The 63,670-nt window shown below is 40.7% G+C and overlaps 1 protein-coding gene across 2 annotated transcripts; it reads right to left on the reverse strand.

Annotated features, from left to right (window-relative positions):
• Positions 1–24,881: 24,881 nt before the first annotated feature.
• Positions 24,882–44,747, reverse strand: olfm1b (olfactomedin 1b). Of its 2 annotated transcripts, none has more exons than XM_031754507.2 (6): positions 44,243–44,747; positions 37,611–37,760; positions 36,439–36,594; positions 34,189–34,408; positions 29,265–29,371; positions 24,882–27,043 (listed from the first exon to the last, which is right to left on the reverse strand). In XM_031754507.2, the coding sequence occupies exons 1-6, from the start codon at positions 44,306–44,308 to the stop codon at positions 26,369–26,371; spliced, it is 1,374 nt and encodes a 457-aa protein (XP_031610367.1). In that variant the 5' UTR covers positions 44,309–44,747; the 3' UTR covers positions 24,882–26,368. The 2 variants fall into 2 exon arrangements, with proteins under 2 accessions (XP_031610367.1, XP_031610366.1); XM_031754506.1 differs by lacking the exon at positions 44,243–44,747 and adding an exon at positions 39,213–39,958.
• Positions 44,748–63,670: the final 18,923 nt, after the last annotated feature.

Here is a 63,670-nt window from a genome sequence, read left to right on the forward strand (position 1 = left end):
TCTGCTATGTGCCGTTTATGAAATATTCAGGGATGCACGCAGACAACGGGAGACGCGTGGTGGTTTGTCATGGACTTGGGTGCTTCATATTTTACAGTACATGTGCTGAGCTGTGGAACAGTAAACACAGAGCTACTGGAGTAGGAGAAGAAGAACAGGGAGGAGCACTGAAAACTCTCTTATGACACTAAATGCCTGGTTTAAGTGCAGCAACAGAAGCATTAACACTAAACTCTCAGAGGTAATTTACGCTGAGTGGTGCCATTTCATCTGCACTTTAATACAGACTTTGTTTATGGCAGAGTGCTGCAACAGAAAAATTGGCACTCTGAAGAAAAAAAATCTATCTATCTATCTATCTATCTATCTATCTATCTATCTATCTATCTATCTATCTATCTATCTATCTATCTATCTATCTATCTATCTACCTGACCTGCTGCTTTCCACAGATTCCCTTAACCACCCTTCCAGTTTCTTATGCCACCACACCTCCTTCATTTGGCCTTTCTCTGTCCTCCCTCCGAGTCTGTTCCCGGACCTGCTAATTCAAAGACCAAGCGGCACCTCATATGTGCGATCAGTCGGGTTTAACCAAACTCCCTTAGCCTGTCGACACATCCCAAGTTCAAAGAAGACAAAAGGAAGAGTGGCTGTGGGAAGAGTCAGCCCCCCTCCCTTTCAACTCCCATAAATCTTTTAATCATCACACTGACAGGAAGTGTTTTTTTTCCCTTCCATCTCCCTTGATATGCCAGTATTTTCTGTACTCCTTCTCTTTCTTCTTTTGTCTCCAACATCTCCCGTGCTCTCTCTCCTCTCCTCTCCTCTCCTCTCGGCCGTCTTACCAAATAGCCAATCCTTCTTTTTCTCTCCCTCTCCATTTGACAGCGCTCTCCCTCCGTCCCACCCACCCCCTCGTTGTCTGCCTACCGTGGAGGCTTTAATGAGTACACTGGCAAGGTCTGTAAATTATTCAATAACTGGGAGAAGAATCTCTGATTCCCCCCCCTCCCCCCTTGTTATTCTAAAAATAGATTTCCTTATGTTGGGAGTGAATCACTGAGAGCTATTAGAAATTAAGACGCTCATTGTTGTCTCCTGATGGGGTGGAGATTTGACACCGTATTTTGAAATATTAGTTCAGCTGTGATTTCATTACTTTGCATTTGTCAGTGGCTCTGAAACTGTGAAATCAGGTTAAATATATAAGTTTGAAATCATACATTACATAACCTAGATGGAAGCCAGTTTTTCATATTACATCACCCCCACAGCACTTTATGTACATATAGAACAAAACTTTATATAGTAACTATCTGTGCTGAGTATTGTATTTTGACTTTGTTGTACACTATTCTCTTAGTTATTAATTGTTTTTTGTAGTAATCTGAAATGAACTATTCTTTCTGTCCCTTGTGCTAACAAGTGAATTTCCCCAATGTGGGATTAAATAAAGTCTAAACCCTGTAAAACTGTATTAAAGAAAATAATAATTATATACAGCTGGCTTATGATTACAGGAAAATTAGTTCATTTTAACCATGATGAAAAAAAGCTGAACTTCTGTCATTATTTAGGAAAAAACTCTCAGTGAAACCCACGAACTGAAGAAATGTGTTTTAAATGAAACAATGTCTCCATGTGGAACATTTGAATTACCAACCAGGAAAGTCACCACAACAGAGACTGAGGACCTTTTCTGACAATATGGTGTCCTCTGTTATCTTTGAATATTTAATTCTGTATTCATTTTTTTATTGATTTTGAATATAGTTGTATCTGGACATCTACACCATGCCATTCTTTCGTAATCTTTCAGTTGAACACCAATCATCAATTTCATGTACTGTAAGTGAAAGACTAAATCATGACTAGATTGCAGCAGTTACCCACTTGGGAGTATTTTGGTCTCAGCACATTAATACAAATGTTACTTATTAGAAAGGAGGGTAGCACTTGAGTGTATTTGTAGCCTTGAAGATAAACACATGATGCTATAGCTCATTTCACAAATAATAAGTATTTTCAATGCCGCTCCTATGGCATATTTACCTTGTTGTTTATTTAAACTTTGTGGAAATAGTGTTTTTTTCTGAAACGTTTATTTCTCTACACTAAAATAACCACAAACTCTGTTAAAAGCTGTGTAATACGGGGTACTTACCACTTGAAAAGTAATCCATGATGTCCTTTATGGACACTGCAAAGCCTGGTAGTAAAAATGTCAGATTAAAAAAAAAAATTAAAAAAAGAGAAGAGAGCTTCTGTCTTAACTGCGATAATTCCTTGGAAATTACAAATCTGTTGCCATCTGCTCCAAACCCGTCTACATAGACAGAAATTCACATGAACTACTTACATTTACAGTCCAGCCAGAACCTCACAGAAATTCCTCCACAACGCTTAAACAACAGATCCATGACAGGAACAGTAATTAGCATCTTTGGAGTGGCTGTCTCAATTTGCCTGGAAAAAAATAATCACATACAAATTTAGATTTTCACATCAATTTCATCAGTGTTCACTTTTGTTAACTAGGGGTTGACTCATAATTAGTGCTGTCAGCGTTAATCTCGTTAAAATGACGTTAACGCCATAACCGCATTAACGCGGCAAATCTCCGTTAGCGAGTTAAGGCGGATCGCCCCATGCAAGGAGCTGCACGGCACTAACAAGTTAATGAGCTAACGCGTTGACACCCCTTGCACCGGGCGATCCGTAATTTTTTGGGGTATTTTTCGACATATTATCTCTGTAAATCTTCAAAACTAGAAATTTTTTTGTGGGGGGGTGGAAATTATGGAGGCCATGTCATTCAAACAGAGGACATCAACCAACAGTTTAAAAGCATCTGGAATCTTATGGGGCTCCATGAGTGCACATTACATGAGTCACGCACATCTGTGAAGGTCACATTAATGTTGAATGATACACAGAGATTTTCTAGCACCATAAGAAAATATAACTCAGTGAAACCCAGTGAGCCTTATACAATTTGTAATTAAAATATTGGCACGAAGATCTACACTTACCCATGAGGCCCATGGAATGCATAGTAACTCATGATCACAGAGCTACGATGCTAATAAATTGTCCAATAGATGTGCTTTAATTTTTTTAATCCTTATTTAAGTCATTCTGGTAATTAGGTGCATGTTATATATATTTTTGTCACAAGAACCTGTATCCACCTACTGTCTGAGTATTTTTTTCTTAACATGCCACATGCTACTGTTAGTAGAGAGCTCCAGGTGTGTGAAAAGAAATCCTACTGCTATGCAAAAGAAATGCCAGGATATTAAAGCTCAGCAAGGGAACTGACATTTGTAAGGGCTCAGCATTATCATCTCGGCTATTCACGAGTTATTGTACATACACACACATACACAGACACAGCTCTGTTCGAAAACCAAACACTCCATCATATGAAGCGTCAGAGGAGGATCAAGAGATGATGAAACAGCTTCATGTGCTATATAAGACACCACGCCTTTGATCAGATCCACAACCCCCACCTCGTCTTTCCCTCCTGCTGCTTCGCTCCTATTTCTCAGCTGATATGGGGAGAAAATGCGCCTCCCTGAAAATGAAACACAACAAACAAATGAGATCGGGTGTGTTGACCTCACTTTGTAATCCACCATGAAATATGACTTCTGATGGGGGTGTAGTGTTAAAGTAGATTCTCCCCATGTGCACAGAAGAGGCTGTGTCTTTGTTCATTTGGGGCCCGAAACTGTTTGCCTTCATTCAGGAAAAAGAGAAAGGAAAAGAATTCATCATTCGTGATTTTCTGACAAAACATGTAACCCTATTAATTTGTGGTTTTGGTGAGAGCTCAGAGGGGAGGAGATGGAAAAGTAGTGGGAGGGTGCCAGTATAACAAATAAGACGGTGGTGCTTGTGCAGAAGATGAAGGAATGCTTATTTTCTGCACTTCTTCCTGTGTCTTAGCAGCATATTTGCACACTTGTGATGTGCATGAATGAGATTAATTAGGTTTTGTCATTAAATAGAGTCTTGAATTCTCTGCATCAGCATGTGCAAATGTGAGTGATAATTGTGATTTCTCATAGAAGACACTTATTTAAGGCAAAGATAATCTAGGGAATTTCTTCATTTGTCAAAGGCATTTCAATTTAAAGAATCTTAAATCTAAAACAACATTTGGTGTCTTTTTATTGCATTCAGTTGAATATAAATGGCTTCCGTCTCAGGTTTTACTAGACTACTCATCATGATGGATGGCTCTCCCTGAGTCTGGTTCTGACAGATGTTTCTTCCTGTTAGAAGAAAGGTTTTCCGTCACACTATCACTAAATACTTGCTTATAGGAGGTTGTTTTATTATTGGGGTTTTCTCTCTATTATTACTGGGTCTTTACCTTGCAATTGAAAGCCCCTTAAAGTGACTGTTGTTGTGATTTGGGTCTATATAAATGAATATGAATAAAACTAAAGATTGATTACCATGAGGGGTGAATGTGATCACCATAAATAACATTTCAATCCCTTTTATTACATTGAGAAACTCTTAAGAAATAGGATGACCAAAGCTGACTGTGTGATTTGAAAAAAAGCTGTTGTTGCTTCAAGGCCTTGAAAAGTTTCATCTGCAAGTGATGGGACCTTTTGTGATGCACTCTAATGAGAAGCAAACAACACTCCTGTAACAGATAGATGTCGGGTTAGTGGCTCACATTTAAGGCTGCTGTCAATGAACCTGACCAAACCAGATCCTTGTAGTACTGAGAGGTCAATAGAGAATACTATCATGACCCACATATTGTTTTAATGGACTTGCATTTTGAAGCCTTGCCTTTAGCTCTGTTGCCATCACCATCTGGGTTTTTTTGGGCATATTTGTTGTGTTATTAGCTAATGCTAGGTAAATATTGGTGCACTCGAATTGGAAGACTTGCACATGCCTAACAATGCAAACTGTGAGGCTCTACCTGCAAACCTATTTTGCCTGCAGACCTACTTATTTCTGCTTTAAAGTTAGGCGTTGTTAAGTAATGAGCTACAACTTGCTTTTGGAGACTGACTCAAGCAGCTACTCGAATGTTATTTTCTAGCCTTTGTTCAGTTGACCTTGTTTTTCAGACAGTCCTTTAAAAACTTGGATTCACTGATTGTTACGCTGGCATTTGTGCTTCATTGCAACTACCAATTTTAATCAGCGTTACTGTCCTCGCAGTAATATCTGACTTTTTGTGACTTTGCCACCTTTGGTTAATATCTCTGTGTTGTGACTGTGTTTCAGGTGACACAGGCAAACCAGTATAAGTGGTTATGTCCAGAACTACCTTTTCCATGAGTAAAGAGACGGATGCGGTTCATTTCCAAAAGGAAAACACAACTTTGTCTTGCCATCACTGTTTGTCAGATTCATTGTGTATATATCATTATCCCTTTCCAGGTCCTTGACTCAGAAATGTGACATTGCAGCAGAGAGGCATATGATTCTGCAGAGTTGCCTTCTGCCAAACTGAAGATTTGCAATTTGCTTGTTAAGGAATCTCGAAGCATGTTTTCATTTCCTCGGTAAGTGGGGCAGAGTTAGAGAGGGTTAACGAAACTGGAACTGCATCTGTTGCTCTCTTTCAGAATTTGAACCGTTCGCTCCGTGCTATCATGTGAGAAATCTCACAATAAATGGGCAATTTAGATTATCCACAGCTCTTTGTTTTTGAATTTGCATAGTAGAGCATTGCTGGGGTCTATTAACGGGTAGATGAGGATTTCTAGGTTGCTGATAAAAGAGGATGAAATGAAACGAGAAAATAAGGCAAAGGCAGAAAATTAAAATTGCTCTGCTTTGAAAGCCCCGTCCATTTTTGAACGGTGTCTTCACTTCTGTGGAGTCAACAAAGCCAGTAAATCTGCTTTTTTTGTTTTTCGCTGCTTTTAGTGGTAAGATGCATCTTAACTTACGGATGAAACAGAGTTAAATAAGCAGCCGCTTTAGAACACAGTTTTGAAAGTGCTGCTTTACACCCTGATCCTGGTGAGGCCATAAATAGGTGCTGCCAATATCCTGCCCGGGTTCATTGTTTTAGTTTCACTGATGACCTTGGCTCAAAGCAGTGTTTCACATTAAAATGCTCCTTTATTTGAGACAAGATCCGTTTCTTTCCCCGATTCCCCCACAGAGCAAAAGAGAAGGACACTGATTACAAGTGCTGAGTTTAAAATGAGAAAATACTGAGCTAAAAACCACCAAATGACACCCATTGTCTGGTGCCCATGAAACCTAAAGCCAAAAATTAAATTTGTGCACAATAGTATTCGGGGAAAGTGAGAATTAATTGAAAAGCTGCCAAAGGTTGTGGTGAATCTGTCAGCTCATTTTGCACATTAGTCCTCAGAAGGATGCCTCAATTTTCACATATCAGTCTTGAGCTCTCAGCTCTGCTCTTTCTTTGCAGTGTTATCGTGGTGCTGGTTTGTGGCTAATGTTGGGACCAGACCTGCCAGGCATAAAATAAATAGGAATGTTATCTTAATAACCATTATATATATTAGTTTTAATGCATTTCTGAGGCTTAAATTTTAAGCAATGTATTGCAATATGCAGTAGTACCTTAAATATCATACTAACTAATTCTTTAGGACTAGAATGAAAGAAGGAAAAGTGCACACACACATACAAATACAGTTTGAAGTGCCCTTTTAAACAGTACACTTCACAGTCAGCCTTTCTTTAAATTATTGGAAGATTATTAGGACAGATTTTCATATCACCATTAAAAGTAGGTCAGTGTTTGTTTCATATCTTTCACTTCCAGGTGCTGTTTTTGTTCCTGTTAGTTTTTTCTTACAGGTGCAGCAGTTGGCGTTTTTCTACTGTGCTCTATCCTGTTATTATATTCTCGCTCTTGTTTTCTTTTTAGCTTATTGTATTTGTCATAAAGATTTCCATATATTTAATGTGTTGTTTGATGTGTTGACATGCTGAAAATGAGTTTCCCATTGGGAAAATATTTTGAGCTACAACCCCAATTCAAAAAAAGTTGGCATCATATTTAAAAAATTTAATTGTATTTTCTAATTTTGAACTTAATGGCAGCAACCTGTCTCAAACCGGTTGGGACAGGTTAACAAAAAGCTGGAAAAGTAAGTGATACTAAAAGGAAACTTTTTGAACTTTTTGCAAGTAATTAGGTTCACTGGCAGCAGGTCAGTAATATGATTGGGTTTAAAAAGATCTTAGAGAGGCAGAGTTTCATAGATGTAAAGGTTGGGCAGATATTCACCAATCTACAAATTTTCTTTGTCAATGTAACTTTGAAAATGTCATCATCTACAGTTCATGATGTTATCAAAACACTCAGAGAATCTGGAAAAATCTCTGTGGATAAAAGACAGAGTCAATACTGAATGCGTGTGACCTTCGGCCCCTCGGGTGGCACTGCTTTAAAAACACGTATGGTTCTGTCATGGAAATCACTGCGTGGGCTCAGGAACACTTCCAGAGATCACTGTCTGTGAACACAGTTCACCGTGCCAACCACAAACGCAGGTGAAAGCTCTGTTATGCAAAAAAGAAGCCATATGTGATCATGATCCAGAAATGCTGCTGTCTTCTCTGGGCCAAAGCTCATTTTAAATGGACTGAGGTAAAGTGGAAAACTGTCCTGCGGTCACACAAATTTAACTTTGAAAACATGGATGCTGCTTATATTAAGAGAAGGACTCACTGTCAATCAATCTCAGTTTAAATGTTTGACTTGATTTTAGTTTCTATTGTGAATAAAATATAGGTTTGCAAGATTGTACTCTGTTGTTATTTACATTTCACACAATGTCCCAACTTTTTCCCAACTGGGTTAGTACATTAGTATATGTTAAATAACTGTTTCCAGTAAATCATGTTTGCAGTGAGTTCATAATAAAGAAATGTCTCATAAGCAATAAACAAAAGACTCCTCCCATCAGCCAGATGAAATGGATGCTGATCTTCACTGGCTAACCTGTCATATTTTTTGTCACAGGCTGTCTCCTTCATTATGGCAAGGCTCATTATGAACCAGCCGGAGGGCAGATATTACAAAGGAAGAGAAGGTGAGTTGACATCAGCCTGCTGCTTTGTGAGATCATCAGCTGTATTTGGGTTCAGTAGCTGTTCTGCATGTGTTTATTAACGTAGTTAAAGATCAGTGTTGGGAAGAAGATCAGAGTGAAGTGATCCCAACTAGGTGTAGGGAAAAGGGGTGAAATTAAAGGAAGCAGGCTGAGCTCACCCTGCTATTTTTCTTGTTGTAGTCCATTAGTAACTGGCAGAGTTAAGCCCTAGAGGTCTCTCTAAACCGATGAAAAAATATTCGACCAGCACCTTTTTAACCTTATGCTGTCAAACAATGAGCACTGTTTTTAACATTCGCCGAATCACTTTTTCTTTGTCACAAATCTTATTCGGTAATGTGATTTTTTTTTCAAAGGCTTAAACATGAAGGTCTTTCTCATGCCCAACTTGTATTCATACAGTAATATAAATACATACAAGGCAAATCTATTTTCTGGGACATTAGATTATGTGAAGGAAGAGATTAAAGAAAATACCCAAGAGTTACTACCTTGTGCTATCACCCTTGAGGATCTAGTGTGGCGTGTGTGATAGTCTAGAGATAAAAGGCCTCGACCCCTGAGTAGAACAACTCTGCCAAACGTTTTCTTCATAACAGAGGCATTTTTCATTGTTTTAACTGTGACCCTATGGGGAGCAGTGTTTATTATATTTCTGTTTATTTCTAACTACAAACTCGTCTGATGGTCCTGCATGTTTGCCAAAGCAGCAGCAACTGTTCGCTTTGATTCTTTCACTTCAGTTAATTTTACTTTGAAAAAAGGGATACCAAGACAGAGCAGTTCCAGTGTGGCCTTTGAAAATTGTACATTTTAAGAAAAAAAAAAAAAAGACTAATTAAAACAACCTAACGCCACTGCTGCTATCCTTTTCCTTCTTATACGGAGAGGTCAGTCGTGATGGCAGCTCCTACCCCAGGGAGCAGAGGGAATGTCCCTCGTCCTTCTTTAATTAAACAAGGATAAAAGTAGGAGTGTGGAAGAAAGGGGTTTAAAGACACTGTATATCATCATGTTACGGTGAACGTCACAGAAAGGCTCAGGTCTGCTTCAGTTTATGAACTAAATAAGTTAAAAGTACAGACATGACAGTTTTCACAGGAATCTAAACCAAGAACACATTTAATGAACTGATCATCAGCAAGTGTGAGGAAGCAAGTTTTGCAGTTTGCTGGTCTGGAGTATACAGGTGTGAATACACAAAGCTACATCCTCCACAGATGTGGACGTCCCAGCAAACAGTTATATTTCAAATTCTATTGGCCGGAGTTAGCCAGTTACGAATATAAGGAGACTGACCAAGTAAGCCTTTTCTCTCTAAAAAAGAACATGGTAGCATGGCTTAGGGTGACAAAGTCGCATCTGAACAAACCACAAGCCTTTCCGGAATAATGTCCTTTGGACAAACAAAGTCAAAAGGGCTCCAAGTTTGGCCAGATCTACACACAGCATATCAGCACAAACACCTTGTACCAACTGTCATGGCAGACACTCTGTAACACTCAACACCATGGACTCCTCTGTATACCAAAGTATTGTAGAGCCAAATGCAAAGCTGTCTGTCTGGTAGATAAAACCAAATTAGGTCATGCAACTGGGCAATGATTCAATGATTCTCCAGTAACTCTACGACAGAATGACTGAAAGAGAAAAGAATTAAGTTCAGACCTAAACCAGATTTAAAGAGCTGTGTATAAATGCATGCTTACAATGACCTCAGTGAAATGAAGCAATGCTATAAAGAATGGTGGACCAAAATTCCTCCAGAAATGTCTGAGAGACTGATAAAGTCAAGCAGGAAATGATTACTTCAAGTTATTGCTGCTAAAGGTGTTTCTACAAGCTATTCAATCATTTTGTGTACTTGGTCTTTCACAGAACTGCACAGAGTATTGTGAAAACGCTCTTTTTCAAATGACTGTATATATCAAGTTATTTTGTTGCCTTTGTGGGTGTAACTGGTAGCACATGGTGATGTATTGTTTCTGTGGCTGGTGACATCTACATACGTTTATTCCATAGAAAACAAGCAATCAGATGGCGAGGGAGCTGGAAACCCTTCCCTTATAATCTAAAGCCAAGAGCCAACGCTGAAATCATTTCAGACCGATGGGACATTTGGGATTAACTAAACACAAAGGACTGTTTTTCTTCTCCTGTCTTGCAGCCATATTGGTTTTGTGTCTGCCAGCCTTTGAGGGGCTGTATGCCAGATCAGCCTGAACAGGCAAATATAGGCACAACTCAGCAGTTTGCACCTGTGAATTTTAGGGCAAGACAAGTCCCTCTTGGTTTTTCTTTTCCTCTGGAAGTTCTTTCCTTGTGAAAGAGAAGTCCAAGCAGGTCACATAGGGCGACATTTCTATTTTCTGCAGCAGTAATAAAGATGTGCCCTTTACAGTTGGCTGCATTTGCAGTGAAAAACTTGCAATAAATGTTTAGTTTTATTGCCGATTTTTGATAACCAGAAATGATGTCTTCACCTTTTTATATGGCATTGTTTACAAAAAAAAAATCCCATTCAATCAAAATTGACCACGGCCAGGTTAATTTATACGACAGTGTTGCAAAAATAGCCTTTCCCTTCCTTTTGGCTGCTTTCATTGTTATCACCTCTGGACAGGAAGGAAACAACCATTAAACTGCGCTCAGTCATTCAAGAAATTAATTAAAGGCAAATCCTTGTCTCTTTGGAATAGTTCTTGGCACCAAACAGAAGACTAGCACACAGTCGCGGCTGTGTAAATGACAAGAGGAGCAGCTTTGCCATGTATATCACACACTCAGGAGTCTCTACGGGTCCACCTGTTTGTAGTAACAGTTAATTATAAACTTTCATAATAAAAAACAAGTTAAAAAAGAACAGAAAAACAAGTAATTATTTAATTCCTGGCTACTATAAAGCTTTTTTATTTTAATGGAGAGAGACAGAATATCAAGCAATAATCCAGAAAAAAACACATTACATAAAAGTTCTGAATTGATTTACATGTCATTGAGGGAAAGAAGTTTTTGATCCACAATTAAAACAAGACTTAGCACTTGATGGAGAAAACCCTGTTGGCAATTACAGCAGTAAGATGGTCACCAGCTTTGCACACATCACAGGGATTTTGGCCAACACCTTTTTACATAAACTCTAAATCTTTTCGGTTTCTTGGCTTCTGCTTGGCATCCTTAATCTTCACCTCCCTCCACAGATTTTCTATAGGATTGAGTCAGTAACTGCTCCTTTTTTGTCATGCTGGAAAAAACATTCCATCTTCAATGCTCTGGCTAAGGGAAGGAAGTTTGTAGTTTTGCATTAATCCACCAACTTTGTCATGATGGTCCTTACTCCATGAGCCAAGGTCTCACATGGAGCTCCAGATCACCAGCCTCGTGCAGGTCTGCAATCTTGTCCTTGACAGCCGTTTGGTGTTGTCCATGGTGGTGCAGAGGTTGGAGTGAAAGAAGCTGATATTGTAAGATAAGGATTATCTGTGATTGATTGATTGATTGATTGATTGATTGATTGATTGATTGATTGATTGATTGATTGATTGATTGATTGATTGATTGATTGATTGATTGATTGATTGTAATGTGTGTGCCATATGCACACAGCAACTCTGTTGGAGGCAGAATTCTGGCAGGATTGTAGGAGATCATATACTTTTGGTTCTTCTTGCTTGGTTGATACTTTGTTTATATAACTAGTTCATTTCTTTGTAAGTCAGCAAACTTACAAATTCAGCAGTGGATCAAATAATTATTTTCCCCACTGTACATTTCATTAACTACCTTTTAGGATGCTATTTAGAAATCAAAGATCTCTAATAAATTTAAGACACAAGTCTTTTTTTTAAAAATAAGGAATATTTTTTTTATATACGGCAAGGAATAACACTTTTATCTCTTTTAATATAACTTGGCAAGCCAATCGTAAAAAGGTGACTCTGTCATCGCAGAATTTATCATTACTGGATTTTCCAGCTTTTAGGCTAATAAAATTTGACCGTTGCTATCTATCTCAGCTTCCTCGTGTTATACAAGAAGTGCACAGAAATAGTTTCTCTTCTTCTGTCATTTTCATATCATTATGTATATTTTATAAAGCAGAAGGATGCCTAGTCTAGGATTTTCTCAGGATAGGAGCACAGAGGGGAGTTAAAACAAGGCCCTGTGCTATTTTAAGTGAAAATGCACAAAACCTTGAAAAGAGTTTTAGATTTAATAACAGTTTTGCAAAATGGCAAAACGAATATTTTGACCCTTTCTCAGAATTCTATACATTTTAAATTGGATTAGGTATTTACGTAACTTTAAGGCTGCAGCTTGAGCAAACAATTATATGTGGCTTTATCTGTAATAACAGAGTGCATCCAAAATAAAGCAGAATAGAAAAAGAAAGGAGTATGCCACAGAATGCTTAAATAAAGTATAAGTGCATTAAAAGTGCATTTCATCTGATGGAGTAATACATTGTAAGATTAATAGTACTCTAGTCCATTGGCCTTGGTCAGGGGCAATCATATTTTGAGGGGGAGGTCGAGCCCTTTCTTAAAAGTACTTTGCTAGTTGTTTGATTGCCTTTTGCTTTACCGAGCAGAAGATTACATTAAAGAATCCGTGTCTAGTTTCAGACGAGCTTTTACAGGCCATGCATGTGATTCCACGCTGTACCTAAATTATAAAGCCCCTGAGCCCTATTCAACAAACATCCTTGATCCTGCCCTTCAGTGGTGATGATATCACCTTAAAACTGATTTGGGTGCCGAAGCTTGGAATTGAATGACGTGCAGATAAAATCTAAAGGGATAACAGAATGTTTATTCTGGTAAACCTGCCACAAAGGAGATAACAAGCATCAAAGATGTTGCTTGTTTTCAACATGATGATGAATGAATTCATTTGGCATAACACATAAGTAAATTAAGATGCATTTCTCACATAAACTAACACACACACACACACACACACACACACACACACACACACACAAATGGCATGCATTTGAGTATTTGCTGTTAAAATAAGACTTCTTAAAACAGATGGATAGTATAAACTAATATGTTATACAGCAAAAGGAAAATTCGGTGTTAATAAAATAGAGGCATGGGGCTGTTCAAAAATGAGTTTATCCATTAGATGTTTTAAAAATTTATGCTAGATGTATTAAATGTCTTTGCCTGAAGTGAGTAGAATTGGATTTTTTGCTATTACTGAATGGTGCACATTGTGTAGTAGACATATGCTCTTTCTTTCTCTCTTTCTTTCTGTAGCGTGACCCTATCCTCTGCTAAAGTCTGTACTTTTCCATAAGATAATATCTGCAGCTTGCAAAGGGTTCATGAGGCTTCTCCACCCCAAACTTATGCAAGCGGCTCTATCTCCTTTCAGTCCAAGCGCAGTTTATCTTTGCATTGTGAAAAGCATTGAAGAAGGAGCTGTTTCTTTATTTCAACAGCAAAATAAAGGGCTCCAATTTACATGCATTTACATCGGGTTGCCTGGATGACAGATCTCAGCTGTGCTATAGTTTCCCATCCTGGGTCTCCCTCTCTTCATTAGCGAGGGTCCAAAACATATATTTTTCACAATATAAAACAAATTCACACCTGTTTTCTGCAGTATGAAATTAAAGCCGTGCAGGCTGACTTGATTAGCTTCCACAAAATTCTCAGCGCACTTTTCTGTGGCTGGCTGAGTGTTCCCTTTAGCCTTGGGGCTAATGAAGCCTTTGCTTGCCTTCCCACATTTTGCACATCTTTCAATTTGGGAGGCTGATTATTCCAACTGGTCTGATATCTTTGGCCATCCCTAATATTCTTTTTCCTGTTGTGCACGTATTCACATTTCCTAGGGTTTTTCTATCTTCTGCTTTGTAACTGTTGATAAAAAAAAGAAAAAAAGGGACAAATAACATATAATGAATTAAAACTGCGTCTTATAGAACACCATGAAAACTAATATGAGATCTTGACATGCCGCTACAGCTGAAGAAGAGGACGTTAGGCTTAATGTAGGCTTGTAAAAACAAATACAATTTTAGAGAATGCTATCTAAATCAAAACAGACTCTTTGCTATTGTCTGTTGGCATTACATCCCAAAAGACTTGGCATTCAGCAGTGTGAATCTAGGCATCTTATTGTCAGCAATAGCTTTCTTTTTATTAGTATATGTGTTGTGGGTTTTTTTGTTTTTGAAAAGATGATTTTATTTCTGTCAAAGCCTGACAGTATGACTAATGCTCCTAGACAGTTTCTCAAGCTTCCTCAGCAATTTAGAGACAATCCTGAACCTAATCAAATTGGCAGAGATCAAATTTGAGACTATATCTTCTGGGACACCAGAGAACTGAGAGGACCGCAAAAACCTCCACCTATCATTCCTTCCATTCACACTCACTGGCCACTTCATTAGGTTCACCTGTTCAACAGTTTGTCAATACTTATGTCAGCCAATCACACAGCAGCGACTCAGTACTTACAGACTGAGCATCAGAATGGGGAAGCAAGGTGATTTTAAGTGACTTTGAATGTGGTTCTTGGTGCCAGACGGGCTGCTCTGAGGACTTCAGAAACTGCTGATCTACTGGGTTTTTCCCACACCACCATCTCTAGGGTTTACAGAGAATGGTCCAAAAAAGAGAAAATATCCAGTGAGCAGCAGTTCTCTGTACAAAAATGCTTTGTTGTTACTAGAGGTCAGAGGAGAATGACTTTGAGCTGGGAGGAAGCAACAGTAAGTCAAACGAGTTACTCAAATGACTTGTTACAACCAAAGTTTGCAGAAAAGCATCTATGAGTGAACAACATGTCAAACTGGGAAGGAGACTGGCTACAGGAGAAGAAGACCACACTGGGCGTCACTCCTGTCAGCTAAGAATAGGAAACAGAGGCTGCACTTCACACATGCACAGCAAAATTGGAGAAGATTGGAAAATTGTTGCCGTATCTGATGAGATTCAAGTTTGGCTGGAACATTCAGGTGGCAGGGACAGCATTTGGCATAAACAACATGAATGCATGGAGCCACCGTGTCACAATACTCCCAGGTAGTAATAGTGGCGTAGGGAAGTAGTAGTGTGTAGGGAATAGTTTCTTCTTAATCTGTGATTCCTTCATTACCAACTGAGCATCATTTAAATGTCACAGAATATTGTTGCTGTCCTTGTCCATCCCTTTATGACCACAGTGTACCCATCTTTTGACAGCTGCTCCCAGCAGGATAATGCACCATGTCACAAAGCTCAAATCATCTCAAACTGGTTTTTTGAACATGACAGCGCTTCACTGTACTCGAATGACCTCCACAGTCACCAGATCTCAATCCAGTAGAGCACCTTCGGGATCTTGTAGAACAGGAGATTTGCATAATGGATGTGTAGTCGACAAATCTGCAGTAACTGAGTGATGCTATCACGTCAATATGGATCAAACCTTCTGAGGATTGTTTCCAGAACCTTGTTGAGTCGATGCCACGATGAATTAAGGCAGTTTTACAAAAGACCATCCACTGTGTTTATTATGATCAAATCAGACTGGTTAGTTGAAACTATATTCTGCCTGCTATGCGATAGGGTTTTAAAAAAAAAGTCAAATAAATACTTTGCACCATGACCTCCTTTTCTGGCATTTTTTTAATTAATAATGAAGCCTAGTAGCCTACCAGCTGAAAAAAAAGTGGGATGACGTGGACAACATGATTTTGTAGACCCAGTAGGAGGCATATAAAGGTTCTCACTGTAGGATTTTTGATGTATTGCAAGCTTTTTTTGTTTTTATTGCCAATGTGTGAAAGGATTGTACCAAATAAAAAAAGCTATCTGCCTCTAACAGCCTGTGGACTGATTCTTATGTGAAGGGTTGAATTTGCTGTGAAAATCCAAATATGTGATGTTTATGCTCTCCTCTTATCCCCTTTCCTCAAATCCTACAGCTCCCCTACAGCGCCAGCAGTGAGCAACACTAGCTACAGTTAGCTTAGAAAAGAAATCCACTAATCAATAATGCCACTATTTTTCTTAGCAGCTGCAACCGTTACCTACATATTACACAGAGAAACATCGGTTTTTATAGACATGCTGAACTCTAAAATGCCCATTAAATTCAATTTAACTTTAAAAATAAATAATTTGCCAGATCGTGAGATGCACTTCTGAGCGTGATACAGGTTTTGACAGAGAGAATAAAAAAGGATGGCTGATGTAGGAGGATTTAGGGAGGCTGATGTTAGGACAGCAGTTCTGGATGTACTGCAGGGGATGAAAACAGAGAGGAGTTGTAGACAAAAACAGAAAGCTAATTCTGACTGAAGATTGGGGCACACAAGTCTGCTATCAGACAGGGTCTGATGCAAATGTAAAATGGTAATCTGCCCATTCACTGAAGGCAGTAGTGCAAGTATTATTGCTTAATTTCTGAAGCTATAAATGAAACCGATAAATTGAAGGAAAAAAATGGAAATGGAGTAGTGAGAGAATCGTGCTGTAGGTCTTAGTAAGTGCGAGAGAAATGAAGTTTTCCCAAACCTTTAGATCAGGATGTCAAACCATGCTGCCTGGGACCCAGTTTGACCAACTGTATGGCTTTGCAAACTGCAGAAATTGCATTGAACTACATTGAACATTAATGACTCCGGAGTGAGTCGATTTGGTTTTGAATCATAGAGACTTCAAATGCTTTTGCTTTTTACTTTGCAAAACTCTACATGTGAAACTTTCATGCCTGCAATCTGTAAATTGTAACGTAAACGTAATGATGCTCTGAATGTGAAAAACTGAGCTGTATTATTTCAGTTATTTGTCTTAACGTCTTTCTGGTGTTTCCATTTTTGTAAACGGCTCGCTGATAATCATTCTTTACACTGAAGGGAAGAGAAATTTAAAGAGGAGATTTTTCCATTTTAGTTACTCAGCAATGGTTTTACTGCTCTGCCCCACCTCAGATCAAATTGAGCTATATGTGGCCCATGAACTAAAATGAGTTTGACACCCCTGCTTTAGATTATATTATTGGAGTACCTCTATAGTATTACGTCTAATAAGCTATTCAGTTACTATAAATCATAAAGGCAAATGTCCTTTGAAGGGCAACAGGTCACATTATTAGCTGAATATGATTTCTACTGCTGAATTCGAATGAGGGGTGCAATGGCTAGCCCTTCACAGAGGCCACTTACTGTAGGTGAGAATGGGGATGAGTTGGGGATGGGTGGAGAATAGGGCGTGGATGCAGATTGAAAAGACAATGAGACAGTGACTGTGTGAATATGTGTGGGAAAAGTGGGGAAAGGAAGGCGAGAGAACAGGTGAAAAACTGAGAGACAGTGAGGGGGATGAATCGAGAAAGACATCCCGGAGTAAACGATTGGAGCTGTGCTCCCCTGTTGTATGCACCAGATGGTGTTCATTGATTATTCATTGCATGCGATGGATGTCACTGTCACCGCACACGGCTCTGCTCCATTCTGCTCTCTGCCTCAGTGCACCTGAGGGCAGAGATGGGGGTGGGGAGAGCTGTATAGGGGTGCATTAGACAGCATGTGGATATTGCGTGGTTAGGATTTGAAATGCCTGTACAGATTTTCTAAACACAGCACAGACACACACTCACACACACACAGACGCACAAGAATGATTGCCCAAATGTATCCGTGGGTATTTGTAGAAAGACATGATTTGGGATCAGAGGGATTGTGATATTAGTTTATGATTTGTCAGTGTTCAATGCTGATATGGCTGCAGGCATCAACAGATATAAATACTATCCCCATTGCTAAATGTAGTCAGTTTCATATTCATTTACAGTGCATCATGCTTAGTATCATAATGTCGGAATAAGGCGTAAAGCTTGTGCCGATTTGAAGCCTATTCTAAGGGTTCGAACTTGTGTTTATAGAGATTTATAGATGACGACCATCACCAGACACGCACCCAAAATGACTTTCAACCAGTGACACCAAAGAGTTTAATCACTAACACTCTCTCTCTCATAGGTCTTGGCCAAGCTGCTTCACTCCACCTCGCAGTGATGGAATTCACGATTGCTCTGTCACTCCCAATTTGCATTCTTGATGACTGAGGATGGGACGGCACAAAGATAAAATGTGGCAGGGAGTTGGCGGTGGAGACAAGTAACACGATAACGATTGTCAGAGAGATGAGAAAGAGCAGCGCGAGGTGTTTATGTGCCTGACGTAACCCTTAGAGCGCAGGTCAGGGACTGTACATGCAATTGAGGTGGACGGGTTGAGCATATAATTATGCATTGATGGGGATGGTGCGGCAAATTGCCTGGAGGTATTGATCTGGTTACATTTAATGCTGTTTTCGCCGCTTGTGTCGGGGCTTGAAGGTGTCAGGTGAAACAGAGTAATCAAGCTGTGCTGACAGGACTCCTGCAGAACAGCTGCTGACTAAAATGGATGGACACAGTGCTGAATTTGTGTCCAAATTGAAGATATTTGACAATAGCTGAGGCATGCTACATGAGCAGGCCCTTACGGTATTAAAGCAATTGCGATATTGACATCAGGATCTCGGCAGACAGCGGCAAAGTAGGGAAGACACAAAATGCTGCGCTGCTGTAATGAGTCTTTCGCAGGTGGCTCCATTTGAAGTCTCTTGTCAGAATCAGGCAGTGATTTAAAAACTATGTGAGTCTGTGAAATTGTACTCTGTCAGTGCCACTCTTAAATTTCAATCACCCACATCGTTGTGGTTTTGTTGGTTTCATTCCAAGTGAACAGCCGATACAGAATAACTCATTGTTCCTACACAAGCTGTCCTCAAATCATCTGGAAGCAGGGATTAGAAATGCCTGTAGTGAATCAGCGCCCGTGAGTCACCACTCTGCTGGATCGTACCTCATCAAAGACTAATTTAAAGTCACTGAAGACCCTTTAATCACAACAATTTCAGTTGTTTGTCATTTTGTTGCAAAAATCTGACTCTAAATTACAGATCTAAACTATACTCACAATGTTGATACATCACTTTTACCTGCCATAAAAGAAACACTACATTTCTTGAGTTTAAAGACTAACTCTTATCTTTATTCAAAAGAACCGAACAGAAACGAGCGTTGTGCACAAATGATCCTGCTGTGCGACACTATATATTATTAAAAATCAGTATGTAACTGGCTAACAGGCTGGAGCTTGTTGCTCTTTGCTTCCCTGTGATGATTGGCCAGTGTCCCCGATGAGAATACTGGCACAACTCAAACATGAACACGAGTGTGAAATCTCCTGTGTGCACAGATGGCACACATTTTGTCGCCACAGCTTGTTAGTAATACATATCCACGCACAAATGCACGCACACATACGTGCAAGCGCGCACAAACACGTACCAGTAAGTAAGGCTTGACCCTTGGCATTAGATCGCCCATATTGTCTAGGCAGAATGCGGTATGTGGCGCAACTGCCGTCGCAACATGTGGCCACTTAAGTGTGAAAGAAACTGTCCTGTATGCTTGGTGAAGCACAGTTATGGTTAGTTGCACACCAGAGTACATTGAGAGAACATTTGCATCTACACACATATCATATACTCGTAAATATACAAACACACACTGGTACACTGCCCAGAGCCTTTTAAGTGAGGTATAGAAACGGTGGGAAATATGAAGAGTGCTTTGCTCATTAGTCCTCAGTAAGCACAGAGGCACTGCGGGGTTTAGAGGCTTCAAAGCAGACTTTTTTTGTGAGATTTGGAAGGATTGAGGAAATGTGATGTACAGACCCTGTGTTCTACTCATGTGCCATGCATGGAGATGTTACTCGTGTCTCAGTTTGGGTACTTCCAGCAGTGCAATTTTATGATGAGCACTAAGTACATAAGACACATATTTGCAAAGTGCATGAATCTAAACAGAGTAGTGCTTTCTCAAATGAACATGGAAAGTTGTGCACTTACTAGAAATAATTACACCAGTTGATGGTGCGCCAGCTGCTGCGCTGAGCCTCTGACTACCTCGAAAGATAGGATAACAGCACAGTCCACCATCAAACAATGCCACAAAACTTTCAGACAGTATAAAAGATAGGCCTAGCTACATTCATTTCAACCATACTCATGTTTACTCTACCTAATATCTATGAAAGAGTGGAGTGCTAAGATGCAAAGTAGTACCAATTAGCTTAGTTAGCAAGCTACATTCATAAACTATATGGGTGCAATGCACAAATACATATATTGGCTAACGAGTAATGGTGTAAAATGCTAGAAGGTCACTCACCGAAGCTGAAACGCAAGGTTCTTGAATGGTCTGTACTGTACAGCAAGCTATTGGTCAGGTGAATATATATTTTAAGACTATTCTGAGAAACTATTCATACTCTTTCTAGCATCGATAGCATGATTTTTATGGCTATGCTAATTCAAAGCACTTTGTTAAGTTTATGCTTTGATGTCTTGGTTATGATAGTCAATATTTTTATATTCAAAAAAGAGTTTGCCTCTGCAGATTCTCAGGAATTATTGATTTCACAGAGTTTAAGCACGTGGTGGGACTTTTCAGCAACAAATTCAAAACTGCTGTCTTTCTCTGTCTCTCCCTGTTGTCAATTTCAAAGTTTTCTATATTTAACAATTCCCATCCATCACCTGTCTGTGACAGTGTAGTAGTGTAACAGCTCCTGGATTTAAAAAATAGAAAAAATAAGAAAAGGAATGGAAAAAACACGTTGCCGGTGAACATAATCTGGGCAGCATCACTGTTCCTGAAAAATGTTTTGGCACATAAAGAAAATTAAGAAAATTATTTAGAGGGAAACGAGCCTACCAAGCCTGCTTTCATGGTTTGATTTCCATACACTCTCCTCTGTGTGTGCACGTTTATGAGGACAGTGCGTTTAAGAAAATGCTAATCGAGGAGCTTTGTTGCAGAGCAGGTGTTAGAAATGCTGACAAGGACACAAATGTAAATAAAACTGGTGAAGTGAAGATCACAAAAGGGACATCTGAGTTCGTTTTCCTTTGCCTTTTTATTACACCATAATTAAAATGAATTGTCTTTATCGCTGTTGTTTTTTTCCCCTCTGTCTCTGTCCTATTCTTTATGGCTCTATTGATGTATTATTGGCTGTTATTCCAACCCACACCGGGCTTGTAACAAGTTTAGCACAGCGATTGCTCCCAGCTACAATGAAAATGTGAGACTGAGGCTTTATTTTTGTTTTGCTCTTCTGCCTGTGCCATGAATCTGAATAGAACTTTGTTTTTAAAGAAACAATAAGAAAAGGAATCGGTTTGACAAAACATGGGCTCACATGCCTCACAGTGATTACTTGAGTGTGATGCAGGTCCAAGGCCATGGAAATGTTAACAGTATGTTGGCTCCCTTGACAGATGAGGATTAATACATCCTAAAAGAAACTTTAACTATGTTAAACCTCGGTTACCGTGTGACACAGTGATGAAATAAAAGCGCTCTTTGCTGAGAAGCCTTAAATACTTTTTTATAATCCAATAGCTCTGTAAAACTAAGTCTGCAGATATGTCTGACCTTTTCTTTCCAAGTCCAGTTCTTAACACCAACATTCACATGCAGGTTGTGACATGCAGTTATTGCTTCCAACAGCTGGATCTCTACAAAAGGCTATTTCTGTTGTAGACAGTTTAATCTTACATGACCTGGTTCAATATACCATCCAAGATGTTTATTCAATACAGTTGCCATTTTGGGTGCAATGTCATTTCAAAGATAAAAGGTCCCTTTGAGCTGCAATGAGGATTATAAAACTCTTCCCAGGATGTGAAAAAGGGCCATTTTTGTCCTCTCACAGACATGCACAAGGTCTCTTTTGGATGTGTGACGTGACATACCGGGTTATGGAAATGATGACATGGGCTTCTCACATATGGATTCATAACAGACCTACTGGCATTACATTTAACTTTTACTTGCTATTTCCAGTGTGTAAACCTAACTTTAAAAAACCTAAATATTTTACTGTTTTAACCAAACCATGAAGTTTTTTGGTGCCTAAACTTAACCTGTGAGTGAAGGTGAAGCAGTATTTGACAGTCTGCTGTGAGAACACGGTGGGATTATCCTTATTGAGCTAAATCAACTTATTTTTGTAATATCACACAGTAACAGGCCAGTGTGTGTGGGTATGACTGTAACACTGAGAGGTGCAGGTGATATCCGTTCAAGTGTTTTTTTCTGTATAAATATGTCAGCTGATGAATGAGTCACTAGTGGTGACGCATGGATTAAGCGTATTCAGTGATGTGCTTCCACTTCCAAATTATCATCTTTTTAAATAAGTTTATAGAATGTTTTCAATAGTTTTTAATCAGCATTCTCAGTTTACAAAGCTGCGTCATTCAGAGGCCATAGAGACAAAGGCCTCAGAGTCAGTTGCAAGGGTAAATTATGTAATGTGAGAATAGGAAAGCTGTACAAGCGCTACAACCTGTCAGAGATGTTTGTGCCACAAAACCAAGTTATTGCAGTGCTCTGCGTTTTTTTTGTTTTTTTTGCAAGCCTCCTGTTGGCACGCACAGACTATCTTTCTATCACTGATAAGTGGTTTTGTCCTTGGGGGAATAAAACACCTTACAGCTGGCCCAAGCAAGGTCAAACCTCTCACTGTGTCCATCCCTTAGTCCCAAAAGTGCTGCTGCAGTGGTCATGGCATTTAGAGGGCAAGGTATGCAAAAGATAATTAGCCAAGTGCACCTTTTGATATGTCGTGTAAACAAGACATTGCAGTAAAAGTCACCACATGGAAACGTATTTCATTTACGCTGGTGTGGAAATGAAAAGACAGAGCAAATATGCAAAATGATGAAATTGAAGGCAACTGTCAGGTTCACAGGCGTGTGTTCTGTTGTTGCTGGTGGGGAACTGGGACTATGTGCAGTACAGCGATGTCTCTTGACACACCAATCACTGTTTAAAGATGCAAATATATTCATCTCCTGAGTGACAGCTCTTCGTGTCAAACACTGCAAGACCTTCCGCTGAGCATGTTTCTTTTTCTGCCTTTTTTTTTTCTTCTCCCTCTGTCTCCTAAATCCTATCTCTAACTCTTTCAGGGGAACAAAGCAGCTTGTGTTGGCCAAGCACTTGGAGTGAAAATAGAAGCAATCATTTATTCATTGATTGAAACATCAGAGGACTAAGAGGCAGTGGGAGAGTGGGAGCAACAAAGAGCGGGAAAAAGACAGAATGGTTGAAGGACAAGAAGTAAAAAGGAGGATGGGAGTAGTGGTAAGTGAAACTGAGTGGAGATCAAAGAAGGGGAGAAAATTCTTAGCGAACATAAAGTGGACAGTGTTGTTTGAAAAAGAAGACATTCCAACAAATAAAGGAAATGTCAAGTGAATAAAAACAAAACACAGATGGTTGTTATTTGAGCTGACAGTAACTTGTAATTTAAAGGAAATGCATAACTGACAGTGCCTGTTGATGCTACGGCGTGCCTCCCGTCTTGGATGAAGATGATCAATTAATCAACAGTGAAACTTACTTTGCTGGGAGCATTCAGGTATATTAACATAATTAACAATAACCACCCCAAGGTCAAACTGTTTAAAAACCAAGGGCTACATCAGATAGCATGTTAACTGTTGAAGCCTTAACATGTAGGACTTGTTTGGAAGGGTTGCCAGGAGAAGGCCTCTTCTCTCTATAATGGACACCGCTTAGGTTTGGTTAAAACCGAACATCTGAAGCACTGTGGTGGAGTGATGATGGTTTGCACTTGTTTTACAATGACGGGACTTGAGCACCTTGCAATTGTTGAGCAAACTATGAATTCGTCTGTATACCAAAGTAGTCTAGAGTCAAATATAAGGGCATGAGTCCAACAGCTAAAGCTTTGAAATCATCATGCAATAGGATAATAAATCCAAAGCACAGCAGCAAATCTACAATAGAATGACGGCAGAAATGCTGTGGATGAACCTTCAGAGAGCCATGCATAAATGAATGCCCACAAACCCGAATGAACTGAAGCATTTAGTTCTTCACATGACTCTAAGTGACAATCAAACTAAACATGACTGACAATAGTTAATAGTCAGGTTGTTTAGCAGCAACAACACACTTGGGTGTATTTATTTGAGCAACCATGAGTTTTATTGCTTGCAAATACCACATTTGATTTGGAAGAGCAAGATTATGTTTTTTTTGTGTGTGTGTGGTTTATTTAGGAGCCTCACTTTACCATTTTTAAACACGCACCAGGGTCCGTAAATGCTCTTTTCCCACAATCCAAGTAAAGCGGGATTGTGTAATCTATGTAATCTTAATGAAGTAAAACCTACAAGGCAGGAAATAAGAGCATTAGCTGTGATGTAAAAGTTATGTCCATGTGAACGGTCACAGGCTTAAGCACCTTTAAGACATGCACTCTTTTCCATTAATTTGGTGGCATTTGAACATGTCGGCTTCATGTCTGAATGAGCACTCTGGTCTCTTTGCTGTAGTATTTGCATCAGCTGTGTTACTAGAGTTGGACTTCACCCAATGCTGGATTCATGCAGCAACATTAACAGGCACACAAAGACTCAACATAGCTTTTGTGAATCTTTTTGAGTTGCCCAGTTCACTTGAGAGCACAATAAAACAGTAATAGCATGTCAATAATTACATTTCATCTCACTGTTTTGTAGGCTGAAACATTTTCCCCTCTTTTAGTAATTTTTGCTATTTTTAAAGGTCAGATCTAAACTATTTTGAAACAGAGTGATGAAACCAGCGATTTTATGTATTCTACGTCTAATAGGGACTTAAACTGTACTGTTACACAGCACCTTGTAGCGTTTAAAGGCAGCAATCCGAGCGTCAGATTTCTCTATTTTATTGACACGAATCATTAACTATCTCATCTCAGATACAACACATGTCCAGCAAAGCGCAAAAAGAGTGAAAAGCTTTTGTCCTCAGCAAGAGTATACATTTAAACAGCATTATCCTTCACTAGCAGTGGGGGGATACATGACATGAGACAGGATTTATCCTCTAAAAAAAACCGACTACATGATGTGAATCGAAAATAGAGGGACCTGGTTTCCAGTATACAATACTAGATACATTCTGTTGTTTCTTTTTTTTTCTTTTACTTCAGAGAGATGTGAGCTAGATAGATTCCTCCTACGCAGTCCAAATAAACAAATAGAGAGGCAAAACCGGTGGCAACAGTTACAGATACAAAAACGTTAAAAAAAAAATGATTGCAAAGAAATTGAAATAAACAGAATGAGAACAAAATCGAAGGAAGCAGGAAAAAGGTAAATATCTCTGCAAACCCCCAAATCCCAAAGGCATACTACCTTGTTCCCCCACCCACCCTACCGCCCACCTTTTTTAATAGTATCATACAGCAAAAAAGACATTCAGAAGACCGGAGTGATAGAAAACACTCATGCAAAGAAAGCCTTTTTCACACATAGTCACCAACACAGGGAAATCATCTTAAACAACAGCGCTGTCAACAGTCAGTGCCTTCAGGTCTTTTAGTGGATGTTGTTATTGATGTTTTCTGTTTCTCTACAGACTTCTGATTTGCTACGGTACTTAATAAAAAGAATATGACACACAGCATCCATTAGGCTATCAAGTCTTCTGACTAGAGTGACCTCCCGTTTTTTTGTTTTTTTTTTACATTATGTCCATGGGACACGGGGATCCAACAGTTTATTATAACAGTCTTCGTTTCAGGACCCCCAATGACCAAAAGAAAAGTTCAGCCGGGAGGATTTCTGCAGAAGAACTGGAGCCTCAGGAATGAGCTTAGGTTGATATTCCATGATATAAAAAAAGGCGTGTGTTTTTTTGTTTTGATTTTTTTTTTTTGGCATCTGTTCTTATTCTTTTAAATCTGATATATTTATATCTACTTTTACAGTCATTTTCTATACGGCAAACAATTAAAGAGTTTCATTCCAAAATAAAAGACCCTTTAACAAAATGATGGCAGCTATTAAAATAAAGTCTACTAAGACTAAGAAGTCATGTTGCGACCTTTTATTTACAAAAATGTTTTGCTTTTGACACAATCATCTGCGATAATAACGGATACGGCTTCTTTTTCTTGTTTGTTATTATCAATTTATCACATTTTGGAATGAAACCCTTCAGTTTTAGATATTTTTTCATATGCACATTCACTCTACTTTGCATTCACTGTTGATACAGTCTTTCAGAAATTCTTTGATATCATAAATAGAATGGTCTTCCCATAGAGTCTCTTGGAGCAGATATATTTTTGTATATAGTGAGATTTCCTTTACAGACAATATGTATTTATGGTGTTCGATCCATGTGCATGGTTACAGTTCCTCTGAGCGGATGACATGGAAAAGTGTAACGTTGTAGAGAACCTGGTGACCATTGTTCCAAGCGTAGAGTGCACGGTCACGTGGGTTATAGTCCAACATGGAGATATGCGAGTACTTATTCTGGAAGGCAATGTCGATGTACTCGTAAGTAGAGGAGTTGGTGGAGTAGGCATAGTAGACTTTGGTGCCTCCCGAGTAGCCATTGGTCACATACAGCGTGCCACAGATCATAAAAGACTCGCCGGCACTCCGTTTGGGGTGGTTGGTGGTCCAGCTCTTGATGATCTGCAACGTGTTGGGGTTCAGCTTGCTGATAACAATATTCCCGGCATTCTGATTGGTGGCGTAGACAGCCCACAGTCCTCCCTCGTCCACCATGAGGTCAATGTCAGAATGCCCCCCCCAGGCGTAGTGATACGCATTATTGAAGCCCGCGTAGTCAAGCTGCCGGGACTTGCTGATGGAGGAGGTGCGGAAGTCAAACTTGATGATGACGTGGCTCTGGAATTTGTTGAAGTAGATGGAGCCATTGTAGACTACCTGACCTGTTCCTGACCACGGGTGGGGGAGCCGGTGGGACGTGAAGTTGTCTGACGTCATGAAGTCATGCATAGACTTGTACTCCCGCACGAAGCGGTTGTTATGGTAGCCATCCATGTACCAGACCTAAGCATCAAGACGAGAGAGAGAGAGAGAATTAAAAACGCAGCACTACTTCAAAGCTAGAAATGCCTATCATCATCCTTCCTGCGTGCCTTTGTGAATTCGAGAGTCGAGCATGCACATCACACGCGGAATAAATCAAATCACATCGTGAACAAGCATCCCAATTAAGTTAGTGCTGAGACTTCCTTGAGGAGCAGGCGAAGCTGAAATCCATCTACTTCTGAATGCAAACAGTCAGGATGACAGCCGCAGGGTGGCATGCACCCGGCCCCGCAGGGATAATGCCCATCATTCCAGATAAAAGGCCTGTCTCAGCTGCTATGACCCAGCTTCCTGCTGGCCCCTGTGGAGGTGGGCAGAGAGCTCTCATTCCAGAGCCACTGGAGACTCAAATACTTCCTTGGTTACAGTGGGACTGATACACCTAAAGCCCTTCCTCTACCTGGTTATAGCTGCTGTCGTGATTAACTTAAAAATGATTCACATCAAGAAAGAAAGACTCCGCAGGGCCAAAAAAAAGTACTAAAGAAAGGTAAGAAAACCTTAAGATGAAAAGAACTGGGGCAGGCCTGTCTGCTTCCATCAATTAAACTCTGTTTTCCCTTCTCTGCCCTTTGACAGCGAGGAACATCGTTCATGGGTTCTGTTCGAAATGTATTAGTTTCAACCAAAGGAAGTTGCCTTAAGTCTGCTAAAAATAATCTTAGTCAGCAGTAAGCTTCAACCTTGCTGATAAAGAAGTTTGTACCATCAAAATTCTGTGGCCTGTGTTGTCAGAACCGTTAGCCATCAGAAACTGTAACTGTACAGATGCACAGCCGTGTGCAGCTGAAGTTTTTACTCCCTTTGCTCGTGTGCGTTCCATCTCTTATTGATGCGTCTAATAAAGCGGGAGCAGAAAGAGCATCTTCACGCTGAGCAGACAAATAAACTTTCTTTATTTCCAGCTTCTTGTCAGCTGAGCAGCTTCCTGTTCAAATCATATAGATTTATACTTGGTATTTATTTTTAATGTGTTTTAGTAGTGAAGGCAGACCTATTTATTGAGCAAGCAGAAGATGCACTTTGCAAAGGGAAATCAGATGCAATCGACTGCTAAAGTAATAGAGACCAGGAAACAGACCACACATTTCAAATAATGCGGAGATGGAACTACTTACTTATAAATCACATTAGCTCAAGTTGACATACTGATATTACTATTTTGTTTTATTAACAATAAAAAGCCCAGTAATGTTCAGATTAGTATCAAGACATCTGGAAACACTTTATAACACAGCCCACGACTAAAGACATGATTCCCCTGTAATCAAATTAAATGTTGATGTATTTTATTTGGAAGTACACTGTTACTATATTTACATGCAATTAGTTAAAGGTAGGTGCACTAGAATAGGGAGGTTAACAGGTCCGGATTTTACAATAGTACATAAAATTAATTTATTATACAGGAAAATAAAATAAAATATTTAATTATTTTAAAGGAAATGAGAAATAATTACATGCAAGTACATTTTAAGTAGTGCCTAAATTATGAGTTTTTTACAGGAAAGGAAACACAAATTGTGCTAAAAGTCATTTTAAGTACTGCGTAAGTAATTTCACATGAAAGGTTGTCAAGTTTAACCCACTCCAAAATATGGCCCATGCCCTGAAAAGTGCAGTGTACTTCCAATGTAAGGTCGGGAATTATATATATTTTCTTATTTTATTGTTCAGAAAAATTGCCATGAAATTATGATGTCCTTACAGTTACTTACATAATGAATTGTGTCGTAACATTGCTTAAGCATTACTTAAATTTACTTAGTGTATAATTATTTCATTGCTACCTCCTTATTCTAGTGTACCTATTAAGTATCTGTGGGTAAATATGATATGAATATCAATATCCATTTAATTACAGTAGATTTATGCCTTTAGTTACGGGCTGTAATATAAAGTGTTATCAGATTTTTTTTCTGATGGTAATCTGAACAATACTGGGCTTTTTAGTGTTGGCCAGACAAAAGTAGCAGCAGCTGGATTATAAAGTGTTACTAGAAATCTGAAAATAGGCTTGAGAAACTGGAGCCAGTGGTTTCTTTATCTACTAAAGAAGGAAAAAATAAGAAGTGACTTGATAGTTAATGGACTCGTCTTCCTAAATAACACCTGAGCAGTTATTAGGTAAGTGCAGTTTTGATACCCAGCCCACACTGCGTGACTGTGCGCCACATACCCGAGTATCTCCTTCAGGAGCCAGAGGGTCAGTCATCCAGGAGCCAAACCTGGATCCGGACGTCTTGATGGTGATGGGGTCACTGATGCCCGTCAGTTTGCCGCATGCTGCAAGGAAAAAGCGAGATAGGAAACACCCACAGCAACGCCTATTTACACATTTAGACCGAATCACAATTTCTTGCAAAGAATTCATGTCATTTGCTTTAAATCCTGATGAATTTGCCTAAAGGATTCAAAGGGAGTCAAAGTCCAGCTTGTTGCTACGCCTCTCTCTTTGCGTGATGTACTGCACAAGAGGTGCTTATTATTCAGTTCACACATGCTAATGCCTGTTTTACTCTCTCCATGTGGATGTGTGAAAAAGTGAGAGAAGGAAAGGATAGGAAAGGGAGAGCCTCTGTGTATTCTGTTCCTGCCTGCTACTTGTAAGCTGCTGTAGTGTTAATTAGTGCTGATTGAGGTGTTAAAGAATTTGACAAAACTAACACCGGGCTCTGTGTCCCTCTTGACTGAGAGTCGGTTCGACTAGCGTACCCCTTCTAATGAACACAGGCAGGAATGAGAGACGTGATTTTACTAAACAGCAGCTCTCACAGTGCATCTCTTCATTTAAGCTGCTTTCACACTATATTTTATAAAGACAAGAGTCAATGAGATGGTCTTGACAAGTTAATTTCATCACATCCCAAGTTCATTTGAACAGCAGGATGCAACGACGCCTTTTGTTACAACTCCATCATCTGTCATGCGCTTCATTGCTGTGAAATGTCATTTTTACTCTGCAGTCAGACGGCATCGATTTCATTTGTGTTTTCTCTGCTTATCTTTCTCCCTCGGTTACCTGCCTCCCTCTATCTCATTTCTATCACCCACATATTGAAACTTGTGGTTTTGTGTTAGTGTTTGTGCGTCTCTATGTGCAGCATATGTCGTGCCTGTGAGAATGCGTCGGCATCGCACCTCAGCGGCGGCTGAGAGACAAACACATGGTCACATGAGCAGCATCTACTATTTCCAGTGGGGGCTTGAGTCCCATTACGTAACCCTCAGTGGGATTAGAGACTGCATTAATACATTGGCCATTGATTTATTTATTTCTTTTCTCTAATCATGCTTCTGTCTTTAGATGACACTACTATTGCAGTCTGCTGGACGGCCAGCTGATGGATCTGGATTCTGGAGTTGTGCGCAAGGTCTAATCCCCTTTTGGCCTGAATATGCCTGGACCGAAGTACAAGGCAAAGCAAATAGGAAACCTAATGGAAACTGGAGCTGATATAACAACAAAGCCCGCCATCAGCCCCAGAAACTTAATTCTGTTCATCTGGATGTAGCGTTTTCAGTGGGAGAAACATTTCTTCAGTGTCAGTTGACTGAAGGTTTCCCCAACCTTATAAACAGTACATTTGCATAACGACTGAAACTAGCACCATAGATTAACAGCCCTTAGCCCAAAATGTGACGATTTAGAATTACTACTAGAGGTACCTACATGAACACGCTGCTTCTTAAAGTCTGAATATTTACAGTTATCTTGTTATTCAAATATATTTGTAGCAGTTAGACCACTACAAGGGTCACTTACTGCCATTACATTCAAAGGGCAGAAATCAAACATTTGGATCAATATTTCTAAATCGGTAACAACTTTCAATGAAGGGTCTATAGAATAGAATAAAATCACCCTTTATTGTCATTGTACATTTACAACAAAATTGCAGTGGCCGGTAAAGAGAGGGAGCCGGCCGATGTGATAGAGAGAAGGAAGGTAGAAACTGCACATTGTGTGTGCAAGACACCAGGTGGAAGGGAAGCAAGGACAGGAGTGTCAGAGGTAGATTAAGCTGTTCTATCGTGGCAACGATAGGAAGCAAAATGGATCAGGGGAAGCCTTGAAGGGAGAGTATGTGAAGAATGTTCTGGAGGTAAAGAGAGTCAGACGGGATCATGGGTTTGAAGCTGGAAATCAAAGAGGTGATGTTGAATGTTGTCAGAGAAAAGGGAGAAAGAGAAATGCTGAAGTTGGATGAAGCTGTAAACGGTGTTCCCGGGGGGGAGAGAGAGGGGTGACAGGAGTAGACTTCAATGGGCATGTAGGTGAAGGGAACAGTGATAAGGAGATGTTAGGTAGATATGGTCTTAGACAGATGGTAGTGGATTTTGCAAAAAAGGCTGCAGTGAACAGGTACTTCAACAAGAGGGAGGCGCACAGGTCACATAGGAATGGAGGAAGGTACACACACATGGACTATCTTACACAGAAGGTACTGAAAGAGGAAGTGACTGAAGGTAGAGATAATGATGAAGAAGGAAGAATGTTGTGCAGAGTTCAGGGAGGAGATGTGAGAAGTGAGGCTGGACACTAAGGAAGAGGAAAAGGACTTATATGGTTTGGCAAGGCAGAGAGACTGAGGTGAAAAGGATGTGCAGCATGTTGGGGTGATTAAGGATAGAAATGGAAATGCACAAATGAGCAAAGTGAGCTGAGAGAGAAAAAGGTGGATGGATGAGGAAAGATGGTTAGTGTTTAGTAAGGAGGAAAAGAGGCCCGATGTGAAGAGTGACATACCTATGAAGCTGTGGAGATGTCTAGGAGAGAGGGCCGTGGACTTTTTAACCAGATAAATATAAGTGCATGAGAGGATGTCTGAGAAATGAAGAAGAAATGTACTGATACAAGGAGGAAACAAGGAAGACCTCAGAACAGGCTGATGAATGTAGTGACGGAGGACACGCTGAGGGTTGGTATGACACAGGTGGATGTTATATGGGTATAGTATGTGAAGAAAATTTTTCGTACACATGTTTAGCAGGTATGGCTAAATCATAACACATAACATCTTCCTCCAGGTGTCATAAAGAAGTTATCTTGTTTCACAAGTCTATGAGTTCATTTAGGCTACCTAGCTGTAAAAGGCTAATAACATTGCTATATATATAGTCAGTCAGCTACACTGATCGTAATAATTTTAACCACTAATTAGCTATCCACTTAGTTTTAATGTGTGGAGAGGGAAAGAAGCCCCCACCGCTCTAAATTACAAAAAGATTTCATTGAAGAATTAGTCTTAAGAAAAGGAGGAGGGTTAATTAAGGGAAAGAGAGAAGGTGATTTTGGTGAGCTGTTTAAAATGACAGAAATAGTCTAATTTTGTTCTTTAAAGCTAGAATATAAAGGGAAACCAGTGGCAGCAGAGCAGGTAGCAGAGGGCTTGATGTGCCGGCGTGACCTTCCTGCTTCATTCATCAGCATTTCAGTGTGAAAAGACTGGATTTGCCTGAAGCTCTCAGTGCCTCCACAGTGCTGGGGCACAACACAAGGTGATTTATTTATTTGATTATTGCCCAGCAAGCTGGCATGTCCTCTTGATCGATGGCCATTGTGTCCCGGCAGCCGTTGGGCTGTTACTTTCTCCGGCACAAAACAGCTTGAAGGACAGCTCTGTGGGGACCCTACTTACTCTCTTTCACTTTTCCCACTTTGCCTTCACTTTATCACTCTCTCTCTCCGTCTCCTTCCCAATACCAGCTTCTATTAAATTCTCCTGTCTGTTAAAAACTTTGCTCTATTCTTTTTTCCTCTCCATGTTATTATTCAGATGCAAATGCTGCGAGTGACCTTCGCAAGCTTAATCTAAGTAATGCAAGTGTACCGGACTGTATTTGGTTGCACTACGCATGAGTGCGTCTGCAATCGTGTGAAGATGAAAGGAATAGCCACCCTCTGTTCTGCCTGAGCCAGCCTCTCGCTGAGTGACCTCACCTTTATCTCATCTGATCTTGTGCACGCACACACAAACACACACACACACACACACTTAGTCACTCCCGCTGGTCCCTGCTCTCCTATCTTTGGCAGCCTGACCATAGATGTGTGAGGGGTGGCATGTTAATTGAACTGGGAGTGAAAACACAGAAAATACTCCAGGCTGGTGGGTAGTGGAAGCAGATGTGGCAAGGAAAAAAAAAGAGCAGTGTATGCTGAGATAAAGAATGGCACGAGAAACAACTGGTGATCTGAGATTAGGTGTGCGTTTTTGTAGTCTCTTAATCCCTTCAGAGCGTGTTGACTATCTGTTTTCATTCCTTTCTTTTTTGAAAAAGGACAGTCGCCAGTATAACCAAAAGCTTTTCTTTCTTTCTGTCATCTTCCGCTGTGCATAATTTGAAACAGGGACACAATATACCCGCGATGTGCCGCGTGCAAGTGTCCCTGCTCTCGTAATATATCTTAGTCAGTGTAGTGTGGGTGTGCATCTATTAGCACTGTGGGATGTGACAGAGGTGTGAAAAGATTCAGACAGGGGCTAAAAGCAAAAAGATAGGATGTGATGAGAAATCGCAGACTAAAAGATGAAGCAGCTCGGTAGCTCTCGTCATCCTTAACCATCCCTGGGTGCGTGCAGGTTGTCTAATTGTGTATTTTTTTAGCATCCTATCTGATTTGATCATCCAAGTAAAAAAGATTGCAGTGTGCCAAAAAAGTGTTAAAAGGTAGGTGTGTTGAAAAGAAGGAATCCAAAATATGAGGAACCCAGAACCCATTCAGGGGTTGTTTCTTTGCAGAAAGGGTGAATAGGATTTATAGACAGTACTAACAGCAGAGAACATGCATAGCCATGTTGTGGACTTCCTTATTGGATTACTTTCATTTTTCAAGAGTAGACCCAAGATAAAGACCCGCATGTACAGATTAGAACCATAAGATGCACTGTTGTTTTAATACCGCTGAATTATGAATTTTAGTGGCAGAGCGTTATAGCCACGTGTGATCTTCTTATCATGTGTTCTGTATCGTGTCAGTATGCCTGAGGATCTCTTTCTAGCCATTCAACGTACTCATGTATGTCAGTGGGCTTGTTTGTGCATGCATGTGTTTGAAGCAAAGTGTGTGCCAACAGCCAATAACTGTCTGTGCCTACCTAATTTTTGCATGCATGCTCGGAGTCTCTCCTCAAGATTTGACACTCTGTTGTGGAGCTCCTCGTAGTCATAGGCCCCCATCTCCTCCTGAAGTTCGCTTAGAACTGACGTCAGATTCTGGACCTCCTCCTTAAACTGCAATACCAATTTGGCATCGGCTTTGTACTCCTCCAACACTGGTATCAACGGTCTAAGCTCCTCCATTTTCGCTTTTATGGCCTGAAAGGGTTAGAATAAGCTCGGTTGAGTGTCATGCGCGGCAAAAAGGAGAGCCCGCTGTCCATAAAAGAAAAGAAAAGAAGGGGAAAATAAACCAAAACACCTGTCTGAACCTGACTACTCTAACTCTATCCTGCCTCTTCTCTCATCTCGCGACCCCCGCCCCCTGCTTTTGCGTGTTCCGTGTCCTGTGTTCTGTGCGCGTGAGCTGCGGTGTTCTGTCTGTGCAGGTGTGTGTCTGAGCGGACAAACCCAGAAAATACTCTCCACCCGCTGTGACGAGCAGAGCAGGTGGCTCCGTCCCGGAAAGTGACCAGCCGATAAAAAGCAAGCCCTCGGTACACCGACAACAATTGGGAAAGCTCTTTATTGGTCATCATCGTTTAAAATGCAACATCGTATTAAGGGTTACATGCTTTTACATGTCACACACAACAAAGTGTCTCGAATTGTACGTCTATAGTTTTTACGTAAAGATTTGTTGAATAACCAAATATGCATTGACAAAAGCCAAAGGAAAATAAAATGAAAAACAGCAATTAATAATAATAATAATAATAATGATAATAATAATAATAATAATAATAATAATAATGTATTTACGTTTTAAAAAAGCTTTTAGATGGAAAACTTTGACAGCAGTAACATGCAGGAAGAGATCAGTGGTGGGTTGGTTTGGGAGAAGGGTGGGGTTTCTTAGTCTTAATGGTGCTAAAGGTAAATTAACTGTTTGACGCCCAAATGCTCTCAGTACTGTGGCCCAGTTCAGGGGAATCTGGAATTGACCTGCCTCTTCTTCACCTGTGGCTCTCTTTACATGTCTTAAAGTTAGCCCTGCAAGCAAGAAAATGACAAACTGTTGACAGGGGCTAGAGCTTGCTAACCTATCTAACAGACACACAGACAAACACACTTAGTATATGCAATTAAGACATGTTACAGAAAAAAAATGCACACATGCACTGAAAGGCGCTGGCAGCACGGGACTGCTGAGCATGCATGATTGACAGGATTGCAGCAGTGCGGGTGGTGATGGTATGAACAGCCGTAGGAACACAGGCACGCTTAAATTAGTCTCAGTAACTGCAAACAGGGCTGGGTGTTAACCATACTCCATAATCAGAGGTGGCACTGAATTTTTTTGTGACCTTTTTTTTTTTTAAATGTAGACCTGTTATCACTTATGTGTTGCTCAATAGAAAAATAAATGTCAAAACTGTTGATTACTTTACAGTTATGAAGATTCCTCACTCCACAGTCATCAATTATAGTTCAATTCAATCTTATTTATACAGCGCCAATTCACAATAACAGTCACCTCAAGGCGTTTTATATTGTAAGGTAGACACTCTACAATAATACAGAGAAAACCCAAACATTCAGACTACCCTCTATGAGCAAGCACATGGCAACAGTGGGAAGAAAAAACTCCCTTTTAACAGGAAGAAACCTCCAGCAGATCCAGGGTCAGGGAGGGACAGCCATCTGCTGCGACCGGTTGGGGGTTGAGGGGAGGAAGACAGGACATAAAGACACGATAAATCCCTAAAGCTCTAGTAAAATCTAGTAAACACTCCTGTACCCTGTTTGCAAAAAAGGTTCATTAACATGTGGACACTAAACCCTAAAGAAAATCTCCTTGGAGGGTTTAGTGTATACTACATGTTGTCAAGGAGGTTTGTCCCAGTGTGCAGAGATCTTTGTGCCCATCGTTCACAGTGACTGTAATTCATGTAAGATATCTTCTTAAATCTCCTCCAAGCCCAGATTCTCTATTTAACGTGATTTTTTTAATGAGTTGAAACAAGAATATGAATTATAGCATTTTGTGTATTGATTTATTTTGCCTCTTTAATTATCCATGCAGATTTCTTGGGATGCAATATGGTGATTTAGGCAATTCTGAGTTCTCTCCACAGTGGAAACACTCACACATGAGATGGGTAAGGCGGCTGGCTTCTAAGTGAGCTAAAGAAGCAGCTATGAAGGAATGGCACTTGGATCGATGGCTCGAGAAGCGGATCTTTTACCTTGTATTGCTTGGCGATGTTCTGCTTATGGTTCTCCTCCACCTGCCTAAACTTGGTCTCCAGACCACGAAGCTGAACTTCCATCTTCTCTACATACTGCAGGTCCCTCTGGGTGCGCTGGTCCAGCACCTGGATGGACTGGGTCATGTTCTGGACCTGTACGAATGAGCAAGAGTGGTTGAAGAAACAATCTCCGTCTGCATTGTAATTAGAATAGGAGACGCAGAGAAAAGGCAACAGACTTTACAATATGTTGCGTTCGGCTTGGCGTTCGTCTCGCAGTGATTCACAAACTCTGACATCAGGCCAACTAGTCAGGGGCCTCAGACACATGGCGCAAGTGTAGGATGCATACTGTTCAGACATTTGTTTTCTCCAGATCTGATGTGGTCCAGAAACATGGCTCATCTTTTATTCATTAGGAGGTATCTGCTGTTGTCAGTAGCTGTAACTGTAGTGCTGGCTGCTTACAGTATATGAATGAGCAACTGCAGGTTTTTATGAATGTGCTTCTGTAAAATGGGGGAAGCTCCCAGTGTATGGGCACTCAGCTGACTGCATCATTAGATATCATCTAATTACAAATAAGCTGTCTCTTGTGATGCCTTGGGTTTTCGTGAGCTCATTAGAGCAAGACTTCTATTCTTGTCCAGCAGGCAAAAGACCACAAACATGAGCATATAGATATATATATATATACACATATATATGTCCATCCATCCATTCGCTTCCGCTCATCCTTTTTCAGGGTCGCGGGGGGCACTGGAGCCTATCCCAGCTATCATAGGGCGAGAGGCGGGGTACACCCTGGACAGGTAGCCAGTCTGTCGCAGGGCCAACACACAGGGACAGACGACCATTCACACTCACATTCACACCTAGTGACAATTTAGATTATCCAATTAACCTATCCCCACAAGTTGCATGTCTTTGGACGGTGGGAGGAAGCCGGGGTACCCGGAGGGAACCCACGCAAACACAGGGAGAACATGCAAACTCCTATATATGTATATATATATATGTATGTATATGTATATATATATATGTATGTATGTGTGTGTGTACGTGTGTGTGTCTTTGTGTGTGACAAAAGGTCAAAGGAAGTAAAGGTGGGTCCCCTGGGTCACACTGTGTGACTTTTGATGGCTGCAGAGGAGTTAGGTGATAATTACCTTCTCCAGCAGCTGTCTCAGTTGTTTGGTACGGGCATCTCGTGAGCACATGGACTGCTGGGGTGCCACCACAGTGCAGACACACCTTCCCTCGCTATCCTGGGCTGAACTGTACACCTGCCACGACTCCTCTGGGTTTGCTGGCAACACCTGAAAACAAAGGCGTATATAAGGGGAAGGGAAACAATAAAAAGACAACAGGGTAATGTTTCTTTTTTTGGGGGGGGGGGTTGCCACGCAACAACCTCCTCATGTTTATCCATGAAATGACAAACGTGGAAAATTTACTGCTATTTTTTCTTCTTTTTCTTTTATCGCTTTATTATATTTATCACCATCAGGACGCCACAAACCTTTAGGCTCCACCCATTCTCGCCACTATCACCTGTGTGTTTTAAAGCAGCCAATGGTTGACAGCTGAAGCCTGTCCAGTCATTCAGGGTTGGGTGTGTGTGAAACCTCAGAGTATAATGTATGACGTCAAGAACGCCCCCCGCCCCGATAGATAACACTAGTTATTAACCTGCTGACGGGACGACGGCGAGGATGGGGGAAGGGGGGTGACTTTGACAAAGCCATTCATCACTGCATCAGCGAGAAAAGAAAAAAAAAAAGATCACTGGAGAGACCTGCTGATTAGTGAGAAGGAGCGACTTCACGTGAAAACCAAAACGGAGCAATCAGCCACTGTCAGTCTGTCAGTCAGCTGCAGTTTTCTAGCAAAGGATGCGCTGACAAAGACAACCACCAGCAAGCGCCCATCTTTGTAGTACTCAGTGTAGTAATCAGCACTGTTACACAGCTCCCTGTAAGAAAACAACTAATTGTTAACTAAACCCCCCAACGTGTGATATGTGCAAAAAAAGAGCCATAAATCATTAAAACAAAAATGATTACAAAAAATATGACATTCAAGATTAAACTCTGTTCCCCGAGTTTAGTGAATTTAATATTTACACAGAACAGCCTTCAGCGTTCATTGCTCTGAATATCGCTGCAAATCATCCACTTATAATATTACCCTGGCACAAACACAGCTCCGAGAGTGCCAGGAAGCCTGACAGGGAAACGCTTCATTTTGACTCTCATTCACACACACACACACACACACACTCACTCACACACACGCACACACAGTGAAGGATAGAAAGAAAGAATGAAGGCTCCTGCTGTTACAGAGCGAATATATAAGACTCCTTTGAAAAAAAAATTTCCACGCCATTCATTTTGCAACACCGCGTCTCTTCACATTTGCATCCACATCAAAACTACCAAATGATAACTTTTCATTAGTGCGGGATGCTCATATCAGCAGTAGCAGAGGGGCAACTGGAGCAACATCAAACGCAAGAAGGAACGAATGTATTACGCTCTCTCCAAGTCTTTTATTTTCTTACTCTTGCAGGCGCGTGAATTTCTGCTCTAAATTAGAAACCAAAGGCACCCAGGAGAGAAGCTCTGTGACTATATCTGGACTGGATTTTAATTGCGTTCATCTAGAGAGGAGGGAAATTTATTTCTTAATTATTATTAGGATTTATTTATTTATTTTCCCTTTTTTTCTTTTTAAGCCAGTCACTGGCACTAAACAGTGAAACTCACTCCTGTGCTCCGGTCTGGGTACCCTCCCTGCGCCGCCGTGAGCCTGGTGGTGTTGAGCCCCACCAAAGAGGGGAGGGTCTGCGACATCCAGTTGGTAATCATCGCCATGGTGCTCAGCACGACGCCGATCTTCAGCAAAGGCACCGACATCTTTTGCGCTCTGCTATTGACTTTTTCTTCTTCTTCTTCTTTTCTATTTAAGTCGTCTTCATTCTACAGACTCCAGGGAGAAACGAGAGAGGCGAGTCGCGGTGCCCAGAGCATCTCCGTGTTTCACCCGGGACTCCGGCTCGCCTGCTCTTTTTTTGGACATTTCCACGGAAGCTCCGGCGGCAGAGCGAGACTTGGTGGGTCGGGACGGAGAGCAAAACTGCACGGCGCGATCCGGTGCACGGATAAAGTGAGAGGAGGGGGACTAAAAGCAGCAGCTGGAGACGTCCTCTGGATAGCTCCTCTGCCCGCGTTGTCCCGCACACTGCCGCCTCTCCGGTTCGCCGTTACTATTTCGTTCACGCCCGACGGTCCGCCTCCTGCCTTGCTGCGCTCTGTGATTAAGTGCCACTGACTACACACACAGGCGGCTCCAAATGGATGTGAGGAGGAAGGAGGAGGTACTACGGATCTATCTATATCACCAGACGCAATGATGTCAGCCAGGTTGGGTCCGTTCGTGGTAATATCTGGGATTGCGCCTGAAGTCGCTCATAGTTGGGTCGACACTAACTTGTCCCCTGAGGGAATGGCAATGAGCAGTGCGACCGAGGTCGGCCCACAATGATGCTGAGGGATTATTTATAGCAGCAAGCAATGTCATTTCTTTCTCCACAGCCCACCCCTCAAAAAAGGAGGATTAAAGGCACTTGGACACAGGCGCAAACATCATCGCATCCTGTAGGGTAACCATTGTTAACTAAAACAACCACTGCAGCAGTAGTCGAGTGTGTGACACTCACACACACGCACACACACACACACACACACATAAACGTAGGGTGTCGCACTGCAATGGCAGTGATGTGGCAGGGCTCGGAATATGTTTTATTGATGGGATACTGGAGGCTTCAGCCCAAAACAAAGGATGAGCCTTTGATTCGTGGAACTCTGGCGCCACCGTGCAACAGATTCTGGCATTGCTGAAAAAAAGATAATAATTTAACTAATAATAATAATAATGATAATACTAAATCTTTAAAATGCAAGCAAGAAAAAAAAGACGTTTACAGGAAAGCGGTTGATTACTACAAAAAGAAAACCATACTTAGTGTTTTTATTTTTTCCTCATCTACTGATTATTTTTAGGTCTTCAAATATTTTAGGCGTGTTTTCAAAGCCAGTCTGATTTTGTCTTTTTCAGCAGGTGTGTTTTATTTTAACAGCTGGCTATAGCTGCTCAGATAATACCAGGAAACTTCCAGAGCCTGAGTCTACACCAGCAGATCTATGGGGCAATGCTCCAGCCTATGGGCTAAATTGTAGTACTGCATGATACATGAGGTCCCCCGGAATAGCAAAGAGAGGTTTGGGCTATTTCTGTCACCTCCATAATGCATTTCACTGGTGAACTGAAAAGCTGAGAGGAAAGTCTGCGCTCTCTGCACCTCTGTGTTCCTCTTACTCTTTGTCTGTTTCGCTCTCTGGCTGCTCTTAATCTCTCAACACTTCTCCCTGACCTTTGAGGTGAGAACTCAAAAAGAGGCGGCTTCAACGTGTTGCAGGGATCAGCTTCACTCGGGTCCTCACCTTGTGTGTTGCGGTGCAGTTCAGCAAAGCGCAGCAGGGGGTCTCTAACAGCAAAGCTTTGTAAAGCATGGATTTATTTAGGGTTTCAGGCTTCACTAGTGTGGATTCCACATCATTCCAAAGCTAGTGACCCCCACATTTAGTAGGGGCAGTTATTTAATATACAGTGATCAGCACTGAAGCAAGAGGAAGGCCACATGTGCTCTTTTAAACTCACCGATCAGTCGTTGACCTGCCAGAAAGTCAGACAAATCAAAATCTTTTATTAGAACTCCTCAGTAGCCAATCAGTGCTTTACACATGCCTACAAGACCTCAAGTGGATGGATGTACTGGAAGCATTTGCACAGTTTTAGTTATACAGGTTAATGCAATAACCCTACACAAATACAAATTTGATGGAGAGGTGTTACTCGAATTATATAATCCTTTTTATCTTTACAAGAATGTGGTTTGTGTTTTGTGGGTTTGCCTTCATTAATGTCACTTTGCAATACAAGATGTGTAGATGTACCAGGTCAAATAAAGAAGCGCATCCGACCACAACAAAAATCACCAAATTGGAGACCCAGAAGTTACCAGAAACATTTAAAAGCTGAGCATTAGCACAAAAGGTGGTCTTCCACAACCACATGCTGCTGTAGTTTGTAGTGAGCTGATGTTTATATTGCATGCCTACAGCAGGATAACCACTCTGTCACATTCAGTATCCAGTTTAATAAAGCAGTGAAGGGGGAAAAAAAAATCACATTTCCAGCCTGCAAGTGCACTACAAAATGCACCGTACCTCCACCTACTCTTCTTCTGCTCTCACTCTCTCTCTCCCCTTTGCTTCATCGCTCAGCCAGCCATACTGAATAATAAATAGCTTCAACCCCGGCTGCCAATCACACCACGCATATTGCAATTCAGCTCAACTCCATCTCTGTGTTCTCACATAAAATCTGATTGATTTTTCTTTCTTTCTTTTCCGTACATTAAAAATCCTTAACGGTTTCACAAGGTTTCTTTTGTCGGAGCTTTTTTTTTTTTTTTTAGCAGAAAGAGGCAGACATGTTGGCAGCTTTCCACTTAAATGAGAAAGAATAGCTGTGTTATTTTGTGTCAGAGTGGTTGTAAGAGTGCGCGACATGTGTTGATAGTCTGTTTTTTGTAGGATGATCATTGGATGAGAACTGACTGTTATAACTGCTTCATCTGTTCTTCAGGATGTGGGTTTGCAGCTCGGGGTTGAGCCACTAGGTGAGGAACAGATGCCGTTCTGGCTGCTTACTATTCTCCTCTATGTGAAGGCTAGTCAGTCGCCAAATCCTTCGGCAGAGTGGGGGATAGAAGGTGAATGAACGTGGGCAGATTTAAAAAAAGAGAGGTCGTCGCTAATCAGGCATCCCCCCGCTACTTTGGAGAGATGTAAAGAAAAGAGCTGTGGCCGCCCCACGCTGTCTCAAACTGCGTGAGAAGCAAGGTGGTTAATGTGGCCATTATGAGGGCGTCATTGTTCGGCATCACAGGTTGAGGGCGTGCTGCTTGGGTGGTTTTTTTTCCTTTTTTCTTCTTCTGATGAGTAATCTGGCAGTGAAAAGCTCTCTATCTTTTAGAGTCTAGATCCACCTCTCACTGGATATATTTTGGCCTTCAAACCGGGAGGCGATGCGGAGAGGCCCGGCTGTCCAACAGCAAAAAATGGACTGCAGGTTTCCAAAGCAGGAGTAGAAATAGGGCCTGTCAGTGTATTTTGTCTTTGTGGTCTTCTGGAAGGGAGCTGACAGGTATTTCTACAGGCTAATATGGACTTAACTTTGAACAGATGACACACACTTCTCAGGCCATCGTGGAAAAACTGTCACTGTAACTTGGGGCCGCGCATTGCCACGTGGGACTTGAAGAGAATGTCATGAAAATCGCCATGATTTTCCACTCCCCTCCCACTTGATGGCTTTCATCAGACTGTCCAAACTGACCCCGATGTGTCAGCGTTTCTGTGCACTCTGCAGCTGAGCTGTAATGTCCGGCCCCATATTTCGAACTTGTTGCCTCAGTACAGAAAAAAAAGACTAAATGTACACCAGTACTAACTCTGTGTAAGGTTATAGCTTTGATCAAATTACAAATCAAATACCAGCTAAATGTCAAAACCAGGCTTATGTTCTCTGAATTAAAAAAGAAAAAAAAAAGTTTGCCTCACTGCTCGCTGACATTTCTCATAAAATTGTGGAAATCAATTGCTGGCATATTTCTGTCAAAGTGGTATAACGCCAATATTGTTCTAACACGTTGTTGCCAGGGCCAGCGGGGCTTGCAGCAACCTACTTCTAACACATTGTATTGAGTCTGTCGCTTGGATTATATCACGGATACATGTTTACTGATAGTACCTCAGTGTCACTCTGTCACTTTTATTTGTTTTCTGTGGCCTCTAATTAGCAGCCGCAATTGAATTCACACAACAGAGAATTCCAGAAGTATCACTTTGTGCTCGCGCAAAGACAACTAAATGCTCAAATTCTCCACGGCACGGCCCTGAAATAAATAAACCCACTTCCTCACTCTCTCCCCAACCACCAAAGCCTGTTGTTTGTGATCATTTACAAAGCAAGCAATTTGCTGCAACAGTATCTGCTTTATGCATTCCTACAAATGGTGTTTAAGCACACCATGAAGTAATTCATAGTTCCAGTAAAGAATCCCACATCTGCACTTTAGTGATGGGCAGTGTTTAAAAACTACTGAGCTGAGTGGCTTTACATTGCTGGACTCAAGTGTTTGCTTCCCTTCACAAAGGCACCAGCAAGTCACACTGTGGTCACAGAGCATGCTCAGAACACCTTCTATGAGACTCTGCATTTGGTTGTGGAGCCCCTCTTTTAAGAGCATCCTTCAACAATGGCCTCCCCCCACCACACACACGCACACACATAATGCTACAGGCAACCTGTTCTGTCGTACTAGAATGGTGCTGCAGCTGATTAATCTGACCAGTTGATGATGAGGAAACTGACCGACCGTGCAGTCCTCTCCCTCTATCTGGCCCGTTTGTCTGAGGCACTGAGCGGGGGGCTCTCCTGGACCTGCCCGCGCCCTGTCAACCACAATGTATTCACATCGTGTAATCCCGCCCGTTAATCTGTTTAAGCTGGGGTAGGTTGTAGAGGGCTAATTCACCGGGCTCTTTCATGCGAGGTAAAGCGGGTAATCTCTTACTGGATCTGGGGCCAATTAACCGCTACTTCGAGCTTTTTAAAAAAAACAAGAGGTGGAAAAATGGCGTTAAAAAATTAAAAATCAACCTACTTGGGTGAGTTCTGTGCCCATGAAGATGAGGAGAATCAGAGTCAGGAGCTTGCTCGCAGGCTGCATCTCTTGCCTCCGGTGTGAGTAGACCAGCGGTCTCACATGCAGATCGAGTCCCTTTGCGTCCCCCCGCACAGCAGTCCTTTCCGCTCGGCTCTCTTCTCGCTCTGCAGGTCGCCCGATTCTTTCCTCTCTTTTTTTTTTTATTATTCTTATTCCTATTATTGTTATCGCGGTTGTTATTCTTTTATCCCTTAGCAGCCCGGCGGCAGACAGCAACAAATCTGTTTGACGGAATCGTCTCTGTGCATATTCATTTCATATCTGGAGCCTATCTTCGGTGCCTCTCCCTTTCGGTCGTGGCCGCACTTATTTATCGCTGCGACGGACTGTGGTGAACATTGGGCTGAAGGCGCGCGAACACTTTCGGATACACACGCTATAAACCTTCACTCTGATATCGCCAAAAGTTTACCTCCCCGCCTCAAGCTTGCCGTATAAGCTCTCGATGAAAAAAAAAAAAAAAAGAAAAAAAAAAGGAGGAGAGTGACGGCGCTGTTCATGGTCCTGAAAGCGGAAGCTGCATCGCCGAGAGAGGGAGATTTAAATTGGCAAGCGAGCACAAGGGTGGAAGGCTTTCCAAGATCATTTGCTGCCAGATAATCCATCACAGTAAAGAATTGAGATTTATTCTTTGCTGACTTTAATGCCAATCACAACCACTAATAGATTCGAGTAATTTAGTAATTTCACAATAAAGTACAGCTTTGACTGTCTGAATATAGGCCAAGTTATATAATAGGAATGTATAGGCACAGGCTAATGCATTCAGCATTCCCCTGTGCATTGTTCTTTCCTGACACAGTAGCTATTTATGTATTGTGTAGGCTTAACAAAGAAAAAACAACAACAATGCTAGTAATTTAAAAGTCACATATGAAAACACAACCCGGGGAAACAGAATATGAAAAATGGGGTATGGATGGATCTAGCAAACAGGTTTGACCATGCATTGTTTTTATACATTAACTACAATTTCTTATAAGCATTCACATATCCTAGGCCTATTGGTCTTAATATCCAATCACACATGTATATCCTTTTAACTTTTACAGATTTACAAGGGGAAGGAAAACCCATCTAAATCCATATTTTCTCAAATACATCCTCCATATTCCTTAATTTGTGTTTGTTTGTTTTAATTATAACTTATTTTTCTTGTATCTTCACCCCCAACTGGTCGCAGCAGACGGCTGCCCCTCCCTGAGCCTATTTCTGCCGGAGGTTTCTTCCTGTTAAAAGGGAGTTTTTCTTTACCACTGTCGACAAAGTGCTTGCTCTTGGCACCCTTTTGTATATTTGCGTCAATGCTGAATAAATTCGGAATAAATCTTTCTTATTTTATCTAAGCCTAGTGGCAGCTTTTTCCACAATAATATGTTCCACCTTTAAACTTAGCTCCTCTGCAAACAGAAAGACTTCTAACCAACAATGCTCCTCCCTGGGCCTGGTTCTGCTGGAGGTTTCTTTCTGTTATGAGGGAGTTTTTCCTTCCCACTGTCACTAAATACTGCCAAAAGGGGTCTTCTCACTTTGGGAAGTTTTCTCTTTATATTGTAGGCTCTTTACCTTACAATATAAAGTGCCTTGAGATGAGTGTTGTTGTGATTTGGTGCTATATAAATAAAGCAGAATAGAATTAAATTGAATTCAACTGAACTGAATTGTAAGCACTACACAAACTATCAAAACATATAACAAAATCTACTCTGTTATAATGAAATAAGCGTCTTCAGCTACGAGAAATTGGTAATACAAATTGCATTTCACTTTACCATATCAAGTTTCTACCAAACATCTGGATTCAGATTGACTTGGCTTGACATATGGCCACAGGTTTCCTCCAGAAACAGAGTAACATAAATTTTGCAGGGTCTCTCTGCCAGTGATTTTCACATCATCCTCAGAGCGCAGTGCTGTTCGCAGTATATTGCAGCATTTTTATGGCAACCCACAACCATTGCCCAGAATGTGTTTATTCCTACAGTAGAGCACAGTTTTAATGAGAAACAGTATGTAACTGTCAGAAGTTGGTCGTATTCTTACAGCAGATTGTTACAGTGTTTACTGATGCCTTTCCATGTAAACATTGTAATGTTTAGCAGATTCAGCTGATACCGATTTCTCCACCACTGATCATTTATTAGTTGTTAATCACATTTCTTATATTACTGACTCCCAAAAGCAACTGTGACAATGATCTCTTTCCTCCATAAAGACGACATTTGACAACTTCCCCTGTACCCTTATTGAAGAACTTTGAAGCCTCAACATGTATCAATAAAGCCCTTGTTTGATAACCATTAGAAAAGTTTAGTTTCCAAGGGTACCCCTAGTAAGTGATATAGGCAATGCTGACCCTCACTAATTTCTGATGCACACCGAGTCATTTTGTTCAGGAAGCAGGCCTGAAATACGACAGAAATAGCTCAGATCAGAAAAGACAAGCTTGGGTTGTTCTTAGCAGGTGCCCGAGGGGAAAGCCTTAGCTTTATAAAAAGATAAGTAGCCGAAAGGGCTCAAATCTGTTCCACCACTTGACTACTTGAATGTTTCTTCCAACCTGGGATCAGATTTATGAGTCATTTCAATTAAATCCACTGCACACTACATGCACTTGGGCCATTTTAATAATGCCGTCTGATTAGACTTTCCTTCGTAGAGGCAGTGCTTGATTGACAATTCCCTAAGCCTCCCGTTAATGTTGTAGCACCTGTTAGGGTTGGACAGATCTTAATAATCTTTCATGGAGCCTGATAACTTCCAGTAATTCCAGTTTTAACGCACACTCACCTTCCACAGCCTTATCATGAGCAAAGGTTTCATCAGCCAGAATAAAGTGAAACTACCTGCGAGGAAGGGAGAGCACAGCCGAAATCCTTGGTTGCCACGTTATATGTGAATAATTTAATGCCAGGTTTTCGTTCTCAGTGGTGTTCATGTGTGTGTGCCCTGTGATAGGTATGCGCTCTCTTTCTGTGTGGGCTGTACAATACTTATCCCATTGTGAATGCCAACAATAGGCCTTTAATTGGGTGGTCATGTGGTTCCGAAGCTGTTCTGTTTCAGACTATGTGAACCACACATTACACTAACAGCTCCAGTGGCCTGGAGCTAAAATAAAATCTCATTTATTGACTTCAAGATGAATAAATGACTTCAGAAATGACATCAGGGTGAATTTACATCTGTGTCCTCCATAGCCGATTCTTTTTTTGTCTTTTTTGGCTGGTCTGCATACCTGAGAGAGGTAATACAAGGTCAGACTGAGAAGGCTCTTCAGACTGATATCCCAACAGTAGGATATAGGTTTTTCCAGATAATGACTTAAAGTGCACTGCACCTGCTTCCATCAGATTTACATCAGATTTTGTTTTTTCAAGAACTAAATATATGCGCTTGCCACTGAGGGTGTCCCTGTGCACATCCACAAATGCATGTATTTTTGCTCTTCTAGTAGTGCTAGTAACTGAGTTTCAGCTCAGTCACATGAAGATTTGATTATGGAGCAGGGGAATGCAGTCTGTGAGTAATGAAAGTGAAATACTCCAGACATAAAGAAGAACATTTGTTTGTTGGCAGGAGCTCGTCCCTGCGTGGCAGTACACAGCCCACACACTGGACAGCAGGGGATACATCTCACTTGCACGTTGGCCAGTATTTAAAGTTTGTCTCGTAAGCATGAAGTCACAGCGGATATCGCTAAGCTCCCCTAAAGTCATGCTTGATGAAATGTTCTATTATCACGAGTACTGCAATAGCAGACTTTCAGTGTGCATGGGAAAGATCCCATTAAAAGATACACAGTGGTTTCTGGTTTGTTTTCATATTGCAGTTTTTTTGGGTTTTTTGCATAAACATGAATGTAATACGACAGCAGTTTTATTGATTCTGTGCATGCTAGACAGTGTGAGATGGAGCCATGGAAATGTGCTTCCCAACTTCCTATGTGCTACTGGAAGGAAGCTGATGATGAGGAGGGAACCGTTATGGGAAAAAAGCAATGAAAGAACTTGAATTTAAAAAAAATAAGACTTTGATTTTTTTTTTCTCAAACATAGCAGGGCTGAACAAGAATTGTTTATTATACTGCTGGTGTGAATATTTCTCCTCATGATTTATTTTCTGCCCATTGAGCTGAAAATGCAAATGATGGAATTGTCTTGTTTGCATGCAGATATATGGAAAATGTCTTCATTGCAGGTGCATTGGAGGGGAATTTGCTCTGCTTCTCTCATTTGCTTTTGGTCCTTGCAGAATTTAACGCCGAATAAAAGCACCTGAGATTTGGCATCGTTATTGAAGTTTCACAGAAAAACTGATTAACCTTCAGGAATTAGTATCCATTTAAAAAAGGCTCACTTCTTTCATGAGGTCAGTTCTTTTCTCTTTTTTTTATTTTGTTCAGCTTCGGTGTGTGTGTGTGTGTGTGTGTGTGTGTGTGTGTAGGTGTGTGTGTGCGTGCATGTGTGTGTCTCATTTCATGAAAGAGACAGGGAGCGAGAGGCAGAAAGAGAAATTGAGTAAAAGAGCTCCAGTTTAAATATAGGTCCTAATAGAATTTGTGTCTTTCCTCTTAGGCAAGCTGCCATTACCTCCCCCTTTCATCACTTTTCTCTCTCCCTTTGCTCTCCTCGGGGTTGATGCCACAGATAACTATTAAAGATATGTTTCCATTATATCCCAGTAAGGCTCTGCTCATTTAGTGTGCTGAAGACCCGGTCAAGATAGGTCCGTGACCTTGATCGGTTCTGTGCTAACAAGGAGAGCTCCATAAAACTATGATTTAACAACCTCCTGTGTGTTAATCTTAAGTTGGCATTAAAGCATTGGATAATCACTCTATCAACATTCAGCCTTCAGTCCTTGGAAAGATAAAGCCTGAGCTGTATAGAGGAAGGTAAAGAAAATGGGATGGGTAGGGAGGGGGTGGAAAAAACATCTATCTATCTATCTATCTATCTATCTATCTATCTATCTATCTATCTATCTATCTATCTATCTATCTATCTATCTATCTATCTATCTATCTATCTATCTATCTATCTATCCAGTCTCTAATGCTGCCACAACTCCTTCATTCTTTCTCTATCTGTCTCAATGACTAGTAGTGGTGTTTGCCAGTTTTATAAGAAATCTAACATTTATCACTTTAAAGGTCACATTTGCATAAAACCAACACCTCTGTGAAGCAATAAATTGGAATCTCTTAGCCTCATACAACTAGCATCCAAGGCATAGTTTCCATTAAACGTGCAGATATCAAAGGTCAGTGCAAAAAAATATATGAAACGTGTAATGTGATTAATTTTTTTGTCTATTTTCACCGTCCATACAGATTTATGTTTTGGGCTTTGGAGAAAAAAAAACAGTCATTGATGCTCAGTGTCAGTTGCAAGATGTTAAACAAGGTTTTAAGTCTGGAGGGATACAGATGACCATCTACTGTGAAACACTACAAGTAATGATTGCACTACATGATTGGATAACCAGCTGAGGTGCATTAGACTGTGTTTACAGCATTAGTTGAGCACACGGTGAGGTCAATGCATTCCCCTTGTGGTGTTGTCATACCGCAGGACTATAATGTCACCAGACAGGCTGCTAGAGCCGTTCACGAGCAGTTTCACTGATGTTGGGATGAAGTCAAACGCATTAAAGTTCTCTTCCTGTTACCACATCTTTAAAACATTAAAGCTTTATGGGACATTTGTTATTGCTGAAGATAAATTAGATTGTTAACATACAACCTTCTTGACTCCCTTTATCAAGGAAGGTTTTCTTCTTGGATGGACGATCCATGGATAGGATGGAGCGGTCATATAAAGAGACTGGTGGAGACTGTGCAGAAGAGGATATATTAGATATAGTATGTTAAACATCGAGCTGCTAGGCAGGATAAAAAGTCATGAAATGCCTGATCTCATGAAGTTACAAAGCAGGACTGCTGAGTGTTGGGGCGCACAGTGTGGAAAAATCTTCATGCTATAGTGAGCTCCAAACTGCCTCTGGAATCAACATCAGCACAAAAACTGTGTATTAGGAGCTTCATGGCCTGGGAATCCATAGCTGAGAAGTTCCTGCATATACAATGTGTAGGTGGTCCAGTACCTTTGTTCGTATAGTGTATTTAATGAAGAGGATGGAGCTGGAGAAGAAGAATAGTTGGAATGTTCAAGAATCTGAGACTAATGTGCACATGTTAGTGACAGTTTTATTTACATAGAGCCAGATCATAAAAGTGGTAACCTTGGGGTGTTTAATGCAAAGACCCTAAAATATTAGAAATAAAGCAATTAGACCATCGTCTATGAGCAGCACTTTGCGGGGAGGAAGAACTCCTTTCTTAAGAAGTAAGCCTGTCATCTGAGAGCAAAGTTCTCTATTATGATATTATGCTACTGTGAGGTCTTTAAGATATAAAGAGATCATATTCCTTCAGGACTTTGTATTTGAGAAGAAGGATTTTAAAATCCACTCTAAGTTTAATAGGGAACCACTGAATAGATGCTAATGTGTGAGATATATATGCTCTCTGAGATATATATGCTCTCTGAGATATATATGCTCTCTCTTTCTAGTCTCTGTTAGTACTCTTTGATTTTAGTCCATTTCCAGATTAGAAGTAACAAATGCATGGACTGGTTTTTCGATAGACACACCTGAATATTTATCTGCTACAATACAGGTAAATATTTTAGCCAAAATTGTATCCACAGCAATATGAAAGACTCATTAGTAGTTATTGAAAATGCTTGACTGCACTTCTTGGTACCAATTTGATAAACCTTGTTACTAGTTGTTTGGTTTAGGGGCCAATTACCTTTTCACATAGGGCCAGGTAGGTTTGAATAGCTTTTTTCTACCTTAAATGAAATCATCATTTAAAAAACTGCATTTTGTATATACTCAGATTGTCATTACCTACCTAGTTTGTTGCACAAAAGACACAATTTTTACAGTTTTGCCTCTGTATACCACTTCAGTTCATTTTAAATGAAACAGTCAACATGCAATTGAAGTGCTTTCCTCTTCAATTTATGCGAGTTTACCAAAAACTGTTGGAACAGTTCTTTTTAATCATATTGTTGGAAAATGACTGTAATTTCAAACTGTTTACAGCTTTTCAGTGTAATTGCCAAAGAGATCACAAAGCAAGTGAAGGAAGCTATCATTAGTGAAAAATCTGAATAAACCTACAACAGAGGTTGCAAAAAAAAAAAAAGAGTTGACAAACAAACAATTTTGGTTCATTCTTAAAATGAATGAATGCAATGGCCAGCTCAGGAACACTAACATGCCTGAAAGACTACAGAAGAAAACCGATGTGCATATTAAGAAAAACAACTCCATAACATCTAACCAAGTCAAGAACACTTTGGGGAGTTGGGCCTGTTATCGCCAAACTCTACAATCAAGAGAAGCCTCCATGGATAGGCACATATGCCTGGCCGAACCAGGTCACTTGTGTTTACTGATGATGAAACTGCTGACAGAAACTAGTGGCTCCATAGTGTAATGCTTTACACATTTGCTTGGAAAGCAAACGGTTGCTGGAAACACAACTCCCCTTATGGGTTAGGTCAAGACAGGCATTCGGCATGAAGACAAATCCAACATGCGGACCTACCCGCTGCAGTGCTCCCTTATAGCATGGGAGCAGTTGAAAGCTGTTTCTTCTGAACTGCTGATAGAAGTAGCAGGATTAATTTGGAAGTGTATTTGCTGCTCACATTCAGCTAAATGCTGCAAAACCGATCAGACATGTCACAATGCAAATGGAAAACATGCCTCATTGTAAAAACAATACAGTTGCAATACAGATAAAAAACATTTCCACTTCACTTACACTAGCATATATTGCACACTGCAGTGACGCAATATTCAAATACTCATATGGTAAATGGACTGGTTCAGTGTTTTTCCACTCAGAACAATCAATGCAATTTACATAACTTGCCTCATTCAACCCCATTCATACAAGCACTTTTTCTATGTTCTTCCTTTGTAAATGCTTTCTATCTAACATGCACACACATTCACGCGCCGGTTACTCAAGTATAACTGGACGTGAAAGACTGGATCAAACCACCAACCTTCCGATCAATACATCAAATACTCAACATCTTTGAAATCCTTTATTATATATATGGAAATATGAACAATAAATTACACATCCCGTAATTATCAGGACATCTGTGCTTATTAACTACGTTTTTCGTCATGTTTTTTGTTGTTGTGTGAGCTAGATATCCAGTCAGGGAAATGTCAAAACAAGCCAAGTGAAAACATTTATCATCACCGAAATTAAATCATAAAGCATGTACTACTCCATTAGCTAACTCAACCTTGCAATACAAAACCAGTGCTGCATGTCTTCACTGATGATCATCTTGCATTGATATTAACTTTTCCCTGAGACATGTGCAGAGCCATTAGGACGTGCTATTTCAGACCTTTTTCACAGAATTTTCTTTTCAAAAATAACCACTCTGCCACGTGTCATGTTATTCATTCATTAATTCATTGCAGCAATTAACTAGTAGGCTTTGGCAAAATGTTTCAGTGACAGACAAAACTGACATTTGCAGGATGAAAATGAAAAATCCCTTTTTTGTTGTCTATGTCTGTGTGAAATTAGTGAGCCATTGTTTTAGAAATTACACATTTCAAGTGGTAAATCTGCCACTTTTGTCCAGTATCTACACTGTGTACTATACATGTCTAGCTCAAGGAGTGAGTAATTAAAGGGGTTTGGGTGGGCTTGCATAACAAGCTGTCAGACTTGCCACCACCTGCCCCTTTTGCACCAGTAAGCTGGGAGATAATGGAGACATTTAGTACATGCTGCGTGTGTAGGCTGCTGTGAGTGTCGCTAATCCAGCACAGTTTGCTATGGTAAACAAAGGCAACTCTGCCCTGGGGTGGAAAAGCCTACAGGCCAACCCTCAGGCCTTTCCATTGATTCACTGACTAAACACTGTGATTTCACTAATGTGGCATTTACGACAACAGCACAGAACCCAAAATTGACCGACATTGTGAATTTCACCCACCGTCTACGCTGAGCATACCTTTTTTCAAAAGATCCAGAAACATTCACTGTGCGACATGCTTACTGTAAAATATTGTTTCTTAGTACTTCCAGTCTGATAAACCGCTGTACACGCTTCACAGCTACATCTGTCAAACATTGTAGAAGGTTTCGGCGTGTCTGTGTTAGCCGATTTGCGTTCCCATTCAATTCCAACCTTCTATTAAATACAAAGTTTGTGTATTTCTCTCTTCGTGTTTTAATTATCCGTTCCATTTATTTCTTTATTCCGTACACCCAGTGTCAACACTGCGATATTATCAACCCCTCTCAGACTGTGCAGTCTTTCACCATGTTTCTCTGCCTCTGAATAGGCTGCAGTGCTGTTCATGTGTGTTTTTGCTAGAGGGGGCTTATGTCAGTGAATGACTGCTGCAGCTCAGATTTATGCTTTCTTTGTGTGTTTGTGTCCAAGTGTGTGCCTGACATAGCACTGTTCACATCCCCAGGGGGACCTTGCTGCCACAAGAATTCGTGCATCATAATACTTCAACAGTATACAAAATTGATGACCACAGGTTATGTGGGTCAGGCCAGAATGACGCAGCAGACATGCACAAGGGGGATGTTGACAGACAATGGCAGAGAGGGTTAGGCTGAACACACTGGAAGCTGTTGCAAACAAACAGAGAAACATATTTAAAAAAATAAAGTCATATAAATGCTCCAATGTGATGAGTAAAACAAGACAGGAGAGAATAAAGGAGAAGGGAAGTACAGCGAGAGCTCTTGATGTTAGTATTTTTGTCATACAGTACCATCCTTTGTTTGCTCATCACACACTGCATCCGTGTGTGCTTCTTGTATTCATGTCAGAGCTAATTACAGGACGATGCTGCCAGTTGCCAGATCAGTAGTTAGAGGACAGAGCAGCATCTCAGCAATGTGCTTTCCACCCTACTGAGTTGCCAGATTCCTGAATGTCTTAATTACGCTGTATAGGCTTGCAGCAATGCCTCACATTCTACGTGTCCTCAAAAAACAATGTCACTAGGATTCAGATTTCTAGAGTTGGCGTTCAACTCGGTGTGTTAAAACATTCATTTAAATGCTCTTAAATGTAGCTGTGAAGAATACAGCCATTAAACACTGAAGTTTTGCCCAACATTTTTATTATTATTTCAATCACATTTTGTAGATTTTCCTATGTATTTTTCAATAACTTTTACCAAATTCTGCATTCAGGGAGCAAAACAAAGATGTGATCAAAAGTAGTAGGAAAAGTTATGGGTCTGAGAAGCGTAGGGCCTGAATTCAGAATGACTTGAGCGTCGTGTTATGTATTATCTTATGCTGTGCTGGAGGACTGGTTGGTTAATAAACAGAGTGGTTAATATTTATTCACAAAGCTTTTAATTCTAGGACTCAGCAAGTGCATCAATATAGTCATAGCTAAGAAGAAGTATTTCACAAAGAAATTCATGCTGTATTGAATACATATCACAGCAAGTATTGATTACATGATTTACACAGTTCCCTTTAACACCCTCATTACTTCTTGTATGGTGATTAAAGCCGCTATAATCAATATTTAGTAGACCATTAAAGGATGTGAAGATTACCTATTTGTAAATCATTTTGCTTGAAGTGACAAATGCAGAGACAATAACTGCTTACACTGCATACAAAAGATGGATGTGGTTTATGGGTCTGAAAATGAAGTCAATATGGATGTGCCTTAAATCTGCATTCTTTCTAAAAGCCAACTGTTGGCAACTCTTATTGTAAAAGTAAAGCCCATTTGTACATAAGTCTATGTATGCTAGCTGTGCCCTCAGTAAATGATTTCACAGTGCTCCCAAATGCTGGTTTGAGTGTAGTTTTGTCAGACTTCCCTACTCCTACTGAATACAACTTGATTTGTAAGTTACAGTACTTGGAAAAGCTATAAAATCATGAAACTTTGAGCTGAACCTTGTAGCCAAAACATCTTGATTTTTTTCCAACCAGATGAAGAGAGAGGTGCTTGCTGCACTCTGTGTGAAAGATGGATGTGTCCACAGTGGTTTCTAAACTCTGCATTTTGAAGCCTCATTGCTGGCCGAAAAGAACATATTTGGACAACAGCATGAGCCAAACATGAACCTGCATTAGCTGATAGCATTAGCTAAGTTATCAGCTACTACTAGTTAGCTTGAATATTCAGTTGCTTTTCACAAAATATTCAGATGCAGTGCACAGCGACACATACCTGCTAATTAGTCCTAAGTAACAGGCTAATAAACTAGAGGAATTTCACTCACCAAAATTGCAGCGCAAAAGAGATCCAGGTAAGGCTAAGCAGGAAGCTACTGGCTAAATCAAAGTGGTCCTATTACTAACTTGTCTCACCAAAGGCAAAACAGGTGAGCTATGAAAAAAAGAGCTCACAGTTTGTGTCAGGCTTTGATCATGTTAACTTTAACTAGATCTAACTGAGAAACCAAGACACGGCAACCTCAAATCGTCAATCACAAGATAGGCCCACCTTAAAGCACACCACACTTTATTCTCATTTTTGATGCTAATAGAGACCATAATTTACTAAATGAACATCATATCTATGAGAACTGAAACTAGCAACTAAAATTAGAACCATATGCTCAGGTCATACACTGAGGTCACCCCTGCTGGCCGTTACAAATAATGCAGAATTAAGGAACTTTTACATTGTCTTCATGTTTTAGGCCTTAAAGCCACACCCATCTTTTGATTTCAGTTTATGCTCAAGTGACATGTTTAGTAGTTCCCTGTCAACAATATATACAAGTGTTTTTTTGGAAATTATATCCACAGCTTGACACTGATTTTTTTAATAGATAGTTTGGTTATATATCAGTATTGAAGCCGGCTGAACAGCAAATGCAGACAAGAAAATGAACAGCAAAAAGAGTAGAGAAGAAAAGCGATTTGGCATTCAAGGTTGCTATGAGGAAACATTGTCAAGCCGGTTGCGGTGATTTATGAGTTTGAATATGTGTGATTTGTTCTTGAGAGCAAAAACTGTGATATGAATGTGGCTCACGGTTTGTTCGTGAATGTTATATGCCAGGCCTATAGAGTTCAGTTAAACATTGTTTCAAAACCCATCAAAGGAAGAATTTGGATTATAGTGATATATTCGCTACTCTGAGACATCACAGTGTGAGTGTTACAACTTCAAAGTGGTGACTGCAAGTTCCACTGGCTTGAACACTGGGGTGCCATAGAAACCAAAGCAAAAAGAAAAAAAATCCTTCTGTGTAAAAAAATAAAACCAGCCCATAAATCAGAGAGCACTGAACATCCTCAGTGAGTGTGTTGTCTGAGGATAATCTTTCTAACATCCAAAGAGCTCTGACTTTTATCTGCATGCCCTTGTTCTTGGTTGTTGGCTTGTTTTTGACAAATGCCAGTTGCACCTGCAGGGGGTAGTTACAATCTTATGAAGACCTTTACAATGTTAATGCACCCCTGAGAAGCTTCTAATGTGCACTTTTTTGTTGAGTCTGTGTCTGCGGTTTGTTGACAGCTCTGTTATAATTTGTTGAGGCAGTTCATGGTCTTATAATGGATTGCAGGGGGTTAAAAAGGGGCACCCAATATTTTGTCCACCTATCGTAATAGTCTTTAATCATACTTAGAGGCTATGCAGAAACTCTGCCATTTCCCTCATTTTTATGTCTATGTGTACCTCTTTCTCTCTCTCTCTCTCTCTTCCTCTGTGTGTGTATATGTGTGTGATATAGTTTTCATCTTTTTGTGCTGTGTCTGGAGGGTGCCCAAGCAGGGAATTCATCATCCTAATACACCGTGTATAAGCACTTGTTAAAACCCCAACACTGCATTTTTTCAATATTCGTTATGGTTGTAATATTACTGCTCCGGGTGCCTGAGGCAATTTCTTTAGCCGGTCAAAGAGCATCATTGAAAAGCATGAAATCATGCAGAAGGCTATCTAGTGGAATTCCCAGATATGATAGAGAGATGGGAGTTCAGGAATACTGTTTTGCCTTGAGGAGAATATCAGCACATGTGTATCAATGGGTGAGTAACTGAATGGATTTTTATGCCAGTTTTGCAAGCACAAAACAGTGCATGCAAATCTTCATCAGTGTAACTGAGTCCATTATTACTGAGCTGAAAGCACTGTGCATAAATTCGGTGTATGTACCTTCATTCATTGTTAGGAAGTACACATTCATTATACAACTTCCAGATCACCTTGTAAGCCCATCTGGATAATGATCTCACACAAAGCTACAAAGCCAATAGCACGACTGTCTAAATGTTATTTCCTTTGATTTGTTTTTTGCCCTGTCTTGCCACACACACACAGACACACAGAGAAAGACCCTCCACACATTACCAATGTAATGAGACTGCTCGGCTCTGTATGTTAATGATGTTGTTCACTTTGTCGATGCCTCCCCAGACATTGTAGTTGTTTGTTTGGTTTTATGGATAATAACCATTAAAGGTCAGAAAAAATGTCATCCAAAACACTGGAAAGCCTTTCATCTGGGAAACTAGGGTTCAACTCCCATGTGGTTTGCCAGGATGATGCGATCCACCGTATACAAGTGCCTGAAAAAGAGATATAGCCATATAAAAAAGTGGCTAAGGTACATGGAATATAAAATTATATGTGGTATGCAGCAAATAAACACAATCCAGAATAATTTATGTTTCTCTTGAAGCAGCACTCGGAATATGGTTTCTTTGTATGTATATTTTTTTAGGGGAGGGAATGTGTACAGCGAGGCATACCTTATCAATAAACAGTCAAAATCTGACAAAACATGCCTATTTTCTCATTATTGTTCCATACTTTATACTGGAAAAAAATCAAAATTTATATATTACTCAGATTTTAAGAAAAACAATTATTTGATTGCCAGATTTTGCTCCCTTACAATTGAGCCAGAATTCTGGCTCCCATAGATTAGCTTTATATGTATACAGCACATCTGTTCAAAAGATTCAAAAGATCAATTTCTTCCATTCCAACCTCTCCACCACCATGGGCAAGACCAAACAGCTGTCAGGGACAAGATATTAGACCTGCACAAGGGAATGACTGTAGAAAAAATGGCCAACCTGGCTGGAATTCCTCCTGTTGTTTAAAATCAATCCAAAATTTTCCATTTGTGGGAGTTGCCATGTTGCCCTTTTGGAGCCAAAGTCTGTGCACTAATGACTGTAAGTGCTGGACATGACCATGAACACGCCCCTCTGCACTTTTTCTGTAGCTCAGCTGCTCCAGTTTTGACGGTATCTGCCCATGGGTTTACTGCGACTGACAACTGGTTAAGTTAAAAGGTAAGTATAACCATTTCTATATTATCAAAAAGACACACATCTTAACATCTTATAGTTCTACAACATCTAACATCGCTCTGTAGCTTCTGTTGTTAATTCTTTTGTTAGATTAGCCATTAGCATAGGCACTGTGTTAGAGGCTTGTTGCTAGCTAGATAGCAATGCTACACACCTGTTACTCTCGTAATCTATGTTTGAATGATTTGCACGCCTTAGTTTGCACACTCCAAGGAAGCCTAGAATTACTGTTAATATCAGAAATGTCTAGAAATGCAATGTTGTCCTTTGCGATTTTAACTTAAGACTGAGGATGAAATGAAACTGAAGATTTAAACAGTTTTAGAGCCATTACGTTACAAGCTTTCCTAGGTCAAGAGGTTTAGAAAAACTAGAACCCTTCTTTTCATCACAGCTGTCCTGTGCCAGATGTTCTGTTGACCCACTGAGAGAGGTGTAATTTCAGAAACATCAGGAAGACTGAAGCTCATTGCAGTGCTCAAGCAAGACACAGTTTTCATCAGCAGCTCCCTCAAAGGGATCCCAAAGATGGACAAACCCAGCACTTCATCAACAGTGTGATAGTCACTTTTGCTTTCTGTAATGCTCGAAGCACTCACATTATCCTCATATAATGCATCCTCTCTGGTTACTCAGTTACATAAAGCTCTGAATGACTTTATGGCAAATAATACACTATTGGCAAAACACAGTGTGAACGAATTCCAGATAAAAGTTTTTAGTTCAACATACATGTGAAGACCTTTGATTTTAAATCAGGTTTTATTTAATACTGTCAAAGAAAATTATTTCCTCTTCATGTAGCTGACTACATTCAGTGTTAAAAGCAGAAGCTGTGCAGGTCTGAGATCAGCAGCTGTCTGAAACACCAAACTGAGTTATTGTTATTGCGCTTATATAGTGACACTAGTTGCATGAATGATTAATCCCTTTGACTTTTTGTCTTTAACTTTATCAGTAAAACAGCTCTAGCTTTCACTGACAGTACATCATGTGGAACTTTAGCCTTTGTACTTTTTACATTAGTTCATTTTGGAGTTACTACAAATAGTGAACATATAAAATGATTTGTCTGTTGTCACTGGGTGGTGCGGAGGTCTGAAACTGAGGGCATCTCCTGTGATCACAAAGAGAAAAGAATCATGACGAACAGTTTTTCCCTTAAATTTGAAATAAAGCTGATTGTACTCTGAGTGAGAACCTGAGTGGCTCTCTCCACTCCGTTACATATTCCATATTCCCCGCGAGGAGATGGTGCAGCCCACACCCAATCACAACAGTGTTGTCAAATGAACTATTTAAAAATATACATACATACATACATACATGCTGGCCGGGTCAAGGCCCTGCCACAACAAAGCAAGCTGCTATGGTCAAACTGCAAGACGGTAGGCTGACCTTGGAGATAAAAGTTACTGCTGAGCACAAGCACCCGCTCCCCGAAAGAGGGGCTGGCTGCCACATTCAGGCAGCAAAACCCAGTGAAGGTCAATCCAAACGACCATGTTGCTGCCACGCAAATGTCCAAGAGGGAGGCCCCCTTCTTAAGCCCCATGAGGTGGCCACCCCCAGGTTGAGTGGGCCCACATTTCAGATGTGTGGGGAACCCCCAAAGAGACATACACCTGCCAAATGACCTCCATGACCCAGGACTTAGACAGGGTTCTGCCCAGGATCCCAGAGTGGAAGCTCACAAACAGCTGGTCTGTTCGGTTGGGTATGCCATAGGGCAGCCTGGTGCCAAGCCGCCTCCTGGTCCAAGCCCTCAGTGGGAGCTGTTTGTAGCTCAATCGACTGGGACAGTTGGAATTTGGACAGGACGAACAGCAGGAACCCTGGGTTGGGCCAGAGTACCACCCCTTTCCTGTCTTGCAACCACCTGCAGCAATCCATGTGGATTAACAAAGCATGGAGTTCACTGTGTCCTCCTGTGGTTCAAAAAGAGGATGCTGAAGGGTGCCAAGGACCAGGTTCAGCTCCCATGGGAAAATCAAGGGCCCAGTCTGTGAATTGAATGACCAACGCAAATGGCCATGTGGGGCCAAAGAGGGGCCTCCAGGATCAGCCTCAGCATCTCAGTCTGGACCAGGCAGATGATCGACTGGAGGAGGAAGAAAGCAGGGAAGGCGTAGAGGAGTGGCTGGTCAATTGGCCGTTGACCTGTAGATCGGACCCCAATCTACTGGAGAGGTGTCTCTAAAGACTAACTGTTGGTAAGTCTGGCCCTGCTCTAGGTTGGACGAGTCCCTCCACTAACAGAGAGCTCGGTGAACCCTTGAGAGAAGACCACTGTTGCCTGGTAGGACCTCTGCGGGCACAGACCCAGGCTCAGCGGGTGTCTTTGGACTGGTCTCATGTGCAGTAGAGCTAACGGGACTATGTGCACCGTAGCAGCCATGAGGTCCATGAGGTGAAGGCACAGCCCCCAGCTGATCTGCAAGTAAAGCCCAAATTGATCTAGGCACGCCCTAAAGGCTTGCTGTCACTGCGATGTGAGGGAACACGGAGGCCATGGACATGCCCAGAAACATTGTGACCTGGAGGGCTGAGAGTTGTTCCCACAGTATCTGGCCATGCTGGGGGTCACTCACTGAGGTAAAAGTCAGTATGATCGTGATGGGGGGTCAGCAGAGGACCTGTAGGCAGTAGCCCTGGATAATAGTAAATACCACCCAAGGATCGGTGCTATGTCGGTGAAAGGCCTCTAGCTGAGGCCTGAGGTCCCCAGGGCCCCCATTCAGCAGAGGATCCAATTATTATTTCCTCCACTGTATTGAAAATAAAAAGTAGGGTAGCTTAATGGTACTTCCATACTTTTCTAAGGGTTGCACCTGCTATGGGAGAAAACCCCTTTGGAAGAAACTGTTTAGCCCCTGTTGGCCTCCCTATCTGCCATTATCATGTATTAATGCTGGTAGCATGTGTTCAAAGATTCATGATCAGTTTGAGAGTAAAATCAATAGTAGCTCCGTCTCTTAGCTCTTCCTGCTTAAATATTGGGAAGAGCAGGGGAAGAGAGATCAATGACCACCCAAGAGGCAGGTACATACTCTACTTACACCTGCGCAGCAGAACATATCCGTCTTATTCGTTGACACAGGAGCATTAACTGCCAAATAAACCCCACAAACAATGTGGCAAAGAGAGATCCCAGTGTTCCAGCAGAGCTGAGACACCATCAGTCTTCGACCCTCCCCCACTCCCTTAGGCTACCACAGACAGCCAGCTCTGCCCTAAAAACACATTAAAAATACTAAGTGTTAAATGCCTGTATAACAATTTTCTATGTTAACTTGAGAGTCCATCTATTAATTTGCAGCACATCCAAACTAAAGAATCTATTAGCATCAGTGAAACTATAAGTAATTTATTTTTGCCCTTTAGATAATCCTTGTGAAGTTTGACAAAATGACATTGGCACTGATAATAATTAGTTAGCAAATAGGCAATGTGGATTTACACCAGTATATATTTTTTAAAGAGTGAACAGTGAAAAGTATGGCTGCATACATTTAAGCTAACCTGTACTTAAGCATTTTACTTTATGCTCCTTCATCCACTCTGAAGTATTTGTACACTTTTCACTTAAAATGACTGGTATCAAATCTTTAGCCTGCATTAGTTGATTTGGCTAAATTAAATCAGTTTGTCAGCCCAGAGACAAGCATGGATTTTTAAATCTTTAAACAGGGATCTTAAGTCAGCATTAATATGGCATGCCATCAGATATCCTCTCATCTGGCTTGAGGCATCCAACAGTTAGTATTACTCTATAAAGCTACTGTCTCTTTATTATTTCAGGAGGCTGCACAGTGAGAAGAGTAAATCAACATAACCCCGCAGAGCTGCCTCCTGACAACACATATTTTTCTCATTTTACAGGAGGAAGTTGCGGGTCTCTTATTGACATCTTCATATATCAACGCCGTCCTGTGAAGAGTGCTCGCCTGAGTTAGAGTTGTGTTGACAGATCCTCATCGCGCAAGCATGCACGAATATGCAGCTTGCAGGGAGAAGATTAATATTGGTAGTAAGCATGGTTCCAACCGGACACTGAGAAAATAATTTCTTCTTTATCTTCCCAAAAGCATCCGTTGTATTCTTTATAATTGTATACTTGATGCGTTCGAGAACAAGGCTGTGCAGAATTGTTTTTTTATTGCTCTCATTTTGATGTGCACTCACAAGCCTAACTTGATACCCAAAGCATGCAATATTAAACCACACCAGTACTTCTGAATGAATATGACACCATACGCTCAGCATCTTTAGCTCCATCCAATTGGCAGGGGTGGTAAATTGTCAGTGCGATGATGAGCAGGCCGGGCCCTGTGGACTCTTTATTTTGAAATAGAATTTCTAATGTAATTTGAACAAACATCCACAGGCTTTGATCAGATCCCTTTCTCTGTTTGATTTTGTTGCAATGGTGTAAGAAAAGATATTGTGTTTGCAAATGAATTTGAGCTCTATTGCAAGAACAGAGAATCCATCCAAACATCATTACGTCTGAGTCCCCCCCCCTCCCTTCGATCTATTCCAGGCGAAGCCAGGCAGCGGCTATGAATGAGTAATTTGCATCACACTGGTCATCATTAGCAGCCTTTACGGATCTTTAGACTGTGAGAGTGTTGCTCCTTTTTCCTGATGAGACAAAAACTCTTCCCTCTCAAACTCCACAGGCTACAGAAGAAATAAGAACTTCTATAACTATAAGGATGACGTATCTTTTCTTCCCATATCAATCTGTGAATAATTCATTAGTTCACAACAAGAGTCACTCCATGTAACTGATTCTTTCCTAAGACCCACTACTGTTTGCTAGTATTGCTGCTCCTGGTAAGCTTTATAATCTAACATGGAGTGTATTGCAGTTTCAGCCTAGATAGTTAAGAACAACTTCCATTACTAGCTGGTGATCATGCAGCGGGTTTGAACTGGAAACAGCTTTTGTGGTTCCTGTGATAGATTCTTTT

This window comes from Oreochromis aureus, linkage group 7 (genome assembly GCF_013358895.1).
Source record: "Oreochromis aureus strain Israel breed Guangdong linkage group 7, ZZ_aureus, whole genome shotgun sequence".
In the NCBI taxonomy this organism is placed as follows: domain Eukaryota; kingdom Metazoa; phylum Chordata; class Actinopteri; order Cichliformes; family Cichlidae; genus Oreochromis; species Oreochromis aureus.

What these genes read in the sequence shown, in the direction of transcription:
- olfm1b (XM_031754506.1), bottom strand. Translation starts at nt 39,362, where the DNA reads ATGTCGGTGCCTTTGCTGAAGATCGGCGTCGTGCTGAGCACCATGGCG. An exon ending in ACATCGCCAAGCAATACAAG is followed by an intron (nt 34,409 to 36,438) that starts GTAAAAGATCCG and finishes TAACCCTTTCAG; the next exon opens with GCCATAAAAGCGAAAATGGA. An exon ending in AGCATGCATGCAAAAATTAG is followed by an intron (nt 29,372 to 34,188) that starts GTAGGCACAGAC and finishes TTTTCCTTGCAG; the next exon opens with CATGCGGCAAACTGACGGGC.